General features: G+C 38.6%; 1 protein-coding gene across 2 annotated transcripts; it reads left to right on the forward strand.

Annotated features, from left to right (window-relative positions):
- Positions 1 to 18882: 18882 nt before the first annotated feature.
- CCDC126 (coiled-coil domain containing 126) lies at positions 18883 to 59574 on the forward strand. 2 transcript variants are annotated; one of them, XM_043589090.1, is made up of 4 exons: positions 18883 to 18996; positions 19428 to 19507; positions 35151 to 35539; positions 57790 to 59574. In XM_043589090.1, the coding sequence occupies exons 3-4, from the start codon at positions 35302 to 35304 to the stop codon at positions 57972 to 57974; spliced, it is 423 nt and encodes a 140-aa protein (XP_043445025.1). In that variant the 5' UTR covers positions 18883 to 18996; positions 19428 to 19507; positions 35151 to 35301; the 3' UTR covers positions 57975 to 59574. The 2 variants fall into 2 exon arrangements, with proteins under 2 accessions (XP_043445025.1, XP_043445026.1); XM_043589091.1 differs by lacking the exon at positions 19428 to 19507.
- The last annotated feature ends 12515 nt before the right edge of the window (positions 59575 to 72089 follow it).

The following is a 72089-nucleotide window of genomic DNA, read 5'->3' on the forward strand; positions in this document are numbered from 1 at the left end:
GTTCCATCCACATAGTTGCAGATGGCAAGATTTCATTCTTTTTGTTTGCCAAGTAATACTCCATTGTATATATATACCACATCTTCTTTATCCATTCATCCATCGATGGACATTTGGGCTCTTTCCATACTTTGGCTATTGTCAATAGTGTTGCTATAAACATTGGGGTGCATGTGGCCCTTCTAAATAGCATCCCTGTGTCCCTTGGATAAATACCTAGTAGTGCAGTTGTTGGGTTGTAGGGTAGTTCTATTTTTAGTTTTTTGAGGAACCTCCATACTGTTTTCCAGAGTGGCTGCACCAGCTTGCATTCCCACCAACAATGCAAAAGAGATCCTCTTTCTCCACATACTTGCCAACATCCGTTGTTGCCTGAGTTGTTAATGTTAGCCATTCTGACAGGTGTAGGGTGGCATGTCATTGTGGTTTTGATTTGTATTTCCCTGATGATGAGTGATATTGAGCATTTTTTCATGTGTCAGTTGGCCATCTGGATGTCTTCCTTGGAGAAGTGTCTATTCGTGTCTTTTGCCCACTTCTTCACTGGATTATTTGTTTTTTGGGTGTTGAGTTTGATAAGTTCTTTATAGATTTTGGATACTAACCCTTTATCTGATATGTCATTTGCAAATATATTCTCCCATTCTGTTGGTTGCCTTTTAGTTTTGCTGATTGTTTCCTTCGCTGTGCAGAAGCTTTTTATTTTGATGAGGTTCCAATAGTTCATTTTTGCTTTTGTTTCCCTTGCCTCCAGAGACGTGTTGAGTAAGAAGTTGTTGCGGCCAAGATCAAACAGGTTTTTGCCTGCTTTCTCTTCGAGGATTTTGATGGCTTCCTGTCTTACATTTAGGTCTTTCATCCAGTTTGAGTTTATTTTTGTGTATGGTGTAAGAAAGTGGTCCAGGTTCATTCTTCTGCGTGTCTCTGTCCAGTTTTCCCAGCACCACTTGCTGAAGAGACTGTCTTTATTCCATTGGAAATTCTTTCCTGGTTTGTCGAAGATTAGTTGGCCATACGTTTGTGGGTCCATTTCTGGGTTCTCTATTCTGTTCCATTGATCTGAGTGTTTGTTCTTGTGCCAGTACCATACTGTCTTGATGATTACAGCTTTGTAGTATAGCTTGCAGTCCAGGATTGTGATGCCTCCTGCTTGGGTTTTCTTTTTCACGATTGCTTTGGCTATTCAGGGTCTTTTCTGGTTCCATTATCTACCTCCTTTAATCTGAAATGGCCTGTTTTGTTTTTGGCCAATAGAATGTGGGAGTACTTAGGCTGGGTCTTAATAGGCCTTGCAGCCTCTGCTCTCACTTTCTTGTTTTCTTGACACTAGTGTTAAAGTAGTCTAGACCTGTTGGGGACAGGAGACCATTTGGAGAGACATGAAGCTGACAGGCAGGCCAACCACTAGACATGTGAGTGAGTCCGTCTTAGACAACCCAGCAACAGTCAAGTTGCTAGATGATGCATAGTGATTCCAACTAAGACCAGTAGAAGAGCCACACAACTGAGCTCAGCTCCAATTGTTGACCTTCAGAATTGATGGACCTTGGAAAAGAGAAGACACAATGTTGGCAGGGTGTGGGTTGGGGTAGGCCACAGGTAGAACAAAGAGTGATTATGTTTGTGAGTATAGTCCTAAAGGATAGGACTCAGGCAGAGAGGTGGATGGCATAGGAAGTTATGTTTTATGTTCTTGTTATTTTTAGAGCATTTAAAAAAATGTTTATTTATTTATTTTGAGAGGTGGGGGGAGGTGGGGAGGCAAAGAGAGAGGGAGAGAGGAGAATCCCAAGCAGGGTCTGCATGCTACTAGTGCAGAGCCTGACATAGGGCTCGATCCCACGATCTGTGATATCATGACCTGAGGTGAAATCAAGAGTTGGAGGTTTACTGACTGAGCCACCCAGGATCCATGTTGTTGTTATTTTTAAACATGTGGAAGAACTTTAAGCAGATTTCCCTTAGATAAATTTCCTTTGAAAAAATCTCTGCAGATCAGTTTGGCCTGGCAGTTCTGAAAATGCTTTCCTTTTAGAATTCACTATAGTAACAATTTTAACAGTTTTCTAAAAGTTTACAGCAACAAAGATGATTCATTGCAAACATCTGTCAAAGCTATTCCTTTTTGTCCTTTCACTTTATAAAACTAGAGTTTGAACTCCTGAACAAACTCCTGTCATCTTCTGAGTCCCTTAAAATTATATAAATTCTAATAATTTTATAAATTCACATGTTAACATCTATGAAATCAGGATATGTCTGCAATCACTATCAGCCAGGTGCAGTTACGACATAGATGTAATTGTCTGGTCAGAGGTAAATGTGGTCATAGCTGTTCAAATTGTCATCACTTCAACTGAGTTAAACACATTATTGGTACCACATATGTTGAATGTAGTTGATCTTCAGAATGACCTACAGAATGGATGCCAGTAGTTTGGTAGATAATCCCAGAGATCATTGAGAACACTTTTTTTTTTTAAGATTTTATTTTTTTCAAGTAATCCCCATAGCCAACATGGGGCTCAAACTCATGACCCCCAGATCAAGAGTCACATGCTCTGCTGACTGAGCTGGTCAGATGCCCCAGGGAGCACTCTTAAGCAATGCTGCGTCACTAACATCCCTGATGGCACGGAGGATGAGATTATGTAGAAAAAGTCTAAGTTATAGAAAGTATTGTATCCGAGTTTGATCATAAGTGATTTTCTTTCATTATAATTCATAAAATAATGATGTATTTTCATAACCAGTAGCATTAATTGATACTGATGAAATACAGTAGCTATTAACTTAGCTTATTATGTGTTAATGTTGGTGCTTGTTATGTTTTGGCCAGGCATAGTTGGAAGGGTTTTATGTGGATTATTTTAGTTTAATCTTCACCAGAACTCTACAAGGTAGGTATATTTATTATCCATGTTCTTACAAATGAGGAAATTGAGCCCAGAGAAACTAACATTCCTAGGGTTTTGTTCCTCATAAGGGATGGTGGCAAGATTGGGGCAGTGTAGTTCTAGAGCAAGGGTTTTAAGCACTACACTGAACTGTTTCCTATTAGCAGTAACACTTTTTGGCCCATGGCATATGCTATCTTATTTTGAAATTTCTTTTTTATGTGTTTTGTCTCCTCACCTAGACCATGTGGATCACTAAGCCTAGAAAAATAAATATTTTTATTGGTCTCACATTTGGGTCTTCAGCACCTTGGCATTGTGCCCACTTAATGCTTATTGAATGTCCTGGGATAGAACAGAATTTTACATTCTATGTCCAGACTTGGTTTTAGGGTATAGCCTTCCTCTGGGGGCTATGTCACAGCTGATTACATTGCAAGAAACAGAAACATATAATGGATTTTTTGCCTTTTTTGTAGGCCATTATCCAAGGCCTTACCTGCATGGTGAATCTCTTATTAGATGGCAACTTTTGGGGATACTGTGCTGTGCTCCCCTCCTTGGTTGCCCCAGAAGGGAGTTCCCTTCTCTTCTACTCTTTGTAGCTGGAACACTGGCAGGTGACCACCTTAGGACTGACCTTTCAGTCTCTTAAACCTGGAGCTTTAAGTCTGGAGCAAATGATGCCTAGGTGAAGAGACTGTTTTTGTTTAAAAAAAATTTTTTTTTTAATGTTTATTTATTTTTGACAGAGAGAGAGAGAGAGAGAGAGAGAGAGAGAGAGAGAGAGAGAGAGAGAGAGAGCATGAGCGGGGGAGGGGCAGAGAGAGATGGAGACACATAATCTGAAGCAGGCTCCAGGCTCTGAGCTGTCAGCACAGAGCCTGACGCGGGGCTCGAACTCACAGACCGCGAGATCATGACCTGAGCAGAAGTCAGATGCTCAACCGACTGAGCCACCCAGGTGCCTTGAGAGACTGTTAAGATTCACTAAATGTACCTGTGAAGCTAGCAATGTCACAGAGCAGTGGTGGAGGTGTTCTGACCAGGTCATCCTTGTTAAAAGACAGTCATTGGCCCCCTGGCCACTCCAGTGAAGCCTCAATTCTTATCTATCTTCTCACTTTTGTTTTATAGTGTTTTATTGACTCACTGAATCCCTGATATATTTCCTTTTTTTTCTTAAGATAATTAGAATCAGTTTCTGTTGCCTGTGATCAGGAAATCCTACTGATGCCTTTAATCAAGATGCCTTCAGACAAGGTACATTTGTTATAGGGATACAGAAGTGTCTTATGGAACTCATTTCATATAGACCTTCTCTGTATAAAATAGTTCCCATGCCCCTTGCCACTCTCCATCTTATCTTGATTTACTGTTCCTCAGTATTTATCATCCTCTGCTATAGCATCCATTTGTTTATTACCTTCACTGGACTGTCACTCCAGTAGAGCAGGGACTACTATTTTCCCAGAATCTGGTTTATTGCTGAATAAATACTTAAATAAATGAATCCAAAGGCTGAAACCAAATTTAAGTTCATAAGGGACTGGAACTGAAAACCATCAGGACTGGGGCAGGTCTCTCCCAAGGGTTAATCTTTAGGCCCATGTGTTTGTCTTTCTCTTCCCAATTACTTTTCTTGTTTTAGGTAAACCTATGCCCAACATGGGGCTTGAACTCAAGACCCCCAAATCAAGAGTTACGTCTGGCATGCTCTTCTGACTGAGCCAGCCAGATACCCCTCTTTCCATCTACTTTTTTGCTTTTCTCTACAGACTAATCTGAGGGGAGGGAGGAATAAAGAGAAACAAGATGCTTTAAACCAGAAGTTTCCAAATCTGGTGGCTCATGAGAATTTTTGCAGAATCATTTTATTTTTTATTTATTTATTTATTAAAAAAATTTTTTTAATGTTTATTTATTTTTGAGACAGAGAGAGACAGAGCATGAACAGGTGAGGGGCAGAGAGAGAGGGAGACACAGAATCTGAAATGGGCTCCAGGCTCTGAGCTGTCAGCACAGAGCCCGACGCGGGGCTCGAACTCACGGACCGTGAGATCATGACCTGAGTTGAAGTCAGACGCTTAACTGACTGAGCCACCCAGGCGCCCCTGCAGAATCATTTTAAAAACATTGATTCTTGGGCCTCACCCAAGACCCCCTGAATAAACATTTCCATGAATTGGGTTCTGGAAACTTGAATAATTTTAAAATCCATATTTAGTGAGTCAGGTAGTGAATTATAGTTTGGTTGAGAACCTTTGCCCTGAGCAAATCAATCTTTCCCCAAAATATTGTATAGGATTGACTTCTTTTTTTTTTAATGTTTATTTATTTATTTTGAGAGAGAGAGAGAGGGAGGGAGAAAGAGAGAGAGAGAAAGAGAGTGAGTGAGTCAGGGAGGGGCAGAGAGGGAGGAGAGAGAGAATCCCAAGCAGGCTATGCACTGTCAGCATGGAGCCTGATGCAGGGCTTGGCCTCAGGTATTGTGAGATCATGACCTGAGCCCAAATCAAGAGTTGATGCTTAACTGGTTAAGCCACCTAGGTGCCCCTAAGGTTGACTTCCTTGACAAATGTTTATTTGGAACACCTAATATAAGTGAGGCACTGGTGTAGATAATAGGAAATTGTAGGAAAGAAAACTAAAGTCCCCAACATTCTTATGGTTGCTCCCATACACAGGAAAAGGGAGGGAAATGCTTTTAGTTTTTCATCCCATTACACAGCTATTCAGAAAACAGACTGCTACTATTATTGAAAGAGTAGAGTCCTCGAGATGTCAGCAAGCATGTGCGTACTTGCACATGGTGGATATGTGAGCAGGAGAGGGGCAGAGAGAAAGGGAAAGAGAGAGAGAATCCCAAGCAGGCTCCACACTTTAAGCATAGAGCCCCACATGGGGCTTGATCTCATGAAACATGAGATCATGACCTGAGCTGAAATCAAGTCGGATGCTTAACTGACTGAGCTACCCAGGTGTTCCTCAAAAGATCTAATTTCTAATCTTGACTCTGCCACCAACAGTCTGTGTCTCCTCGGGCAAGTCATATTCCTACTCTGAGCCTTTGTTTCCTCAACAAAGAAACTGAGATAATATCTTCTTTGTGTACCTCTCAGAGTGTTATAAAAATTAGATGAGATAATGCAAAAATGCTTTGAAAATTCTACAAATGTTAGCTGCTATGTTTTACCCACACATGTTATTGCCTCTGTACTTGTATAGAACATTTTGGTTATGAGTTCCCAATAGTGTTGGTAACAGAAGAATAGGGATCCAAAGTTAACAATGTCCTTTCATGATTGAACTTTCTCATCCACCAGATGGTCTGAGTTAAGCACATTATAAACATTATATTATCTTGTATTTCTGTAATATCACTGGTATCATATCATTTGGTAATATCTATATTGCTTTTTAATTACTCTCCTTGTTGGGCTTGTTTCCCCAAACACCTTGTAAAATCATTAAGCATGGGCCTGTTTTGTGCTTGGCTTGTTCTCCAAGGCACTAGCCATAAAGCTGGGCAGTTGGTGCTCCATAAATACTTGTGTGTGGAGTGACTGAATTGACAGTTATTTGTATGATAACTGAGAGTATGTGCCCTGCTTGTTATCATCAGCCATAAGAGCAGGGAGGCAAGAAGTGAGGAGAGAGTGTCGTTAATGCCTGCTAGTTTTTCTCTTTATTCCCTCCCTCTCATTTTTTGGTGGAATCTGAGAGAGATGGCTGACAGAATGTGGGTGGGAATAGATGGATCCGACAGGGACTGAGTTTCAAGGTTGCATCTATCTGTTCTGCCAAAGGATTGATCTGAGTAGTGTGCAATGGGGAATGTATTGGAATGTGTGAATTTTATAGAACATGTTAAAATGGAATGTATGACAGACAAAGCTCTCGGGATTATACGAATTAAACACAATGAGGTTAGGTAATGCTTAGACCAAAATATTGATAAACTCTGCACTATGTAACATCTTTTCTGAAATTCACAGTGTCATACATCTTGATTGACTAGATCTTATAATCAACCTGACAAAAATAAGAGATACCTATATATTAAACATTTATTTTATTTTATTTTTAATTTTAAGTTTTAATTTTAATTCCAGTTAGTTAACATATAATATTTGTTTTAGGTGTATAATATAGTGATTCAACACCTTCACACAACACCCTGTGCTCATCATGACAAATGAACTCCTTAATCCCCATCACCTATTTCACCCATCACCCCTATAACTAACCTTTTTTAATGAATGGGTAAACTAAGACATAGCCAAGGAAAGTAGCTTAATCCTTGGGATTAATCAAACACAATTATTAAAAATTGAATCCTTTTTATCAAATTAGACTATTTGGAGGATGTAATTTCTTTTTTAAAAAATTATTTATTTATTTATCTTGAAAGGGAGAATTCCAAATGACCTGAGCCGAAAACAGGAGTCATATACTTACCCGACTGAACCACCTAGGAGTTCCTGGAGGATTTAACTTCTAAATCTAGTTCCTTGTGTGGAAAAAAAATGTATAGTAATGAGTTTTGAATGCTATAGAATTCATCATTTCATTTACTTTACAGTGGGTACTCATTCTGAATTTTAAAATAATGAGCAAAATGTAGGTAATTTTGTGGTTAGGTACATTAGCAGAAAAAGATAAATATTTGCACTTTCTCTTTGGTTAAAATCTAACCTACTGAGTGTGTGTGAGTATGACCTTGAGTCTGCTAGGAAATACAGTGGTCATTATGATCTTGATAATTTGGATGTTCATCTCTGCCTTTTTTTAAAATACGAAATTTATTGTCAAGGTGGTTTCCATACAACACCCAGTGCTCATCCCAACAGGTGTCCTCCTCAATGCCCATCACCCACTTTCCCCTCCCTTTCACCCCCCATCAACCCTCAGTTTATTCTCAGTTTTTAAGAGTCTCTTGTGGTTTGCCTTCTTCCCTCTCTGTGTCTTTTTTTTTCCCCCCTTCCCCTTCCCCATGGTTTTCTGTTAAGTTCCTCAGGATCCACATAAGAGTGAAAACACATGGTATCTCTCTTTCTCTGTATGACTTATTTTACTTAGCGTAACACTCTCCAGTTCCATCCATGTTGCTACAAGAGGCCATATTTCATTCTTTCTCATTGCCAAGTAGTATTCCATTGTATATTTAAACCACAACTTCTTTATCCATTCATCAGTTGATGGACATTTAGGCTCTTTCCATAATTTGGCTATTGTTGACAGTGCTGCTATAAACATTGGGGTACAAGTGCCCCTATGCATCAGCACTCCTGTATCCCTTGGGTAAATTCCTAGCAGTGCTATTGCTGGGTCATAGGGTAGATCTATTTTTAATTTTTTGAGGAACCTCACACTGTTTTCCAGAGTGGCTGCACCAGTTTGCATTCCCACCAACAGTGCAAGAGGGTTCCCGTTTCTCCACATCCTCTCCAGCATCTATAGTCTCCTGATTTGTTCATTTTAGCCACTCTGACTGGCGTGAGGTGATAATCTCATTGTGGTTTTGATTTGTATTTCCCTGATGAAGAGTAACATTGAGCATCTTTTCATGTGCCTGTTGGTCACCTGGACGTCTTCTTTAGAGAAGTGTCTATTCATGTCTTCTTCCCATTTCTTCACTGGATTATTTGTTTTTCGAGTGTGGAGTTTGGTGAGTTCTTTATATATTTTGGATACTAGCCCTTTGTCCGATATGTCATTTGCAAATATCTTTTCCCATTCCATCGCTTGCCTTTTAGTTTTGTTGATTGTTTCCTTGGCAGTGCAGAAGCTTTTTATCTTGATGAGGTCCCAATAGTTCATTTTTGCTTTTAATTCCCTTGCCTTTGGGGATGTGTCAAGTAAGAAATTGCTACAGCTGAGGTAAGAGAGGTTTTTTTCCTGCTTTCTCCTCTAGGGTTTTGATGGTTTCCTGTCTCACATTCAGGTCCTTTATCCATTTTGAGTTTATTTTTGTGAATGGTCTAAGAAAGTGGTCTAGTTTCATTCTTCTGCATGTTGCTGTCCAGTTCTCCCAGCACCATTTGTTAAAGAGACTGTCTTTTTTCCATTGGTTATTCTTTCCTGCTTTGTCAAAGATCAGTTGGCCATACTTTTGTGGGTCCAATTCTGGAGTCTCTATTCTATTCCATTAGTCTATGTGTCTGTTTTTGTGCCAATACCATGCCGTCTTGATGATTACAGCTTTGTAGTAGAGGCTAAAGTCTGGGATTGTGATGCCTCCCGCTTTGGTCTTCTTCAATATTACTTTGGCTGTTCAGGTCCTTTTGTGGTTCCATATGAATTTTAGGATTGCTTGTTCTAGCTTCGAGAATAATGCTGGTGCAATTTTGATTGGGATTGTATTGAATGTGTAGATTGCTTTGGGTAGTATTGACATTTTGACAATATTTATTCTTCCAATCCATGAGCATGGAGTATTTTTCCAATTCTTCGTGTCTTCTTCAATTTCCTTCATAAGCTTTCTATAGTTTTCAGCATACAGATCTTGTACATCTTTGGTTAGGTTTATTCCTAGGTATTTTATGCTTCTTGGTGCAATTGTGAATGGGATCAGTTTCTTTATTTGTCTTTCTGTTGCTTCATTATTAGTGTATAAGAATGCAACTGATTTCTGTACGTTAATTTTGTATCCTGCAACTTTGTTGAATTCATGTATCAGTTCTAGCAGACTTTTGGTGGAGTCTGTCGGGTTTTCCATGTATAGTATCATGTCATCTGCAAAAAGTGAGAGCTTGACTTCATCTTTGCCAATTTTGATGCCTTTGGTTTCCTTTTGTTGTCTGATTGCTGATGCTACCACTCCAACACTATGTTAAACAACAGCGGTGAGAGTGGACATCCCTGTCGTATTTCTGATCTCAGGGGGAAAGCTCTCAGTTTTTCCCCATTGAGGATGATATTAGATGTGGGCTTTTCATAAATGGCTTTTATGATGTTTACGTATGTTCCTTCTATCCCAACTTTCTTGAGGGTTTTTATTAAGAAAGGATGCTGAATTTTGTCAAATGCTTTTTCTGCATTGATTGGCAGGATCATATGGTTCTTATCTTTTCTTTTATTAATGTGATGTATCACATTGATTCATTTGCAAATATTGAACCAGCCCTGAAGCCCAGGAATGAATTCCACTTGATCACGGTGAGTAATTCCTTTCGTATGCTGTTGAATTCGATTTGCTAGTATCTTGTTGAGAATTTTTGCATCCATATTCATCAGGGATATTGGCCTGTAGTTTTCTTTTTTTTCTGGGTCTCTGTCTGGTTTGGGAATAAAAGTAATGCTGGCTTCATAGAATAAGTCTGGAAGTTTTTCTTCTCTTTCTATTTTTTGGAATAGCTTGAGAAGGATAGGTATTATCTTTGCTTTAAATGTCTGGTAGAATTCCCCCAGGGAAGCCATTTGGTCCTGGACTCTTATTTGTTGGGAGATTTTTGATAACTGATTCCATTTTTTTTGCTGGTTATGGGTCTATTCAAATTTTCTATTTCTTCCTGTTTGAGTTTTGGAAGTGGGTGGGTGCTTATGAATTGGTCCATTTCTTCCAGGTTGTCCAGCTTGTTGGCATATAATTTTTCATAGTATTCCCTGATAATTGCTTGTATTTCTGAGGGATTGGTTGTAATAATTCCATTTTCAGTCATGATTTTATCTATTCAGGTCCTCTCCCTTTTCTTTTTGAGAAGCCTGGCTAGAGATTTATCAATCTTGTTTATTTTTTCAAAAAACCAACTCTTGGTTTCATTGATCTGCTCTGTTCTCTGTTTTTTTTAGATTCTATATTGTTTATTTCTGCTCTGATATTCATTATTTCTCTTCTTCTGCTGGGTTTGGGGTGTCTTTACTGTTCTGCTTCTATTTCCTTTAGGTGTGCTGTTAGATTTTGTATTTGGGATTTTTCTTGTTTCTGGAGATAGGCCTGGATTGCAATGCATTTTCCTCTCAGGACTGCCTTTGCTGCATCCCAAAGCATTTGGATTGTTGTATTTTCATTTTCATTTGTTTCCATATATATTTTAATTTCTTCTCTAACTGCCTGGTTGACCCATTCATTCTTTAGTAGGGTGTTCTTTACATTGAGGTTTTCCAGACTTTTTCCTGTGGTTGATTTCAAGTTTCATAGCATTGTGGTCTGTGTGCATGGTGTGGTCTTAATTCTTTTATACTTATTGTTTGACCCAGTATGTGATCTATCTTGGAGAATGTTCCATGGGCACTGGAGAAGAAAGTATATTCTGCTGCTTTGGGATGCAGCATCTCTGACTTTTTTTGCAATTTATATCTGGGAGTTTAAATGAATAAGGTCTGTTTCCTGTAAAGTAGGCTACATTTCAATTGTGTGAGATATGATGAGTTCCTAGTATAAGGGGCATATGTATCTCAGCCCAAACTCTTGCTTACACTTTTTTTTTGTTAATTTTATTAAGTTTTAACTGCAGTATAGCTAACATAAAGTTTTATATTAATGTCAAGTGTACAGTATAGTGATTCAACAATTCTATACATTACTCAGTTCTCATCATGACAAGTGCACTCTTGGGGCACCTTGGTGGCCCGATCATTTGGGCATCTGATTTCGGCTTAGGTCATGATCTCACGGTTTGTGAGTTTGGGCCCGCGCAGGTCTCTGTGCTGACAGCTCGGAGCCTGCAGCCTGCAGGCATTTAATAAATAAAACAAAAACAAAACCAAAAACAAACAAACAAAAAAACAAGTGCACTCTTTAATCTCCATCACCTATTTCACCCATTCCCCTCCCCCCCACCTCCCTTCTGGTAACCATCAGTTTATTCTCTATAGTGAAGAGTCTGTTTCTTGGTTTGTCTCTCTCTCTCTCTTTTTCCTTTGTTGATTTGTTTTGTTTCTTAAATTCCACATATGAGTGAAAACATATGGTATTTGTCTTTCTCTGAGTGATTTATTTTGCTTAAGCGTTATACTCTCTAGCTCCATTCATGCTATTGCAAATGGCAAGATTTCATTCTTTTTTATGGTTGAATAATATTCCTCTCTCTGTGTGTGTGTGTGTGTGTGTGTGTGTGTGTGTGTGTGTATAACACATTTTCTTCATTCATCCATCAGTGAATGCTTAGGCTGCTTCCCTAATTTGGCTGTTGTAAATAATGTTGCAATAAACATAGGGGTGGGTGGGTGCATATATCCTTTCAAATTAGCGTTTCATTAAAAAAAACCCTCTTTAGTAAATACCTAGTAGTAGGATTACTAGATCATAGGATAGTTCTATTTTTAAGTTTTTGAGGAGACTCCATAATGTTTTCCACAGTGGCTGTACCCGTTTGCATTCCCACCAACTGTGCAGGAGTGTTCCTTTTTCTCCATGTCTTTGCCAACTCTTGTTGTTTCTTGTGTTTTTGATTTTAGCCATCTGACTGGTATAAAGTGATATCTCATTGTGGTTTTGATTTGCATTTCCCTGATGATAAGTGGTGTTGAGCATCTTTTCATGTGTCTGTTGGCCATCTTCTTATACTTTTGATTAGAAGCTTTTCCTGTGGTTGCCAGGCTTCTCTCACATCCTCAAACCCCAAAGAAGAAAGGCATTCCAGGGTGATCCCTCCCCTAGCATGTGAAGCTCCCTCCGATGAAAGAAACACTTTGATATACTATACTGGAAAATAGAACTGTCTATGAAGGGTCAGGCAAATCACAGAAACATCATGATGGAGGAAGAACAAAGATTCCATTAACTTGAATGTGCTCTTTAGTCCTTACCAACAACGGTTATGTCTTTCAGAGAGGCTCCCTTCATTTCTCATCTGTCTCTCCTTCCTCCTGTTCTCCCCTTTTCAAACTCTCAGGAAAGAGCCACATCTCCCTACAGGTTTAGTCCAGAGTTCTTTGTATGGCCTTGGCAAATCTGAGCAATACGTCAGGTCTGAGCTGTGTCCTGCTGTCTCATAAATAAGAGTAGAAAAAGGTCCTCCAATTCCAATTCTTTCTCCCAGTTCAGTTTCTCTTTTCTTGAGAGACAACATGATTAGCCCCTGGAAAGGCGATTTTTCTTATTAGCATAATATTCCTAGTCTTGTCTTTTAGGAATAGACTACCTTTTCACTCTTATATTGCTAACAAGGCACTTTCCTATCTGAGACTTCAACTCTGATTAAATTTATTTGAGAAGCTGATTACATTCTTTGGATTCTACTTCTTGCTTTGATAAGTGAATGTGAGGAGTTTGGCAATACATCTCATTCCATCTAAGAAAATTGTTTCTAAGTTGTAAGGTGCTAGAAAAGATAATGATCATTATTATAATCTCTCAAATCTTCCAAATTAATTTTCTCTTTGTCCACCAAGATGTGGGATAGAATAGAGGTGGTAAGAAATCTTGAAAACAGCATTGAATGAATCTTGGCCAAGGAAATCTCTGTCAAACAGCATTTATTAAATATAAATGATGTCCAGAGATTTTGCATATGAGGTCAGCAGGAGGATTCATTCATTCACCATATATTTACTGAGTGCCTTCTACCAGTGTCTGCTAACAGTGGATAATAATCTATCTGTTCTTATTTATTATTATCAATCTAATATAGGAGATTGATTTAACATACATAAATACTACATGACAAGATAGAGTCTCACAGACAAATTCATAACCATCTCTTCATCTTAGAACTTTTCAAAGTAAGTAAAATTTCCTTGGTTTGGCATTTGAGGCCCTCTAAGTTCTTGCTCTGTACTACCTTTTTTTTTTCTCTTCCCCATATATCTCCTTAGCAATATTGTCCAATAGAAGTATACTGCAAACCACAAATGCAATTTTATTTTATTTTTTAGAGAGAGAGAGAGAGAGAGGGCACAAGTGAGCGAGGGGCAGAGAGAGAGAGAGAGGGAGGAGAGAGAGAGAGAAAAGCAGGGCTCATCCGGGTATCATCGTGTTTTTACCTGAAGCAGCGTTCATGCTCACCCAAAACAGGGCTTGAGCTCACTGAAAGCGGGGCTCCTGCTCACTGAATGTGAGACTTCAACTCACCAAATGTGAGATCATGACCTTAGTCAAAGTCAGATGCTTAACGACTGAGCCACCCAGGCACCCTGTAGTCTTATTTGAAAAGTAAAATGTAGCGAGTGAATTAGTTTGAATAATATATTTTATTTAACTGAATATATCCAAAATATTATCATGCTAATATATAATCAGTATTTTATAACTATTAGAGATATTTTACATTCTTTTGTATTAAATCTTCAAAATTTGGTGTGTAGATTATACTTAACAGTTCATCTCAATTCAGACTAGCCACATGGCAAGTTCTAAAAAGCCACATATGTCTAGTGGCTACTGTATGGGACAGCTGAGGTAATCTCTACCTAGATTATCCCATGTTTTCTGCACATGATCTGTATTCTCTTTTCCTTTATGCCAGGCTACCATGCACACTTTTCCCATTTAGACAGCAGTGATACATAGAGAAAACTGTCCGTATAGCAGATATATTCCACTGTGGCTGCTCATATATTTATGTTCTCCTCCCTACCCCCTGCCACAAGGGACCATCTCATGATTTTACTGGTCTCAGTGTCTTCAATACTTCAACGTGATCACGATAACAATATTTCCAGAGGTCTTGCCATATGCCAAGCACTATGCAATCTGCTTTACACACATTAACCCATTTTCTCGTTTTAATCTCATAATGCCTCATGATGTACCCTTACTACTGCCATTTTGCAGATGGAGAAACTGAAACTTAGAGAAATTATGAAGCTTGCCTAGGGTCATTAGGCTGTAGGGCCTAGAATCGAAAGAATGTAATCTGACTCCAGATTTATGCTCTTTTATTTTTAAATAGGTAAATGTACCACATATGTGGAAAAATGCATAAATAATAAAAAGAAATATGTAGTCTAATTATCATAAAGCCCACAACAGTGTAACCACTATCTACATCAAGAAACAGAAGATTTGTAGAATTCGAGCCTATTGTTTCTTCCCAGTCTGAACTCTTCTCCATAAAGTTCCTTTTGTCTTAGAGACAGTCATTAACTTAACTATTTCCTTACTCTTCTCTACAGTTTTAACACCTAAGTATGCATTATTTATTCATATTTTTTAACTTTATAAAAATGGAGTGATACAGTATATATTCTTTTGTGAGTGGTTTCTTTTTAACATTATATATATATTTTTTTATAAATTTTTTTTTTCAACGTTTATTTATTTTTTGGGACAGAGAGAGACAGAGCATGAACGGGGGAGGGGCAGAGAGAGAGGGAGACACAGAATCGGAAACAGGCTCCAGGCTCTGAGCCATCAGCCCAGAGCCCGACGCGGGGCTCGAACTCACGACCGCGAGATCGTGACCTGGCTGAAGTCGGCCGCTTAACCGACTGCGCCACCCAGGCGCCCCAATTTTTTAAGATTCATATATATCATTGCATGTAGTTGGTTCATTTTTGTGTCATATTACATTCCATTATACAATGATACCACAATTTATCTATAATGTTACTGATAGAGGGCATTGGACTGTTTATCATTTTTAGCTACACTAATAGTACTGCTATTAACATTCTTTGGCATGCATCCTGGTGCCCATGAGAGTGCCTTTCTAAGAGTTTATACCTGGAAGTGACATGCTGGCTCATGTATGGGCCTGTGTTCAACTTTAGTAGATAAGGCCAAATGCTTTTTCCACACTGGTCTATTAATTTACTCTCCCTAGAGTGAAGTGAAAATTCCCATTCCTCCACTCCTAGTCAGCAGTTGTCATTTTCAGTCTTTTTTATTTTTTATTTTTTTTATTTTAGAGAGGTAGGGAGAGAGTGTGAGCGGGGGAGAGAGGCAAAGGGAGAGAGAGAGAGAGAGAGAGAGAGAGAGAGAGAGAGAGAGAATCTCAAGCAGCACCATGTTCAGTGTAGAGTCTGACTTGGGGCTTGATCCCATGACCCTCAGATCATGACTTGAACCAAAATCAAGAGTCAGATGCGCAACTGACTGAGCCACCCACCCATGTGTCCCTTCAGTCTTTTTCAATTTTAGCCATTCTTGTGGGTGGTGTAGTATTTTCTTACTGTGGTTTCAATTGCCCTGTTTTCATATGAAGTTGATATTTTTTCACGTTTACTGATTATTTGGATTTCTTAGTGATTTGCCTGTTCAAATCTTTTTTTTATGATTGTAGTTCTTTATATATTCCGGATATAGGACTTTTCTTGGTCATACGTGTTATAAATTTTTTTTTGGTTTTATTGAGATATAATTGACATTCATCTCTGTATAAGTTTAAGATGTACAGTAGAATGTTGTAAATCTCTTATTAGACTCTGAGGATTGCTTTTTAACTCTTTAATGATGTCATTTGATGAAACTGAGTCTTAAATATTAATGTAGTCAAAGTGATCAGGTTTTCTATTATAGTTAGTATTTTTTGATTAGTTTAAAATAGCTGTCTCCTATTTTTTAAAAATATTTTTTAATATTTATTTACTTTTGAGAGAGAGACGGAGCACGAGCAGGGGAGAGGCAGAGAGAGAGACACACACACAGAATCTGTAGCAGGTTCCAGGATCTGAGCTGTCAGCACAGAGCCTGAGGTGGGGCTTGAACTCCACACTTGATCTTAGCCAAAAGGCCGAGAACAATGTGGGGCTCGAACTCACTGTGAGATCATGACCTGAGCCGAAGTTGGATGCTTAACCAACTGAGCCACCCAGGCTCCCTCCCCCCCTTTTTTTTAAACTAAACTCTGCCCCATTGTGGGGCTTAACCTCACAACCCCAAGATCAAGAGTTGCATGCTCTACTGACTGGGCCAGCCAGGCACCCCAGGTGTGTCCCCTACTCTTGAGGTCATGGATATATGCTCCTATTTTATATTCTAAAAGCTTTGTTGTTTTGCCATTCAAATGTATGTCTATTACCCACCTGGAATTGATTTTTTTTTAATTGATTTTTTTCAACATATACTTTTTTTTTTTTAATTTTAGAGAGAGAGAGAAGAGAGCACAAGTGGGGGAGAAAGTCAGAGAGGGGGAGAGAGAGAGAGAGAGGGAGGGAGGAAGAATCCTAAGCTGGCTACATGCTCAGAGGGAAGCCTGATGCGGGGCTGGATCCCATGACCCTGGGATCATGACCTGAGCTGGAATCAAGAGTTGGACACTCAACCAACTGAGCCACCCAGGTGCCCGATTTTTTTGAGTTTATTTATTTTGAGAGAGAGAGAGAACACGCAAGCAGGGGAGGGGCAGAAAGAGAGAGAATCCTAAGCAGGCTCTGCACTGTCAGTGTGGAGCCCGATGTGGAGCTCAGACTCACAAATTGTGAGATCATGACTTGAGCTGAAACCAAGAGTCAGACCCTTAACTGACTGAGCCACCCAGGTGCCCCAACTGGAATTGATTTTTGTATGTGATGTGAAGGGTATCATTTCACTGTTTTTCTTCCAAATGGGGACCTATTTGTCCTAGCGCCAATTATTGAAACCATTTTTTAGGCATTGCTGTGCATCACCACCATGACAATATAAATTCCCACGTATGGGTGAGACTTTCCGGGCTCTTTATTCTGTTCCATTGGCGTATTTGTCTCTTCTTGATCCAATATCACACTGCCTTAATTACTATGGCTTTATAATAAAACTTGATATCTGATAATACAAGTCTTCCTCTTCTTCCTCTTTTACTTTCTTCTCTTCCTCATGAGTGCTTGCCTTTGATCTTTCATAAAATTTTTAATTGGCTAAAGTTTCATACACACACAAATACCTATTGGGAGTTGCATTGCATCCCTTGACATTTTTCAGCATTGCAATTTCTATGAACATATTATCTCTTGTTTAGGTCTTCTTCAATGTTATTTTATTATTATTTTTTAAGTAGACTCCATGCCCAATATGGGGCTGGAACTCACAAGGCTGAGCTCAAGAGTTGCATACTCTACCAACTGAGCTGAGTACCCCTTCTTCTATGTTTTTTTAAAAATGTTTTCTTCATATAGATCTTGCACTTCTTTGATTTATTCCTAGATGCTTGATATTTAATTTGAAACTATTACAAGTAGTATCTTTTTTTTTTTTTTTGAGAAAAAGAGAGAAAGAGTGAGTGAGTGGGAGGTGGGGGAGAGGGAAAGAGAGACTCTTAAGCAGGCTCCACGCCCAGCACGGAAGCTCTATGTGGGGCTGGAGCTCACCACCATAAGATCATAACCAGAGCCAAAATCAAGAGCCCCATGCTTAATCTACTGAGCCACCCAGGTGCTCTATTATAAGCAGTATCTTAAAAAAAAAAATTAATTCTCTTTTTCCTTGGACTATAGAAATATTGATTTTTTTAAAAATATTTTTAAATTAATCTGTTTAACTGTTTAACTCATTAATTGTAACAATTTATCTGTGGATTCTTTTGGATTTGCCACATACATAATAATTACATCATCTGTGAATAATAACAATTTGTTCCTTTTTATTTAATGGTTAGTCTTTTCGTTTTTCTTGCCTTACACCACTAAGGACATTCAGGGGCAAAAACAGGCATTCTTGTCTGCAGCACCCTTTTAATCACTAGTAAGCCCCTTTGCCTCCAGCTCACAGCCTTGGAATCATCAGTCTCCTGGGGAGGGTCGGGCGTTAAGACGCCCACACTCTCGTTTCATCTCCTGCAGTGAGTTAAGGCAGAGCGTCTGCCTCTCGTAAGCTCATCTTCCAATCCTGGAGAAGAAGCCGGCCGCTTCCTCTGGTTGCCGCGCAACGGCGTCGTCCTGCCCCAGGAGTAGGTGCACTTGGGCTACAAGCACGTGCCGCCTCTTCCGCGTTCCGGGACTACATCCCCCATAATACAGCGCGCCGCAATCGGCTGGTCTCCGAAGTGGGGGAAGGGCCAGGACGGGCCGGGAGGCGGAGCGGAAGCGGACTGCGAGGGACGAGAAGAGTAGAATCTCCACAAGCTGGGAACCACCTTGTCCCTGATTCTCAATCTCGGCCTTTCTCCATCCCGACCTCGAGGCTGCTTCGTGAGCACGGGACGCAGCTGACGCCTGCTAATCGACTTTCGCTGCGCCGCCCCGGCTCGGGAGCCTGTTGGCGGCCGGCGACACTGACAAGAAGCCCACTGGCAAGGTAATGGGGAAGGGGCGAGAGAGAAGGTGGGGGGGGTGTGTGGAGACGTCTCCGTTCGCCCGGCGCGCGCCTTTACGGTATTCCCCTCGGGCCCGGCGGCCGCTCCTCCTTCGCCTTGTCCCGTCCTTACCCCCCCCCCCCAGCCCCCCACCCCCCGCCCCACCCGGGCCGCTGCCCCAGGTGTCCGCAGAGACCAGGCTCGGGATCGGCCGGTAGTCCGCGGCTGTGGAGGCTCTTTGTCCCTGTCCCTCCGGGTCTGACAGCTGTGGCCCCCTCGGCCCCGGGCGCAGAACCGAGCGGGGCTCAGGCTGCTTGATCTGAGCGGGGCGGGCTCGGTCCCGTGGCCACTGGCGCGGGGGAGCGATGGACCTGGTGCAGGGATGGAGCGTCCGCGGGGCAGCCGCACTCACTTCTTTTTCTGCTTTTGACAGCTCAGCTGTGTTCTACTTTGAGGGAGAAAGTCAAATGCCCCTTTTTTACCCCCTCTTCAAACTCAGCAGCTGGGTGACTGGTAAGGATGAACTTAAACTGCCGTGTTGACTGTGACTTGGACTCGAAAGCGGTTCTAAGAGTGGCTCAGACAACCCGGATTTCCATCCTGATCGAGTCACTGCCTGGCTTTGTGACCTTGGTTAATTAAAGGTTTCTCGGCCGTCAAATGGAGATAACAAAACACACCTTTAAGTTGTTGGAATGAGAAAATAATAATGCTTACAACGCCATTAATTCATATGACGAAAAAGTCCTTTGAATGTGATACTTGCATTAGTTACACTGAAGTGGCCTCTGGATTTATGAGTTTTGTGCTTTTCTTTGTTTAATCATTTGCACCCTAGATTGTGTGTTCTTCACTTTATACTTTGTTCACCTTAAACCTAAGCAAGGTATTCTTTAAAATACGCTGGCTTCTTCATTGCCACTGTTTTAAGATGGCTGAGAATGTTCTTAGGAAATTGATGACTCTGCTTTTCTGTGGATCAGCTCTGGAGATACAAGGACTTATTCACCATCCCCTCCCCGCGCGCACCCCCCCCCCCCTCCCGCTGTGTCCTTTGGGAGACTCTTTAGAGGAGCTTAAGTGTTTGTTTCAGCAGGGTAAGCATCTAGGTGTTCTGCAGTCCTGACGTGAAGTCACCACCTTTACCCTACGTCAACTTTTTTCCACCTCTCTCTCTACACTTTCCCACTGGTTAGTAATTTTCCCCCTTAGGGAATTTTGTTTGCAAGTGGCAGTTTCCTTCGCAGAACATCTTGAATGAGTGCAGTAAAATTCATAAGGAGGGATTTGGAACGTTTCACATTAGTCCCTCTATAGGTTTGGTTCTTGCGCTGTTCTCTCCTGCTACTTACTGACATTGGCGATGAGTTTTTCTTTAAGGAACTGTTTATGGTCCTTAGTTGATTTTTTTTTTTTTTCATTGAAAATGTCTATTTTGGGGCATCTGGGTGGCACAGTGGGTTAAGAGGCCAACTCTGGATTTCAGCTCAGGTCATGATCCTGTAGTTTGTGAGTTCGAGTGCAGAGCCTGCGTGGGATTCTGTCTTTCCCTCTCGCTTTCTGCCCCTTCCCTGTTTGCTCACTCTGATTCAAAAAGAAATGAATGAACATTAAAAAAAAAAAGAAAATGTTCTGTACTAGTTTGGGTTCAAACACTTTTGTGTGATATGTGAAGTAATATGCCTCGAGGAATGCTGTTTTTGAATGTACAGGTATAGCCAGAGAAAAGCTAGTAGGGCCTGATAAATTTTCTGTGTCATGTCTTTAGCAACTGGTGCATTTTAAAAAATTCAAGAAGGAGAAATCTAATGAATGTATTTCATAAGGATAACAGAGAGCTAGAGAGTAAGTAAAGGGAAAACTTAAACTGTGGGACAGGACATATGTGTATACAGATTTCTGAGTCATTTAAAAATATGTGGCAAAAATACTCATTTTGAAAAAAAAAAGTGTTTATGTTGGTGTTAGTGTAGTTAGTTGGTGCAGTGTAGGACAGAGAGTAATGGACTAAGGAAATAGGAGACCTTATTTTTTGTCCTAGCTCTGGCACGATCTGTATAACCTTATATTCCTTTGTGTTCCTCGTTTTCCTCATGCCTAACATAGTGAATTGTTCTGATTCCAGACTTTAAATGAAAAAGATTTTTAGATGTTCTTTTTAGCATGGAACAAATTAGTATAAGCTCTTTTAGTCATATATTTGTGTCTTAGGGTCCACTCCCTGCCTTCCCCCTGCCTCCCCGCCCCAGCTTGAGGAATACACATGTAGGAACTAGAAAGCTGCCACAAATATGAATGAACTCTCTATTGACGAGTTCATTCTTTCATGAACTGCCCATGTGTTGTTTACACTTTTGACATGCTTAGTTCTCTTCCACTCTACTGTGTATCTTTTATTTTACTCATTGCCTGTTTACTTATTATGCCTATTTCTTTTTAACTCTAGTTTGTCAATTCTGATCCAACATCATTGTTTCTTTTTGTGAATTCTTTTCCTTTTTGCTTCTATTCCCAACATCCTTGTTTTCCTAGGGGTTCTTTTTCCCCCAAAGCCTCAAGCAAAGGTGCCCAGTGGTAGTCTAGTTAGCTGTGGAAGGGGATGTGGGCTCATGTGGCACAAAGCATGATTGGCTGAGGCTGTGGGCAGGTGACTGAAATATATGGCACTGCCTAATATATTTTAGATTAAACTTTTGCTGTGGCATAGTGATTGAGTAGTTTCCCTTTTGCCCTAACGTTTGCTCTTCTTAACCTTGAATTGCTTTACCCATTTTCTTTTATCTTTGTACTCTTCAGAGCTATTGTCTTCTCTCTTTAATCCCAAATATGCCATCTAAAAACAATCTGATATCTTGAGATATGTTTCTATATCTCACCTGGAATTTTAGTGTAGCTTCTCTCAAGGCAGTCCACATTTTATTTTATTTTATTTTATTATTTTTAAAAATACTTTATTTTTTTAAACTAATCTCTACACCCAATGTGGGGCTCAAACTCAAGATCCCAAGATCAAAAGTTGCATGCTCCTCTGAGCCAGCCAGGTGCCCCAAGGCAGTTCTCATTTTAAATTTTAGACCTAGTTAGTAGTGGATGGCTGTGTCCTACGTTAATGTTTTTCCCTAGATATTAGCCTCTGGCAATATTATGTAGAAAAAATATTTTAAGAATGGGCCTTTCCCCCTAAAGTTATATTCTGAGGTCAAGTCTATGAGGACTTATTTCTGAGGTTTTTTTTGGAGGGAATTGTCTGAACCTCTGAGTTCTGGTAAACACACCATGTCTTTTTGTAAAGAATATGTGCTTCTCTAACTGTAAATTCCTTAGGAGACTAATAGGCACTGATTCTTGTGGCACCGTTGCAGGATTTTTTACCTAAATACCTGGGGTTCATTGTCTCACCACCTTGAAGAAAGAAGAGGTGGACACAAAATGAGCAGCGGGCAAAAGTTTATTAGAGTATAAAATTAGAAAGTAAGAGTAGTAGGAAAGCTCTCTTACAGAGAGGGGGCATTTGAAATGAATGCCCACTGACAATAGGCAAGGGTCCTTGTTTTATAAGGTTCTGGTCGCCGCCCCCCCACCCTCTTCCCCCTTGATCCTCTCAAGCTCTACCCTTATTGGCTGAACAATTCTAGGTGCTGGGTTGTCCATTCCTGATTGCCTTGTTTCCATTGTATGAGGGGTGGTCTGTGGCCAAATCTTTCCTTGTGGGTCGTAGGTTTTATGGTCTTTTGTCAAATTCTTGAGGGAAACCTGAGGGGGAGTAGGTGGTGTCTGTTACATTCTTAAGAGAGATGTTAAGCGGGTTGGGGGGGGGGTGGCTTGCTCTGGTCAGACACTCCCAGCATTGTTCCAAAATATGTGTTTTTCCCCACCCAGGGACTTCAGGTCCTATTTTTTCTCTCTCTGCCTATTTTATCCTCTCTTTTCCTCTCATAGCACCTTTAGCTGAGTGAGAGCTTCTCTGCTTGCTGGTTGCTACTATTGCTGTTGATGGTTACTTGAGCTCTAGTCATAAAGAGTGCAAAAAGCAAGAGCACTGAGTAAATGCAAAAACCGTATTTGAAGGGCAGATTTTTTTTAGGTAGGATTACCATCCATTAATGGTTTTTAATGTTGCTATTGCAGTGTTTATATAAGAAATAGAAGCAAGTATTTAAGACAGGTAGTGTGAAATAAAAGTGTTTTGAAAATTTTTGACTGCAACCCATAGCAAGAGATCTTTTTTATGTCAAGACTCCATAAATAAACTGTGTGTGTGTGTGCATGCATGTGTCTGTGTATGAAAAAAAATAGGTATATAACTGAAAGAAAACTGATGTAAAACAAAAATCTGCAGTGGATACAGTCTACTTTGATGGCTTCTATTTTATCTTTTTTTTTTTTTGAAGCGCCATTTGCAAACTGTTGAGTTTTGTTCCTTGCTTTTGAAAAACACGGGGGTCCTGGGTTGAGAGTTTGTCTAATTTCCCCCCATTTGTTTGCCATTGGGTAATCATCAGTCCTCTTTATGCTTCACTTTCCTTTTCCTTAAAATGAGAGTGTTATAGTTTCAATACTCATTGATCCTCTGTCTTTACCATAGTAATAATTTGGACTAATATATTTGTCTTTAGGTCCCTGGCTAGGGATAAACCACTAAAAAATTGCTTAAATATCTACTTGTTTGCATGTTTGTTATTTGGTAAATGAAATAATAGAACTTTGAACAGATCTTTGGAGACTTACGGATTTCCAAATCTCCAAAGATCTTGTACATTGGAGTAGAGACATTAAGGCCTGTAATAAATGTGAAAACTAAGAAAAAAAGTTTCCCTATGTTTTTCTTTTTCTACCTTTATGCCCTTTAACAAGGAATATTTTAGAGTTTGAAAATTTGTATTTAAAATGCTTAATAACAATTGTAACTTAATACACTGGTAGATTGCTACCTAGACTGTATTCCGTACCCCATCTTACCACATTGCCCCCTTCATATATTAGAAAATGCCAATGGGGATATATTTTTTTGTGCAAAGATCGCCATATCAGATTATTACTATTACTGTATATTACCAAACAGTGGAACTGCCATTCTTATAAGAAAGGAGAACACTGAACTTTCTTTGCTTGTGGGTTTCCTTCTGTTCACTTTGGACGATTTCTCCAAACCAAACCATTCCATGCTGGGGACTAGGATCCCTCCCATTCTCATTTGTTTGTACTGAGGAGGCTAAGATTAAGGAATTTACTGCCTGCTCCCAAGATTCTGGTCAGGAAAGAATTCTAAAGGTTTTCGTTGGAAGGAAATTGGAACCAGACTCTACTTCCTCTTCTTTCTCAGATGAGATCTCCTTAATGGGGCTTTCTTGACCTGATACTTCACATAGACTCCTCATATATCCTCACATCACCCTGTTTATTTTCTCCATAGCAGTTTGTGACAAGCTGAATTCAACTTGTTTCTGTGTTTGTTTATTGTCTCACTCCAACTAAAACATAATCTCCAGAAGAAAAAGAATCCCGTCTTGTTTCACCTTTCTCATCTCTAGCTTCTGGCACATAGTAGGTACTTTAGTAAACATGAATAAATAAGTGAGCAAATGAATGAATAAACCAAGCAAGTTCTTTCATGCTTTATTTTATTAAAAAAATTTTTTTTAATGTTTATTTATTTTTGAAGGAGAGACAGAGTGTGAGCGGGGAAGGGGCAGAGAGAGAGAGGGAGACACAGAATCCTAAGCAGACTCTAGGCTCTGAGATGTCAGTGCAGAGCCCAGCCCGACAGGGGCTCAAATTCACCAGCTGAACCATGAGATCATGACCTGAGCCGAAGTCAGATGCCTAGCTGATGAGCTACCCAGGTACCCCAGTTCTTTCATGCTTTAAATGAAACTTCATATAGCAAAAGTTGTGTTTGAGCCTACACCTTTATGCAGCCTTCCTCTCCCCCAAATTCTTTTTTCTGGAAAAATGTTTTTTCCTATCAGTGCTTGGCTCGTCATTGTGAAGGTGTCTCCATCCAGAAGACCTTATATTTATCTGTGCTTTACTTCATATATTTTTCCATTGTTGTTTGCTTATGTAAAAAAACCTAAGCTTTAAGACTTCTTAAATCCTTTTTTTTTTTTTAATGTTTATGTATTCATTTTGAGAGAGAGCACACATGGCATTAGTTGGGGGAGGGACAGAGACGAAAGAGACTAACTGTTGCGGGGCTCCATCTCACAAACCATGAGATCATGACCTGAGCCAGAATCAAGAGTCAGAGGTTTAACCAACTGAGCCACCCAGGTGCCCCTCCTAAATTCGTCTTGTAGCAACTTTGTAATACTTTGAGTTATGGGAATGAGGTGTATTTGAAGCTTTAATGTGCCTACTTGATAATTTAATGAGTAGTTATTTCAGATTTAAGTAAAATTTCAGAATTTTAGGATCATTGCCCTAAATGCCATGAGAACAGAGAACAGGCTTTCACTTAATGTTACAATTCATTCAGTATTTACAAACCTAGCCTTCCTAGTGGAGGTAAAGAAAGTAGTGTGGTATAGAGAAAACCTAAATAGTAAGTCAGGACCTGTGTTATAGACCAATACAGTTTCTGCCACTAATTGTCTCATTTTAGGTAAGATACTTCACATCCCTAGGTTTTATTTCATGTGAAATATCAGGGGATTAGGTTAGATTTCTTCTCAAGTCCTTCCAGTGCCCAAATGGATAATTGAAGATACTTCAATTTTATCTCAAAACTTCCATCTTTTCTGCCCCTTTGCCCACCAAAAACACTGCAGGGAGGTCACATTGCTGCTTGGGAGAAGGTGGGGTTGGGCTCAGGGATGGGCTTAAAGTAAATTATAGAGTAGTTCTACTGATTGTTCCTTGGGCTCTGGGAGTTGTGGCAGCAGTGGAGGACCTGTTACTCTTGTCCTTAGGAACCTGGGATTGATGGGACAAGGCTCATGACTGGATGAGAAGATGTGATGTGTAAAATCAGCTGATATAAAGTAATATGCTGTGAGAGTTAGAAGAAGATCAGCTTAGGGCCACCTGGGTTGCTCAGTTAAGTGACTGACTTTTGATCTCAGTTCAGGTCTTAGGGTTCTGAGTTCAAGCCTTGCGTTGGGCTCCACACTGGCTGTGGAGCCTACTTAAAAAAAGAAAAAAGATCAGCATGGACTACAATAAGGTGATGAGGATTTGAAATCCTTCTGGCTTTAGCATTTAAACAGATACTCTAGTCTCATTTTAGGCTATTTAGAAGATGAACTCTTGCCACCAACAGTATGCCATTATGCCATCTTTTAGGACTGGATGGTTCTTCAGGGACTGGTATCAATGAAGTATTTCATGTTGTCCGCAAATTCTGAGTAGAAACTTGTTCAAGCCTGCAGCCTCTCTGATAGCTGCTAACTTACTCAATGAGAGGATATAAGGAAGCATGTTTCATAAATAAAAATACATATAAATGTAAGGTATTATTATTATTGTATGAGACGGTGAGAATAGTGGCTTGATTGGGGGAAATATTTTTTTGACTAATGGGAAATAAATTTGCCTTTGGGGACTGGATTATGGAGGGCCATGAGAGCTAATCAGAGGAGTTTTATTTGGGTTTAGTAAAACATCTCCTGTATTAACTCACATTCCTCAGATTATCAAGAATTAGTGGCATTGCTGCAGTAGTGCCTGACTCTAATAAATGTTAGTGTATATTGAGTAGTATGGGGTGCCATTTATCTTTATTAATATTAGGTAATTACTGTTGTCCCCATTACATAAATGAGGACATCAGGGTCTAGGGAGATAAAATAACTTGCTCAAGGTTTTAAAGATAGAATATGTAGTTTCATATGGCGTACCTTGAGGCTGGAGGTGGGGCAGGAGTGGGAGTGTTACTTTTTGAAGAGGCGACATTTGAGCTAAATACTGAAAGATGAAAAGGAACAAGCTGGCTGGGAGAGCATTCCAAGCAGGTGAAGAGTAGTTGTATATAGACCCTGAGGTTAGAAAGAATTTGGTTAGTCTTGCCTAGTGTGACTGTAGCACAGTGGGCAAAGTGGAAGTGGTGTGCGATTAGTACACAAGAGATAAGGGCAGGAGTCAGATTTTGCAGGGCCTTGTGGCCTGATGTAAAGAGTTTTAATTTTATTCTAAGTGCAATGGGAAATTGTTGAAGGGGTTTTAAACGGGAGTGATGTGATACGATTTTGTGTGTGTGTGCGTGTGTGTGTGGTAAAAAATATGTAATATGAAACGTACCGTTTTTAGGTGTACAGTTCGGGGGCATCGAATGCATTCACAGTGTTGTGCAACCATCACCATTATACATCTCCAGAACTTTTTCATCATCCCAAAGTAAAACTCTATACCTTAAACTTTATTTATTTAAAAAAGATTTTTTTAATGTTTATTTATTATTGAAAGACCAAGAAACAGAGCACGAGCATGGGAGGGGCAGAGAGAGGGAGAGACACAGAATCCGAAGCAGGCTCCAGGCTCTGAACTGACAGCACAGAGCCCGATGTGGGGCTCGAACTCACAAACCGCAAGATCATGATCCCAGCTGAAGTCTGACGCTAACCGACTGAACCACCCAGGCTCCCCTATACCTTAAACTTTAAACCATAACTCTCCATTCTCCTATCCACCCTCCTCCTTTCCCTCAGCCTCTGTTAACTACCATTCTACTTTCTGTTTCTATGTATCTAACTGTTCTAAGTACCTATCATAAGTGAAATCATGCAATATTTGTCCTTTTGTGTGTGGTTTATTAACTTATTTTTTAATTTTTATTATTATTGTTTTTTTAAAGTAGGCTCCATGCCCAATGCAGGGCTTGAACTCATGACCAAGAGTCGTATGCTCCACCCACTGAGCCAGCCAGGTGCCCCTTCCTATGATGTCTTGAAGGTTCATCCATGTTGAAGCTTGTATCAGAATTTTATTCCCATTTAAATCTGAGTACTATTCCATTGTATGTATATACCACATTTTGTTTATTTGTTCATTTGTTGAATACTTGCGTTATTTCCACCTTTTGGCTATTGTTGAATAATGCTACAGTGAACATAGGTGCACTGGTATCTATGAGTCCCTGCTTTCAAATCTTTTGTGATTATCCCCAGAAGTGGTATTGCTGGCTTATATGGTAATTTTGTGTTTAATTTTTTTGAGGAACTGACACACTGTTTCCCACAGTGGCTGCACCATTTTTCATGCCCACTAGCAGTGCACAAGGGTTCCAATTTCTCCACAGCTACTAACGTTTGTGTGTGTGTGTGTGTGTGTGTGTGTGTGTGTGTGTGTGTTTTAGTAATTGTTATAGGGAAAGAAAACTCTTTTTACCCTACCTTCTTAGGTTCAGTATCCAGGGCTCTGCAAATTAAACTGACAAAAGACAGATTAACAGGAAGAAAAGGTTTATTTCATATGCAAATGAGAGCATCACAGAAATGAAATGAAAACTCTAAAGAAGCGGTTAGGCCTGAGAGAGCTTATGTATCATTTAGCCAAAGAACCATAAATTGTGGAGATCTGACAAGACAAAGGAAAAGGAGTTTTAGCTTCTAGAAGTAGTAAATTGTGAGAAGGTAAATAAATGTATGGGGGAAACTAACTGAAGACAAGGGTTGTTTAAGATGTGTTTGTACAGATTCATCTCAGCCTCAACTCCCTGTCTCCCTTGGTAAGAATGTTCTCACATTTCTGGTGGGAAATCCATGTCTTGCTTTTAGGAAGAAAGGGGGAGTGAAGGGCATGGAACCCTTCCTGCATCTGCTGTTTCTTAGTCATCTTCACTTCAAAATAATCCTTAAACCAATGTGGCATATTTTGGGGTGGTATACTCTGATGCCTTTCATATAATCTTAATAATGGGTATGAAGTGGTATCTGATTGTGGTTTTAATTTGCATTTCCTTAGTGATTAGAGATTTGGGCATCTTTCCATGTGCTTATTGTTCATTTGCATATCTCCTTTGAGAACCATTCGAATTGTGACTATTCAAGTCATGACTTGTTTTTAAAAGAACATTTTGGCTGCTCTGAGGACAGTGGCCTGAAGTGGGGTTGGAGAGGAATCTGGGAACCCACTTGAGAAAGAGCTGCAGGAATCTAGTTGGAGAGGTGATATCTGGACCACACTCTGCTCCCTCTTCATATACAGTGCTCTACAGATATTTCATTTTAAATATGTCTCCTCTCCTTCATTCTTCTGCTTTTGGGCCTTTTGTAATTTCTGCAGTGGGGCAAGAACTTTCCCCTGGGAATACTAAAAATATTGAGTCTGTCTTAGGTCAAAATAATGATGAAGGTGATTTTTTTTTTCCTTTAAAAACTATTTGGGCCAAATATGACATTTGACTTTTTAGTCATTGGTAGACAGTTAATATGGTGGCCTAGAATTTGGGATTCGAAGTTTTTAGAGTATATACTATTTTGGTGGAGAAAGGACTCTAATAAATACTGTGCTAGATGGTAGCCATAGGTTCTTAGTGACAATGTAGGCCTTTTAGGTCTAGTAATTATCTCCATCGTGACTTAGGTGGCCTTCCAGGAGCTCGATCCTTATGTGAAACCTAGAGAAACATAGGGGATGTTCAGAATGCAAGTTCCTTAGTCACTTGCAGCTTTGAACATTGCCCAGACAGGAGATCTTAAACCCTTCCCTTTTTTTCCTTTTTCTTTCCTGAAGATTGAGTCTAAGAATAATTTCTCTTTAGAACTACTAAAGTAAATTACCTTTAGTTGCGAAACAACTAAAGTCTTCTTGTCTGTTTTTTTCTTTCTATATGGCATCACAAAAAATATCTTTCAGGGAACAGAGCAGTATATTCCTGTTGATCATAGGGACTAAAGTGGTACTGATAGAAGTTATTTTCTCTTCAGTCCACCTCTGCCTCGCCTAGTAAATATAGGACTTAGCTTGCTCTGGCAGGAGTGACTTGGGTTACAACAAAGATACCTGTTTTTTCTCCCCCTTACCCCTTCCTCTTTTTTTTTTTTAATTTTTTTTTAACGTTTATTTATTTTTGAGACAGAGAGAGACAGAGCATGAACGGGGGAGGGGCAGAGAGAGAGGGAGACACAGAATCTGAAACAGGCTCCAGGTTCTGAGCTGTCAGCACAGAGCCCGACGCGGGGCTCGAACTCACGGACCGCGAGATCATGACCTGAGCCGAAGTCGGCCGCTTAACCGACTGAGCCACCCAGGCGCCCCTCCCCTTCCTCTTTAGGATCATTATAGGTAGGTCCAAGTAAGCAGCCTCTCTTACACCTGATGAACTGACTTGTAACATTGAATTTAGTGGTCCTACAATGAGTGGTCCTAGAGCTACAATGAGTGTAGCTCTCATTGCTGCTTCATGAAGAAACTTGAGATTTGGAGAGTGGTTCCCAGACTTTGATGCACATTGGAATAATTTAGGACTCTTTAAAAAAACAAAAATGGATGTGTGGTTCCCACTTCCTAGACATTCTAATTTAATTGGTATGGGGTGTGACCTGGCATGGGGATATTTTTAAAACCCCTCAGGTGCTTTTAATGTATAGCATACTGAGGAGAGACCAAAGGCATAATTGTATCCTTTTGGGAATCTTAGTCACCTCTGCTGGGCTTGCTTGGAATTACTTATGGAAATGAACCCTTAGAATAGCTTTCAGGCCTTCTTGGCTAGTTTCAGAGAATCCTCTTGTGCTTTTGAACTACTCAGCCATTTGTCAGTTTGTCAGGTATAAGCTGGCTTCCAGCCATCTTTTTTACTTGGAGAAGGCTCCAGGGTGTCTTTTTTCCCTAGTAGCTCCCACACTCCTTGGTGTCCTTCTTTAGTTCCCTAGTGTTGAGTGGGATTAACAGTTCCTAACTTCTCACCTCTTTGCGGTTCTCAAAAACAAACCCTTTTTATGTTAAATGTTTAACTTCTTATCAAGATAGAGAAATGTGTAACAGGGGCGCTTCAGTGGCCGAGTCAGTTATGCATGTTATGCATCTGACTTTGGCTCAGGTCATGATCTCACGGTTCTTGGGTTTGAGCCCCATATCGGGCTCTGTGCTGACAGTGCAGAGCCTGCTAGGGATTCTCTCTCTCCCTCTCCCTCTGCCTCTCCTTCACTCTCATTCTCTCAAATAAATAAATAAACTTAAAGAAAGAAAAACACGTAACAAACACAAGCAAGTTATAAAGCATATGAAGAATTTAGTATAGTAGTCCCTATAAAGCTTCTTGACTTCCCTCTGAGATGGTGTGCTTTAATTTTGTTGAGGGCAGTAATGAGCCAGACACCTTCTAAGGAGAGTCAAGGCTATGAAGACCTTCTTAGTAGGCTTCTCTGAATTTAATAGTCAGATGGTATACAGTTAATATGGAGGAATAAGGGGCTCTTTATTTGTCTTTGGGCCTGCCACACTGAGAAACACTAGGTTTAGACTAGGTTTTCTTTTTCTTTGGGATTTATTACTTTGGGGGCATATTCTCCTTAGCTAATGTTCCGTCTTGTCCACCATCAGTGTGTTTTCTCTCTGTGTCTGGTATTGGTACTGCCACTCATCCTTTAGTCAAAGTTCGTGGTGGTGTGCAGCTTTCATTGTTCAGCTTGTACCTAATCGGAAGGACTTTATCTCTTAGAGATTAGACTCCCTGTGTTTGACTTTCAACCCCTCCTTCCTCTGCCAATCTCCTGTTCTCTGCCTAATGTTTTTACAGTCCTGTGATTTGTCATTTTACTGGAGTTCGTAAAACTTAGGAGTTCTAATAGGGCTGAGTTTAAGGACCTCTTTTAAAGGAAAGAACATGGGGCGCCTGGGTGGCGCAGTCGGTTGAGCGTCCGACTTCAGCCAGGTCACGATCTCACGGTCCGTGAGTTCGAGCCCCGCGTCGGGCTCTGGGTTGATGGCTCGGAGCCTGGAGCCTGTTTCCGATTCTGTGTCTCCCTCTCTCTCTGCCCCTCCCCCGTTCATGCTCTGTCTCTCTCTGTCCCAAAAATAAATAAACGTTGAAAAAAAAATAAAAAAAAAAAATAAAGGAAAGGACAGACCCTGAATGGAGGTATACATTCTGAACTTGGAGTTCTTGCCAAAGTTCAGGCAAGGTGAGTTGCCTGTGTAAAAATCTTAGTCAGGTTAACCACCTCTCTAAGCTTTAATGTGATCATCTTTAATGGGAGAATAACAACTTTCTTTTGAGGTTATTGCAGATAATGAAATAGCCCTTGTGAAGTATTTACTTTATAAGAACTCAGTAGTTGTTCATGGCTGCAGTTTCTGCTGTTACTATTTTATTGCCATTCCTGCAAAAGAGGGGCAGAGGTTCAGAGCCTGAGCTTTGAATCTTATCTCTACCATCTTATCTCTATCCAGTTGTATGACCTTGGACAAATTATTTAACTTCTCTTTGCCTCAGTTTTTTTCACCTGCTAAGTGAAAACATTCTTCGTGTAGGAGTTGTGAAAATTTAGTTAAAGCAGAATCTGGTAAAAAGTGATTGTAGCAAGGCTGTTGCTGTTATTTAACTGAAGTACCCTCTTTGCCTCTGGATTTGGGTATCTTCCGTTTTGGCCTTAGACCTGAAACTTTCTAGGTTGTCATTTTAACCTTCATTTGCCAAAATACCTAGGAGTCTGTGCTCTTAATTCTCCAGTGATGTCACTTTTCTGATTTTGTTACCATGCCATCTTTAGAACCCTATTGTGACTGCTTCAGAAGGACCTGCTTGGTCCTCTGCTGGTGGTAGGTCAGATAACGTGGCACACAGATCAGACTTAAAAAGACATCCGAACCAGTGAAGAAAAATCTCTAAGGAATAATATATTTAATAGACGTGTGAAGAATATTCTTTTAAAATTTTGCTGGGGAATCCAGAACTTGCACTTTCTAATCTCAAGTGTAAAATTTCTGTAGAAAAAACATAGGGTTACGTTTACTTGACTTTGCTAAGCAATGTTTAGTAATCCAGTATTGTTATTAATAGTGATGTTTCAGTAAGATCTGAAGAGATTTATTTATTCTTTGTATGATAACTAAAGAAATAGGCAGAAATAGAAGAAAATTTGAAAAGGAGTCAATTTCTAATTTTTAATGCGGTTTTTACTTTCTTATAGTAATTAGTATGCCCAGTGAGTGGTGTAGTGATGCTTGTAGTGAGGTTTGGCAGGATGCACACATTTCAACAAGAGTAGATGGGTGTTCTGCAAACTTTGGAGGCCCAGAATTTATTAGACGTATATCAGGGATTGGGTGGCAGGGTAGGAGGAAGAAACAGTGGAAGTTTTCTGAACTGGACAGGTTGATTGCCAGGGTAGAAGACCCCTCTTTACACATATCTGAACACACTCACATCTAGAGACAGAGTTTTGTATTTGGATTTTTTACATAAGATTAAAAGATATTCTTTATTTTTATTATTTAAAAAAAGTTTTGAAAGCACCTGTGTTGGAAAGCAAGATTTTAGGGCAGAGCCATAGTGCCTAAGATGTGTGTTGGCTCAGTAAATATCTGTCAAAAGTAATTAAATGCTCTGCAGAGTTTACCTTTACTGAATTCTAGTCTTACCCTCAAACTAGATTTTATTAGTTCACCTATGTGAGTAGACCCTATTTAAGTGGATTAAAGTACGTATGTTTTATTTGCCCATACTGCTGAAAGTTAAAAAAGTTCTTAAGGATTATTTTCATTAAGCTGTGACTCCAGATGTATTCCTATGTAAAGAATTTTATTCCATTAGCTATAATTGAAGAGTTTTCTTTGCTGGACACTTTGGTGATTCATACACATTATTACTCTCCAGGTCTTTCTACATTCCATGATTGTCAACTTTTTTTTTTTTTTTTAATTGAAGTACAAGGGCACTTGGGTGGCTCAGTCCTTTAAGTGTCCAACTCTTGATTTGGGGTCAGGGCACGTTCTCCTAGTTTGTGAGTTTGAGCCCCACGTAGAGCTCCACGCTAATGGTGTGGAGTCTGCTTGGGATTTTCTCTCTTGAAAAAAAAAAAAATTGAAGTATATATAACCTTTCAATTTTTCTTTAAATTATAAAAGTATATTCCTGCAGCATTTAAAATTTAAAATTGCAGATTTGGAAACATAGGTAAATTTTCGAACCTGTTTTAGCACTTGTCATTATGCCTGGCATTAATTTAGAAGTAGAAACTTAGAAATGGTAACTTATTTTTCATCTTAGGTTGGATGCTCAGGATGATCTCCTTGCCGTTAGTAATATTTTCTAGTGACATTTCCAAATATTGTCATATTCTTGTGGGTTTCACCTTTCCTCATTTTCTTTTTCTTTTTTTTAATTCTTTTTTTTTTTTTAAACATCTATTCATCTTTGAGAGACAGAGAGAGACAGAGCATGAGTGGGGAAGGGGCAGAGAAAGTGGGACACAGAATCCGAAGCAGGCTCCAGGCTCTTAGCTGTTAGCACAGAGCCTGATGTGGGGCTGGAACTCACAAACTGCGAGATTATGACCTGAGCTGAAGTCAGACACTCAACCCACTGAGCCACCCAGGCGCCCCTTGCCTTTCCACATTTTCTAACTTTCACTTTGGTATCTGCCTTTTTTTTTTTTTTTTTTTTTTTAAGGAAGAGGAGGAGGAGGAGGAATAGCTTTTATACAGTTGGGTAATCTATATTTGAATAGGCTACTGTAAATCTTATTATATGTCCATAGTTTTAGTTACAAATGACAAGTCATTCAGAGAATTTTGTGACCATGGTGACATTTCAGTTAATGGACATTTATTTCTATTTTTGAAGAGCAATGTAAATGAAACTGATAAAAGCCTTGAAAGCTTGCATAATGGTGGAGAAAGTTGTCAGAGAAATGATGTAGTTTCAAATCACGATGATTTATAGAATCTCCCTTTTTTTTTTAAGGGAGTATTTTCTTTTTCCTTTCTTAATGTTTATTTTTGAGAGAGAGGGAGTGAGAGAGCATGCGTACAAGTTGGGGGAGGGGCAGAGAGAGAGAGGGAGACACAGAATCTGAAGCAGGCTGTCTGAGCTGTCAGCCTGATGCAGGGCTCCAACCCACAAACTGGGAGATCATGATCTGAGCTGAAGTTGGACACTTAAACCGACTGAGCTACCTAGGCGCCCCTTTTAGAATCTCTTAAATCTATCATCGTCTATTCTGTTGCTGGTATAGGTTAAGACTAATCAACTTTTCTCTTTTCAATTTTACAGAGTTAATTGAGAGTTGGAGGCAACCTTGCTGAAGATGAAGAATACACAGTATTAGAGGAGGAGATTTTTTTTTTTCTTTCAAAAGTCTTGATTGTTTGGTGGCTTACATCCAGTTACCACTCTTCATTTGAGTCTGTTTTCTTCATCAGAAATGATTTTTACAATTTCAAGAAAAACTATGTCCCAGAAATTGAGTTTACTGTTGCTTGTATTCGGACTCATTTGGGGATTGATGTTACTGCACTATACTTTTCAACAACCAAGACATCAAAGCAGTGTCAAGTTACGTGAACAAATACTAGATTTAAGCAAAAGATATGTTAAAGCTCTAGCAGAGGAAAATAAGAACGCAGTGGATGTTGAGAATGGCGCTTCTATGGCAGGATATGGTAAGATAACCATGGACTATTCCTCGTTTTCTCCTCTTCAACTTGTTCCCATTTAAAGATAGTTATGGAAGGAAATCTAACTCATCACTTCATGCATAGGTCTTTACAGAGTAAATTTTTCTTGACTTTTTACTATGAAAAATTTCAGATATACTGACAAATAGAAACTATGATAAATACTATATATCTGTTGCCTAGATTTAACAATTATTAACATTTTACCAATTTGTTTTGTCTAATTTTTGAAGACCAGTTAAATTATAGAAATTGTGACATTTCACTGCTAGATATTTCCATATGTATCTCTAAAAAAATCTTGTACATAATTGTAATACTATTATAACACTTAGTTCATATTTACATTTTCTTGATTGTGCCAGTATAGACCGTCAATTGTATAACATCTATTAACTCCTAAGAAGCAGCATTTGCCCGTATCTTCAATATGGTTTATTGCCATTCACCTGTTCACATCCTGGTTTCCTGCTGTGGTGTGTTTTTTTTTGTTTTGTTTTGTTTTGTTTTGTTTTTTTCCTGCTGTGTTTTAAGTTTTGTATGCCTGTTGTAGTCTCACTTGCCTTTAAGACTTAAGAGAGAGAGAAGAGATAGAACACTTTGTATATGAGTGTGTGGGCATTTTCTCTATTTCAGTGGGGTTTTTTTTAGTTATACATGTATGTATTTAAAGAATCAAAATGTGTTATGAGTCTGGTAATAAAAAAGGGCAGTTTTTCCCACCCCAACAGTACTCAAACTTCCCATTCCTTACAGCCAGCCATCTTAAATTATTTTTTCTGATTTATTTGGTGATTACCTCCATGCCTCTAAATAACATGCTCTATTAGCTGCTTCTTGACTTTTCAATTATAGAAATTATCTGTTAACTTCCCACTGTGCAGGGTGAGGGTTCAGCTTTCTTTTTCAACCCAAATTGCATCCCACCCACCCCAGGCTGTTTTCACACGCACGTGTTCTTATAGTCCTGCCATTTTCCTATCATAATTTTGGTTAGAACAATATTCAATGTTTGCATTATTATGACTGTGTTAGTGGTATTCATTACTGAACCATGTAGTACATTATTACTTTTCCTTTCACATATAACTGTATTTCCCCCTTCTAGAATTAATTAGTAAGTACTGATTTTTGTTTCTTTGCCTAGTTTTCTACCCTAACTCTCCCACAGTTGTTAAGTCTCCCCCCAGTATATTCAGACACATAAGGTATTTTATCACATTATTTATCTTGAAGAAATCTTTCCTAGAGCCTTCTGATCTCTGGTTTGGACTATTTCTTCTCTAGGCTTGTGGTGGTAAATTATTCTAGGATCTTCCTACATAATTATCCCTTTACCTTTCTCTTGTGTTGGATCTCCTGTTGCCTAGAGTCCCGTGGCTTCCTCTTTATTGTTTCTCCCTCATTTTAGGGGAACTGATTCTTGTAGTTTCCTCAGAAAGATACTAGGAAGGTCAAAGTTTTGATTCCTTGCATATCTGAAAAGGTCTTTTTATCCCCCTACTCTCATGTTTAATTGAAAATTTGACTAAGTATAGAGTCCTAGTTTGGAAATAGTTTTCTGTTGGATTTTGAAGTCTTCCCCCCACTGCCCCCTTAGCTTCCAGTGTTCTTTTTGAGAATTTAATGCTATTCTGATTCTTTATCCTTTAAAATTAAAAAAAAATTTTTTAAATTTATTTTATTTTTAATATTTATTTTTGAGACAGAGAGAGATATGAAAGAGTGTGAGAGAGGAGGGACAGAGAGAGAGGGAGACACAGAATCCAAAGCAGGCTCCAGGCTCTGAGCTGACAGCAGAGAGCCCAACTTGGGGCTCAAACCCACAAACCGTGAGATCATGACCTGAGCTAAAGTCTGATGCTTAACCACTGAGCCACCCAGGTGCCCCTCTGATTTTTTTACCTTTTAAAATTTATTTATTTTTAGAGAGGGAGAGTGCACATGAGCAGGGGAGGGACAGAAACAGGGAGAGAGAGAATACCAAGCAGTCCCCACATTGCCAGTGTGGAGCCCGACATGAGACATGATCTCATGAACGGTGAGGTCATGACCTGAGCTGAAACCAAGAGTCAGACACTTAACCGACTGAGCCACCCAGGTGCCCCTGATTCTTCACCCTTTATATGTGACTTGTTTTTGGAAGTTTGTGAGATCTTTATCACAGTCCCATAATGCTGTTCTGAGATTTTTCAGAATGACGTCCCTAGGTCTGGATTTCTTTCACATATGTGCTGGACTTGATTTATTTCCCCCCCAAATTTCATGTTTATTTTTTACTAGTACCTATATCTAAGAGATGGAACATTTGTGACTCAGGATAATGATCATGCTCTGTTTGTCACTACACATCATCTACAACATCTCAAGAGGTCTCCACCAAGTTAGCCACTTCCAATAAGGATATACTGTCCAAGGTATGAAAGTCCTAAAACCAAAATACATGGTTCTAAAATTTTTTTTTTAATTTTTTAATTTTTGAGAGAGAGAGAGAGACAGCCAGAGCATGAGTGGCGGGTGGGGTGCAGAGAGAGAGGGAGACATAGAATTCAAAACAGGCTCCACGCTCTTACCTGTGAGCACAGAGCCCAGTGCAGGGCTTGAACTCACGAACCGTGAGATCATGACCTGAGCTGAAGTTGGACACTCAACCACCTAGGTGACCCCACAAATACATTTGTTCTTAAAGTAATCATAATTGTACCTAAGCAATATAGTCAAAATGTTTTCAGACTTTTCAACTGCTATAACTCTAATACCTACCGTACCATTTTTTCCTTTTTCTACCAAATGATATATTGCTTCTTTATGCAGATACCCTGCAAGTTCCTTCACAAATATAAATTTCATAAATGTCAGAATTAAAAATAAAAATTACAGAAAGTCTTTCATTTATTTTTACCCTTGGCCTAATTTCCTTTATTATTTTTTTTAATTAATTTTTTTTTTTTTTGAGACAGAGACAGAGCATGAGCAGGGGAGGGGCAGAGAGAGGGAGACACAGAATCTGAAGCAGGCTCCAGGCTCTGAGCTGTCAGCACAGAGCCCAACGTGGGGCTCGAACACATGGAGTGTGAGATCATTACCTGAGCTGAAGTTGGACGCTCAACTGACTGAGCCACCCAGGCGCCCCGGCCTAATTTCTTTTAAATGTGGATTCATTTCTTTACCCAACGGAGGTTACCTTAATGCCACATAGATATCACCCATTATAGTTTACATATCCATTCATTTACTGTGTTGATTCAAGTTACCACTGATGCCGTCAGAGTACAAGGTTTATTTTACATTTTATCATTGCTACAAAAAAAGTTTAAAACCATTTCAAACACTTCATTAAAAATGGTATTATTGAAATAATATTGGGAGCAAATAGAAAATTTCTGTATATTTATTTTGAAAAGAATAGACTTTTTTGTAACTGCTAAAAATGGTCACTTATTTAACTTCTCTGTAGATATAGCAAAGAATAATCAATCAAGTATAAAACTAAGACTTTATATCTCAGATTACTTCAACATGCTAATTTGAATAAAGTGAACATTCTTTCAAAAGAACATACTGCCTTCACATGGATAAACTTCTGTTAGTGTATTAGGCTTTTGTTTTTCTCTACTTGCAGAAGAGTAACTACGTTTTGAGAAAAACATTTACTAGAGATCAGAATTTAACTTTCTTTAAAGTTTGGTTTTCTAAGATGTATCTATGTTAAATATATACCTTAAGTAAACCCTGCTACTTAAGAAGGATGTATTTTGTTTACAACCATCAAGTAATGATTTTAAGATGGAACTAAATCTAGTGAAACTTAAATTCTAAAGTGCTTTAATCAAAAGCTTGATATATATCTATTTATGAATCACAACTCTTGCAGTTGTTTCAAATAATTCTTTAAAGTAACTGGCTCCTTCTGCAATAATCTGCTTATTTCCATGACGTGCTTGTTTTATCCCAAACTGGAACTCATCAGTTTGTGTAACAATACTTAATGTGTCATCTTTTTAAATTTCAATTTGGTAAATTAGTGTCTAATTTTCGTAGAACTGTATCCAACCTAGCTTCTAGATCACACAAAAGATTCTGAAATTTGGGATCAAAATTCTCCATTCCTGATCCTTTAACAACATTGGTGCAAATACTGGCCTTGCTGCTTGCTTGGTAAAGGGAATTTATAGGTGATTCTAACAGATAAAACAAGAATGTTGTTTTGTAAATTCTGACTGGTAATTATTTTAGGTTGCAGCTTGAAAACAACCAGCATTTTATCTTTTGTGTCAGCAAACTCAGTTGTGTTGGAAAAGGACATTAGATGTTGGATTGCGGCACCCTAAGAACGTTTGGTTCCTGTCATCCAAAAAATTGTTGATTTCAGGACAGCTGTACATGAGTGACTGGTCCCAGGGTTCTAACACTGAAGTAATTCTGGGTAGTAGTGAAGATAAAAATCTTCAGAACATCCTCATTTCTGCCTGCCATGATTTTGGAGACAGGGAAAAGGAAGCTTCAGTGGGCACTTTAAATCCTGAAACTTACATCCTTCAGTTTAGGGATATTTTTCCCAAATTATTTATTTGATTTCATCCTCCCCATTGTTTTCATTCTTCCTGAAATTCTGTTGTTCAGCATTTGGGCCCTATGAACTGGTTCTCAAATTTTCCTTTATTTACTGGCCTACTTTCCATCTCTTTGTCTTTTTGTTTTATTTTTTAAGATATTTACTCATGTTTATTTTCAACTCTTTATGGACTTTTTTATTTTCTTTCATATTTTTAATTTCTTAAAAAAATTTTTTTTAAAAATATTTATTTAGAGAGAGAGAGAGTGTGAGCTGGGGTGGGGCAGAAAAAGGGAGAGGACTGAATCCCAAGCAAGCTCCATGCCATCATCAAAGAGTCTGACGTGGGGGTCGAACTCATGAACTGTGAGATCATGACCTAAGCTGAAACCAAGAGTGGGACGCTTAACCAACTGAGCTACCCAGGCGCCCCATCATATTTTTAATTTCTAAGAGCTCTTTTTTTATTTCTCTAATGTTGTCAATGATACATTTTCTGAAATATTTTTACGTTTCATCCAAACATGTCTGGTGATCCTTAGCCTATGAAGGCTTTTTAATATTTATTCATTCATTCATTTATTTTAAAGATTTTGTGCTTTTTAAGTAATCTCTATACTTAATGCGGGACTTGAACTCACAACTCTGAGATCCAGTTACATGCTCTACCAACTGAGCCAATCAGTGCCCCTGAGGCTTTTTTAAAGAATGAGACACTTAAAGTTTGATGGGAAGTGTTGAGTTGTTGGTTGGTATTCACTATAGCATGATCTGGCTGGGACATTTCCTTGGGAGTATCCTTAATATTTGTAATGACTTCTGATACGAACTACCTGGAATTAAGCCAAATTTCACAGGTTAAGGGCATATCCTCCAAAATACTGCCTTCACTTCAGATATTAGCCACAAGTTTGGGTGTCCCAGGCCACACTCATTTTTGACCAGTTCTACTACCCCCTCAGGTTTGGTAATTCACTAGATTGGCCCAGGGAACTCCCTGAAAGGACTGTACTTACAGTTTTATTATAGCAAAAAGAAACTCAGAACCAGCAAAAGGGATACACACATAGGGCAAGTCTGAGAGGGTTCCAGAGGCGAAGTTTCTGTTGTCTTCTTCCCATGGAATCAGGCCGCATTACTCTCTTGGCACATTCGTGTATGATCATATTAAGAGTATTGTTACCTAGGGAAATTCACCTGAACTTTGTGTCCAGGATTTTTATTGGGATTTTATTGTGCAAACACGATTGATTGGATTTAGCCAGATGGTTGAATTCACTTTCCAGCCCCTCTCACTCATCTGACATTACTGAAAAGCCACGACTCTCTAATTACCTAGTTTGGTCTTTCTGGCATGCCCAGTCCCCATCCTGAGTCATGTCATTAGCACAAACTATCTAGGGGCCCAGTCTGAGTCACTTTGTTAATATAAACTATCAGTGGGGTCCCAGGGGCCCATCATGAATAACAAAGACAGTCTTATCGCTCAGGAAATTCCAAACATTTAGAGGCTACCTCCCAGGAACTAGGGACAAAGTCTGGCCAAACTCTATTGCACATTATCACTGTCTGTTTCTTTGCAGTATCCCAAATATGGGTGTATTTAGGTCTTTCTTCTTGAGCTGATCAGATTCCCTAGAGAAGGACTTCCAATCTTGCTGGAGAGTATAGGCCTTCAACTGTTCTGGGATCCGAATGAGAGGAAGAGGCTGGGGGAGGACAGGTAGTCTCAGCACTCACTGTGTAAATTTTCATTTACTCCCCCAGTTTTCACTGTGGCACTCAGGCCCTTAGCTGTTTCACTGGCTTCAGAAAATGAACCTCAGCTTTTCTGCAGGGAGTGAGGGGCTATTACCCAGTTGGGGAGTGTTCTAGATAATTTAGGAATCAAATGTCTCCATAGATAAATTTTCACCCAATTCTTCTGTTTTAGTCCCTTTTTTAACCCCTATTTTCACTGGTACCCACTATAACAACAGTTCCTGGGCATTTTAAGGGTGGAGTTCCGTGGAGAACATTGAATTTTTTTTTAGTTTTTCTTCTAAGATCAAATTTTTCAGAGCTTCTAAGTCAGTTAACACTCGTCCCTTTGCTTTCTAGCTTCTGGTTGTGTTGCTATGGTCTCTTCTGTTATCCTTGGCCTTGTGGATTTATGCTTAAAGAAGGAAAGAAAGAAAAAGAGAGCAAAAAGCACCGTTACTGTTTTGGTGGAGTGTCCATGTAGCCGGGACCCATGGGTGCAAGAGCACCTGGTTCCAGGGGTCCCCAACAGACCAAGTTTGGCTCCCCGCTAACAGAATCCAAAGGCAGAGAAAAGGGTGGTGGTGAGACAAGAAAGGAATTTGTTTTAGTGAGGCCAACACCGAGAAGCCAGTGGACTAGTGTCCCAAATGTCTCCGTAGTGCTGAAAATGCCTCATGTTTTTATAAGGAAAATGTGGGACAGGGGTTGGTGGGTAGTACAGTTGGGCAGTAAAGGTCTACTTGATCAGTGTCTTGGGTCAGTCACACAGAATCTTGCTGGCTCAGGGCAGTCCTTATACTTGAGGGGATAGTTTTGGTTCCCATCACAGGGTGCTTTTCCCACAACATTGTTAGCCTGAGTTAAGAGAAGCTGGAAATAAGAACTTAATCAATTAGCAAGTCCAGACTGAGGTCAAAATGGAGGTGGTTGAAGTCCTCTTTCATCCAAAGTCAGCAGAGGTTAATTGCCTTTTTTCAGTTTACCTTCTTTATCTGGAAATGCCCTAGGCACTTTCTATTTTTATAGAAACACCTTTATGATGGTTCTTATGAGTTGATGAAGGTTAGCCTGCATTTGCTCTTGAGGATCAAATTTAGATGACTTAGAGATGAAGGAGCTGGTATATACTGAGATGGAGGTTCTTGTGGCAGATAGAGATGCAGAAATTACATTGTTTTGCATTCCGCTTAGTCCAAGGACACTGATAGAAAGTAAATCTTTTAATAAGAAGAAAAATACTTGAAAATAAAGTTTTTGTACTTGAGCAAAATAACTGATCTCTCCCTCTCTCTCTCTCTCTCTCTCTCTATATATATATAAATATATAGATTTCTCTCTATATAAATTATTTTTGAGAGAGAGTAAGAGCACATGTGAGCCTGAGCTGTGAAGAGGCAGAGAGGGGTGGGGAGAGAGAATCCTAAGCAGGCTCTGCACTGCCAGTATGGAGCCCAACACGGGGCTCGAACCCATTAACCATGAGATTGTGGCCTGAGCCAAAATTAAGAGTTGGATGCCTGGGGCGCCTGGCTGGCTCAGTCGGTTGAGCATTCAACTTCGGCTCAGTTCATGGTCTCTTGCTTCATTAGTTTGAACCCCACATCCAGCTCACTGCTGTCAGCTCAGAGCCCACTTCAGGTCCTCTGTACCCCTTCTCTCTGCTCCTCCCCTGCATTCTCTCTCTCTCTCTCTTTCTCAAAAATAAATAAATATTAAAAAAATTTGGATGCCCCACCAACTGAGCCACCCAGGTGCCCCTAACTGTGATATTTTAAAAGGTAGCAGCCAACTGTGCTATGCTACCCAGCTGTGTGTAATGACTCGAGTTTTCAAAAAATATTTTTTTCATTTTATTTATTTTTTTTCCATTTTATTATTTTTTTTTTTTAGAGAGAAAAAGTGAGCACATGCTGGGGAGAGGGGGAGAGAGAGAGAGAGAGAGAGAAAGAGAGAGAGAGAGAGAAAGGGAGAGAGAATCTTAAATAGGCTGTATGCTCAGCACAGAACTAAACACAGGGCTCAATCCCATGGGATCATGACCTGAGCAGAAATCAAGAGTTGGACACTGAACTGACTGAGCCACTCACGTGCCCCATGACTCAGTTTTAAAAGCAACGTTCAGACCTAGCTACACATGATATTTGATAAACTTTTAAAATTTAATGTATGGTAGAAATACTTATGTCAATGAATATATACCTATGTCATTAATGGCCATGTGATATTTAACCAATCCCTGATATATTTTTTTACTTATTTCTGATTCTAAATATATGTTTATTATAAACATTCAAATAGTGCAGAAATATACAAGATAGATAAGTTAAAAGGGCAGAAAGAATGTCATTTAATTTGTTCTGTATTGGGGTAAGTGTACTTTTCTTTAAAGGGCTAAATAGTAAATATTTTCAGAGCATGGCTATGTTCTGGTGAAACTATTTACCAAGACAGGCAGCCAACCAGCTGTAGTTTGCTTACACATGATCTAGCACATTATTTTATTTTGAGCAAAAATGGGATTGTACTGTGGATACTGGTTTGCAGCTTACCTGTTTTCACTTAATTACTGTGGATATCTTTCCATATTATTACATATAGGTCTGTCTCATCCTTTACAATGACTTAATATTGTTTGATTTTATAAATATTCCTTAACCTGCCCGCCCTCACTCCTTGCCCACTTATTCTGTAATGATGGATAATTTGTTGCTAACCTATTTTGTGTTTGATTCAATGCTACAATGTATGTGTGTTTGTATGTGTATGACATATATGTGTGAGTATAAATGTGTATTTCATGTTTGTGTAAATGTTTCTGAAGAATAGATTCCTTACATGTGGAATTTTTTGGTCAAGGATATGCAAGTTAAATTTAATAGACATTTGTCAGATTGTCCTTCAGAATGGCTCTACCGGTATACATTCCTACTGCGACCTTCACAGCAGTGTGAAAGTGCCAGTTTCTCCACCATTCTATTTAATTTTATATGATCTCTAGTTGTTTGCTTTTGCATTTCTTTGTTTACAGTAGAGGTTAAAGGATTGTTGGCTATTTGTAATTCTTGTATGTGTGAGTGAGTCATTTATATCCTTTGCCAGTTTTTCTGCTGGGAAATTTCTTAAGTGACTGATTCTTTGTAAAGGCATTAATGCCGTTATTATGTGTTGCAAATGTTTTTCTTCTGGTTTTTCAGTTGCCTAATAACTTGGTATTATTGTTTAAAAAATTTGGGTAGCAGAATGTGTGTGTCATTTTTTATTAAACAATTTTTTTTTTAAATTTTAAAGAGATACAGTGAACAGGGGAGAGGGGCAGAGGGAGAGAGAGAGAGAGAGAGAGAGAGAATCTTAAGGAGGCTCCATGTTCAGCACAGAGGATGCTGGGCTCAGTCCCACAATCCTGGGATCATGACCTGAGGTGAAAACAAGAGTCAGATTCTCAACTGACTGCGCCACCCAGGCGTCCTGTGTCTATCATTTTTTATGGTTTAGGTTTATGCTTAAAATATTTGCCCCAAAGCTTACACTCTAATATACTATGGTGGGTTTTGTTTTTGTTTTTACATTTACGTCTATAATATAGTTGAGATTTCTGGTGTAAGCAGTAAGAGATGCAGATTCTTTTTTCCACATTAGGTAGCCAGTTATTCCAGATTTATTATTTGAATTCCATCTTTTGCTCCACTCATTTGACATGGCAGTAATGTATAAATATTTATTTAAGTTACAATAAAATCAGAATTTTACAAGTTCTGGAGAACTTGAACATTTAACCATCTATAGAAACCATTTAGCTTCTCACTGCTATACAAAAAAGCTAGAAGGCTTTTTATTTATTTATTGTGTAGTCTCCCCTTGAACTGTTTAACCTGTTTTTCCCAGTTGGGAAAATAAGCATAAGCTTTTTTTTAATCTCAGTCACCAATGAATTGTTACTATCACAAAGGTCATAGGCAGATCAGTTCACCTTTATAGGTCATTGTCTGTAAATTTTGGACAGTAATTTGTGCTTTCCCTGTAAAAAACCATTTCCCCTGCTCTAGATTTTTTTCTCAATATTCTTAGTCTTCTCTGATATAATTTTTTTTCTTCCCATGTAACATGTTTTGGATTCTGAGGTTTGCCTAGAACAGTGAATTGGGGATACTTGGTCTGAGTTTCCCAGTGACTGTTCATAGAACACTTTGTACTTGAGGCATTGTTTTGTTTCCTAAACTGTTTCTGAATCTATAGCAATACTATTGTTTTATCACTACAGACTTTTCCTTCCAAAGATGAACCCTGCTTTCTTTTAAGAGTTTTGGTTTTACTGTCTACTAATGTGGTTGAACACTTTTTAAAAAAAATTTTTTTTTTTCAACGTTTATTTATTTTTGGGACAGAGAGAGACAGAGCATGAACGGGGGAGGGGCAGAGAGAGAGGGAGACACAGAATCGGAAACAGGCTCCAGGCTCTGAGCCATCAGCCCAGAGCCCGACGCGGGGCTTGAACTCACAGACCGCGAGATTGTGACCTGGCTGAAGTCGGACGCTTAACCGACTGCGCCACCCAGGCGCCCTGGTTGAACACTTTTAAAAACTAGATTTCAAAAATATTTTGGAAGAACTGGAGAACAATTTAATGTTGATATTTAAATGCTCTTCTGCAGGGGTGCCTGGGTGACCCAGTTGGTTGAGCATCTGACTCTTTTTTTTGGCTGGGTAGTGGTCCCAGGGTCAAGGGATCAAGTCCTGTGTTGGGCTCTACACTAAGTGCGGAGGCTGCTTGGGATTTTCTCTCTCTCTCTCTCTCTCTCTCTCTCTCTCTCTCTCTCTTTCTCTCTTTCTCTCTCCCCCTCTCCCCTGCATGCTCTCTCTCTCTCTATTTCTCTCTCTCTCAAATAAATAAATAATAGATACTTTTCTGAAAATAAGTTAACAAATAGTCGTTTTTCCATATAAGTCTATAAAAAATAACCTTTAGAAACACAAGTTAAAATTTCTTAACTATTTAAAAAATTTTTTTAATGTTTATTTTTGAGAGAGAAAGAGAGATAGAGTATGAGCAGGGGAGGGACAGAGAGAGAGAGGGAGACACAGACTCCAAAGCAGGCTCCAGGCTCCAAGCTTGTCAGCACAGAGCCTGACACGGGGCTCAAACTCATGAACTGTGAGATCATGACTGGAGCCGAAGTTGGACACTTCACCGACTGAGCCACCCAGGCGCTCCTAAAATTTCTTAACTTTAATCAGTTTTTCAAATATGTAAATTATCATGTAAGTAATGAATGAAAACAGTGCTATAATAAGCTGCTAGAGAATATCTTTTATAGTTGAAGAAAAACAATTTAAATAAAATTCCCTAAACTGGGGAATTTGGGAAGGTGGAGATCCCTCCTTTTCCTGTTCCTATGCTATCCATCTTTCCCTATTCCCATTTAAGTACAACTGAAAGTCCTGGACATTTTATATAAAACAAACATAAGAATCTGAAAGAGAAAAATACTGGCTAGGGACCTCAGGACACAGTGGCATGATCCCTGTTTTGTTTTGTTGTGTTCAACCTTATATATTCCAGACTTGGAGCTGAAGAAGTCAGTAATCTCCCCAACAGACACCTGCTCTTGTAGCCAAGAAAGGGGCAGTCTGGCAAGACGGAAAACTTTTGGACAATAACTATTCTCCTTCAGCCAAAGATCACATAAAAATATTGTGGCTGCACCACCACCTGCATGATCAAAGGCCAAACGGGGAGCCTACACTTCACCCTTGTGAGACTGTAATAAGGTATCCAATACCTCCCTCCCCCATGGTACCTGTGGAGACTACATGGGGAGCCAGGACTTCCATACCTCATTACATGCAGTAATGAGGTGCCCATCCCCTTCCCTCTGAGGTGTTGTCAGAGGAGTCTTAGTGAACAGTCAGGACTTTCACTATTGCCCAGGGGTAAGGAGGCCATCCCCACCACATTATCAATGCAGAGTACATGGGGACCTGGAACTTTTCCACCTCCATTCAGCAGTGATGGGGAGCTTACCACCCTCAGGTGACAGTGGAGGCTAAATGGGGAACCTAGACTTCTTCCACCTGGCAATAGTAAGGGGTACCCCTCTGTCCTGCCACAGTGGCATCGGAGAAAGTCATCTAAAACTATCTATATATACATATATATAGATATATGTGTGTGTGTATGTATGTATGTATACATACATATACATATATTTTTTAAGTTTATTTATTTATTTTGAGAGAGAGCAAGCATGGAAGGGGCAGAGAGGGAGAGAGAGAATCCCATGCAGGCTCCCCACTGCCAGCGCAGGGCCTGATGTGGAGCTTGAACTCACAAACTGAGATCATGACCTGAGCTGCAACCAAGAGTCACATGCCCAACTGACTAAGCCATTCAGGTGACCCTAAAATAGGAGGTTTAAATAAGATCCAAGATCTCATAAACTAATATGTAAGTGTCTAGGTTTCAAATATAAATCACTTCTCATACCAAGAATTGGGAATATCTGACTGAATGAAAAAAGACAACCAATGATAGATATCAGAATTATCTGAAAAAGATTTTAAAGCAGTTATTATTAAAAGTGCTTTGATGAGGAATTTACACAAAGCAAGTGAAAAAATAGCCTCAACAAAGAAATAGAAAGTCTCAGCACATAAATAGAACATATAAAGAATAACCAAATGGAAATTTTTGAACTGAAAAGTACAGTAATTGAAATAAAAAGCTCAGCAGATTGACTTAACAGAATGAAGATGAAAGAATCAGTGAACTGGAATATAGAACAATATAATTACACAATCTGAACAAGAGAAAAAAATAGACTGGGAGAAAAAAAAAACCCAGAGATTTAGAAACCTGTGAGACTATAACAAAAGATGTAACATTTGTGTCATTGGAGTTTTGGAAGGAGAGGAGAATGAGGGCAGAGCTGGAAAAGTACTAAAAAAAAAAAAATAAATAATGGCTGCAAACTTCCTAAATTTGACAAGACATTGACCTCAGATTCAAGAAGCTTAAGGGGACCTATTTGGCTCAGTCAATTAAGCCTGTGACTTTGACTCAGGTCATGATCCTAGGTTGTGATCATGGGTTCAGGCCCCATGTCACTCTTTCTGCTGTCAGCACAGAGCCTGTTTTGGATCCTCTCTCTCTCTCTCTCTCTCTCTCTCTCTCTGTCCCTCCCCTGCTTGCTCTCTCTCTCTCTCAAAAATAGATAAATATTAAAAAAAGTAAACTTATTTAAAAAAAAAGCTGAGTGAACCCCAAGCAGGCTAAGCCCCCTAAAATCCATGTCAAGATAAATCATAATTAAACTTCTGAAACTTAAAGAGCAACTGGAAAAAAAAAATCTTAAATGCAACTGGGGAGAAAAATGACATCTTATGGTGGAAAAATAATTCAAATAACAGTGTATCAAATCTTAAATGCACCTGGAGAAAAAAATGACATCTTACTTATAGTGGAAAAACAACTCCAATAACAGTGCATTTCTCATCAGAAACCACTGAGGCCTGAAGGAAGTGATAAAATATGTTTTCAGGTGCCAAAAAGAAAGAACTATCAATACAGAATTCTTTATCCAGTGAAAATATCCTTCAGGAATGAAAGGGGAAGTCAAAGACCTTCTCAGATGAAGGAAAAGAATAGCAGACCTAATCTAAGAGATGGCTGAAGGAAGTGTAAATAAAAACATGGTAAAAGGAGGGACCTTGGTACTATCAGGAAGGAGGGAAGACAGAATATAGTAAATAAAAATAAGGATAATTCAGTAGGTTTCCTTTTCTGGAGTTTTCTAAACTATGATGGTTGAAGCAAAAATTATAGTGCTGAGGTGATTTTAAATGTGTGTAGAGGAAATATTTAAGACAATATAAATGGAAGTAGGATAAAAGGATGGTGTATTAGGGTTTTCCAGAGAAATAGAACAGAGAGATTGATGGACTTTAAGAAATTGGTTTATACAATTGTGAGGACTGGAAAGTCAAAATCTTCAGGGGAGGCTGGCAGGCTGGAAATTCTGGCAAGAGTTAACATGATAGTTCTGAGTCCAAAGGCAGTCAGTCTGGAGGCAGAGTTCCTTCCTTTTCCTGGAACCTCAGTCTTTTTTCTTAAGGTCTTCAGCTGATTGAGGTCCACTTACATTATATTGAGTAATCTGCTTTACTGAAAGGCTACTGTTTAAATGCTAATCACATCTAAAAACTACCTTCAAAACCACATCCAGAATGGTGTATTTGTTTGTCTAGGCACTATAGCCTAGCCAAGTTGGCACATATAATGAACCATCATAGATGGTAAAGAGAGGTAAAGCTTATGTATTTCATTCAGATTGGTAAAATGGTAAGTTATATACATGATATAGTATCTAGAGTAGCCACTAAAACTGTACAAAAAGATACATTCAGATGAACCAAAAAAAGAATTCTAAAAAATATTCCAAATAACCTATAAGAGAGCAGGAAAAATTAAACAGGGAAGTGAAAAACAGAACAAACAAAACAAAGAATTAAATGGCAGACTTAAGTACTAATATATAACAATTACATTAAATATAAATCTGTTTTAAATATACCAGTTAAAAGAGATTGACAGACTGCATTAGGAAACATGACCCAAATATGTGCTCCCTGCAAGAAACTTATTTCAAATTTAATAATATCAACTGCCTAAAAGTAAAAGGATAGAAAAAGATTTGTCATGCAAACATTAAGGAAAGCAGGAGTGGCTCCATTAATATCAGATAAAGTAGAATTCAGAGCAAAGAAAACTAGCAAAGTCAGAGAAGGACATTATGTAATCATAGAAGGGTCAAACCACTCAGAAGAAAAAACAATCCTAAATTTGTATGTACAAAGTGGTGGAATTAAAAGGAGAAATAGGTAAATCCACAATTATAATTGAGACCTGAAACATCCCCCTCTCAGGAACTGATAGAACCATTTAGAAAATCTGCAAAGATACAGAAGATCATTAGAACACAATCTAACCAATAGGATCTTATTTACATATATAGAAATTCTATCAACAACAGCAGAATATACATGTTTTTTCAGTCCATGGAATAGTTACCAAAATAGATCATATCCAAGGCTGTAAAACAAACCTCAATCCATATTAAAGAATTAAAATCATACAGAGTGTGTTCTCTAACCACAATGAACTCAAACTAGAAATCAGTAACAAAATCTCCAAGTAACTGGAAACTAAACACACTTGTAAATAATCTATGGATCAAAGAGGAATTCTGAAGGGAAATTTAAAAAATAGTTTGAACTAAATGAAAATGAAAGTACAATATAAAAATCATGGGGACACTATACCTATTAGGGAAGTTTAATTTATAGTTTAAGAACTCCCCAAAAAGAAATCTCCAGGCCCTGATGATTTCACTGGAGAATTCTATCAGAAGTTTAAATAGGAATATGAATTCCACACAGTCTTCCAGAAAATAGGTGAGAACATTTCTCAGGTTCATTTTGTGAAAATAGCATTAGCTTAATACCAAAATCAGACAAAGGTTATATAAGAAATAAAAACTATGGACCAATATCTCTCATAAATATAGATATGAAAATCCTTGACTAGACACACCTAGTTATCAGATTTGAGGCAGCTCATAATAAAAACAGTAAAACCTATTGAGATGTAAATAAGAGATAAACCAAGACAGACCTAAGTATGGGGTTCACAAAGGCATGTATACTTGCTGTTTGTGCTGGTCCTGTTCCTGGTGTCCTTCACTTACCTTTCTCTCTCCTGTTTTGTATCTCAAAGGAGGGTGATTTGAGTAGGTAGTGTTTTCCAAGTTCCCAGATCAGCTAGCTTCTGCCTGGGTTGAGTCAGTGGGGGGCGTTGGCAGGAGTTTGGAAAGTAAGACAAGGGAAAGGCTAGGGTACTTTTCTTCCTCCCTGTCTGCCGGAGGTGGTGTCTTCTTTTTGTAGCACCAGCTTCTCCCAGACTTCCTGCCTTGGCTTTGTTTTCCACTGGTGGTTTTCCTTGGACTTGGGCTCTGGTTACATCACTACTTTCTTTCTCCCTCTGTTCCTTGGTATGAGAGTGGCTTTCTGCTATGTCTCACTGTCCCTGATTATGTTTAGTATAGTTAAAATCTGTTTATATCCAATATCCAATATCTTTAGTATATTTAGTAGCATTATATCCTCCGTTTGGTTTTTGTGTACAGTGAAATAATTGGGCTAGGTACTATTTTGATAGTATCTATGTCTTTATGTGCCTTTGTTACAGCTCATTTTTTTCTTTCTTTCCTTCCCCCCGTCCCCCATAAACTATTTGATATTTTCTTCCAGAATAGGGAAGCTTAAAGCAGAAATAGAACAACCTTAAAAGGCGCTTTTCCTAAATCTGATCCTTCATGTCAATCTCAACAATACCACCTACCAAACACATGAATCGGACATTCAGCAAATGTTTATTTCAAACATTTGTTCATTGTCTACTGTGTGATAAAATGTCAAAATGGTGAGCTGAGGGTAAAAGATTGGATATGATATGGTTGCTTTCAAGTTGCTTTTACGGTTTCTGAACAGGGCTCATAGTTACGGAAAGAGTTCTTATTACCAGCACCTTTAGTTAATAGGGTTTATGGAGTACTGTGAACTCCCATATAATATAAATTTCTTTAAATATGCAATCCCTTGAGATGTAAACATAAAATTATATTGTGAATTTAGAGAAAGGGAGTTTTGGTATATTCGAAAGAATCCCAAGTTCAGGAAACATTAATTTTATTCTTCTTTGTCAACTAACTAATTTTATATCATGGAGCAAAGTAGTTAAAAATCTGAGTTTTTTTTTTTTTTTAAACAGGTTTGTTTTTGTTTTAATGTTTATTTTTGAGAGAGAGAATGTGAGCGGGGAGGGGCAGACAGAGGGAGACATGGAATCTGAAGCAGGCCCTAGGCTCTGAGCTGTTATCACAGAACCCAACGTGGGGCTCAAACCCACAAACTGTGAGATCATGACCTGAGCCGAAGTTGGATGCTTAATGGACTGAGCCACCCAGGTGCCCCCCAAATCTGAGTTTTTTGTATTTTTTTTTAAAGTTTATTTTGAGGTGGGGGCAGGGAGAGAGAGAGAGAGGGAACGAGTGAGCATGAGCAGGAGAGAGGCAGAGAGAGAGAGGGAGAAAGAATCCCAAGCAGGTCCTGAGAGCTGTCAGCGCAGAGTCCAGCACAGGTGGGGCTCTCTCTGTCATACTGTGAGATCATGACCTGAGCCGAAACCAAGAGCCGGACACTTTACTAAGCCACCCAGGCGCCCCATGTGATGTTTTATTAAAACACTTGATTTTAGAATATTTGAGAGGATACATTTAACAGCTTAGGACATTGTTAAAATAAAATTATCATATAGTTGTTTCTCATTAGTTCCGCCTTTTCCTTTAATTGCTATGTAACTTAATTCTAATCAATAATTAGGCTTACCTTTATAATTCATGTCACACCTCAGCTTGGTGTCAAACATCCTAGGGCTTTAGCTTCTTTTTTTTTTTTTAACGTTTATTTATTTTTGAGACAGAGAGAGACAGAGCATGAACGGGGGAGGGGCAGAGAGAGAGGGAGACACAGAATCGGAAGCAGGCTCCAGGCTCTGAGCCATCAGCCCAGAGCCCGACGCGGGGCTTGAACTCATGGACCGCGAGATCGTGACCTGAGCTGAAGTCGGATGCTTAACCGACTGAGCCACCCAGGTGCCCCAGCTTTAGCTTCATTTTACGTTAACATGCTGGTAGACCCTTTCACCCCCTACCTCCACCCCGTTCTATTCTTTCTAGACCTCTCTGGCCTATGTTGCTACCTCTTCAAATACTGTACTGGAGATAACCTCCAGAGAAAAACCCTTTAGTCTTGTTGCTGAAGGATTTTTTAAAAAAATTATTTAATTCTGTCCTATTTACCAATACTATTATAACTCTTGATTGGAAGATCTTAATAAAGAAAGGTCTCCTCTCTGCAGTCTTTTATTTTGAAAAATTTGAGTCTATCGAAAATTAGGGAAAATTGTATAATAAACATCCTATATCTTTTGTCTATACTCACCATTTTCTAAAAACTTTTCTGCATTTGTTTTTATCTTTCCTTCTGTATACAAATGTATTTGTCTTTTGGGGCACCATTTGAAAGTTTTATGTATCATGACATTTCATCCCTAAATACTTGTCACAGGATTTTTTTTTTACACTTTTTTTCTTGTACATTTCTGCCGTACTAGAATATGTAAGTTCTCATGATGAACGATGCCAGGAGATATACTTTTTGTAGAGTCTCATTCTTCCAAATAAAGTTTTCCCCTAACTTTATATTACATTGATTTTTTTTGTTTTGTTTTGTTTTGTTTTGTTTTTTTTTAATTTTTTTTTTCAACGTTTATTTATTTTTTTTGGGACAGAGAGAGACAGAGCATGAACGGGGGAGGGGCAGAGAGAGAGGGAGACACAGAATCGGAAACAGGCTCCAGGCTCTGAGCCATCAGCCCAGAGCCCGACGCGGGGCTCGAACTCACGGACCGCGAGATCGTGACCTGGCTGAAGTCGGACGCTTAACCGACTGCGCCACCCAGGCGCCCCTTGTTTTGTTTTTTTAATAGCATTTTCTAATCACCTTCTGCTACCACCCACAACCACTATTCTCACTACTCCATTATGATTTTTTTCATTTTTTTCACTTTTAAACATTATGGTAAAGTGTATATAGCATAAAACTTGCCGTTTTAATAATTTTAAAGTATACTGTTCAGCGGCATTAATGCATAGTGTCGTACAACCATCACTATTAACTTTCTAAAACTTGCATCACTCTAAGCAAGAAACTGTAACCATTAAGCAAGAGCTTGCTGTTTCCCCATTTCACTGGCCCTTGGTAGTCTCTAATCTACTTTCTGTCTTTATGATTTTGTCTATTCTAGGTAGTTCACGTTAGTGGATCCATACAATATTTGTCCCTTTCTTTGTCTGGCTTATTTCACTTTGCATAGTGTCTTTAAATTCATCCATGTTTTAGCATGTATCAGAACATCATCCTTTATGGCTAAATAATATTCCATTGCATGTATATACCACATTTTGTCAATCTCTTCATCTATTGATGGACACTTGGATTGTTTCCACCTTTTGGCTGTTGTGAATATTGGTGTACAAGTAGCTCTGAGTCTCTTTTCAATTTGGGGGGTATATACATACCTAGGAGTGGAATTCCTGGGTCATGTGGTAATTTTATATTTAGCTTTTTGAGGAATTGCCAAACTACTTTCTATAGTGGCTGACCATTTTATATTTCTATCAGCAGTGTATGAGGATTCCAGTTTCTCCATATGCTCACCCATGCTTATTTTATTTCTTTAAAAAAATGTTTTTTATTGAATTATTATTAACATACAGTGTTATGTTAGTTTCAGGTGTACAATATAATTGTTTTGTTTCTTAAATTGCACATATGAGTGAAGTCATACAGTATTTGTCTTTTTCTGTCTGACTTATTTCAATTAGCATTATATGCTCTGGCTTCATCCATGTCATTGCAGATGGCAATATTTCATTCTTTTTTGTGGCCGAGTAATTTTCCCTTATGTATTTATGTACCTCTTCTTCTTCATCCATTCATCTATCACTGGACATTTGAGTTGCTTTCATGTCTTGGCTGTTGTAAATAATGCTTCAGTAAACATAGATGGGCATATATCTTTTCAAATCAGTGTTTTTTGTTTTCTTTGGGTAAATACCCAGTAATAGAATTACTGGATTATATGGTAATTCTATTTTTAATGTTTTGAGGAACCTCCATACTGTTTTCCACAGTGACTGTGCCAATTTGCATTCCCACCAACAGTATACGAGGGTTCCTTTTTTCCCACATCCTTGCCAACACTTGTCATTTCTTATTTTGATTTTAGTTATTCTGACAGGTGTAAGGTGATATCTCATAGTTTTGATTTGGATTTCCCTGATGATGAGTGATGTTGAGCATCTTTTCACATATCTGTTGGCCATCTGTTATGTCTTCTTTGGAAAAATGTCTACAAAGGTCCTCTGCCCATTTTTAGTTGTATTATTTGTTTTTTTGGTGTTGAGTTGTGTAAGTTCTTTATGTATTTTGTATATTCACCCCTTATCAGTTATATCATTTGCAGATCACTTCTCCCATCCAGTAGGTTGCCTTTTTGTTTTGTTGGTTGATTCCCTCACTGTGCAAGAGCTTTTTATCTTGATACAGTCCCCAAATACTTGCTTTTGTTTCCCTTGCCAGAGAAGACATATCTAGAAAACTGTTTCTTTAAAAAAATTTTTTTTTAACATTTTGTTTTTTGAGAGACAGAGACAGAGTGCGAGCAGGGTAGAGGCAGAGAGAGAGGGAGACACAGAATCCAAAGCAGGCTCCAGGCTCTGAGCTGTCAGCAGCCCGATGCGGGGCTCAAGCCCACGGATGTGAGATTATGACTTCAGCCAAAGTTGGACGCTCAACCGAATGAGCCCGCCAGGCACTCGTAGAAAACTGTTTCTATAGCCAATGTCAAAGAAATTACTTCTTATGTTTTCTTGTAGGAATTTTATGATTTTAGGTCTCACATTTAGGTCTTTAATCCATGTTGAATTTATTTTTGTGTCTGATCTAAGAAAGTGGTCCAGTTTCATTCTTTTGCTTGAAGCTGTCCGGTTTTCCCAGCACCATTTGTTGAAGAAACTTTTTTCCTATTATGTATTGTTGCCTCCTTTGTCATGGATTAATTGACCATATAAGCACAGGTTTATTTCTGGAGTGTCTATTCTGTTCCACTGAGCCATATGTTTATTTTTGTGCCAGTATCATATTGTTTTTCCCTTTCTTTGATTATAGCCATCCTGAAGTGATATCTCATTGTGATGTTGGGTATCTTTTCTTGTGTTTATTATCCATTTGCATATCTTATTTGGGGAAATGTCTATTCAAGTCCTTTGCTCATTTAAAAAATTGGGTTGTTATCCTTTTGTTGTTTAAGGGCTCTTTATATGTTTTTGAAATTAAGCCCTTGTCGGATACATGACTTGCAAATATTGTCTTCCATTCTGCCTGTTATTTTCACTTTCTGGATAATAGTCTTTGATACCCAAAAGTTTTAAATTTTGATGGAGTCCAGTGTATCTTTTTTATTTTGCTTTTGCTTTTTCTGATCTCTTAGTGACAGAACCATCAGCAAATTTATCAATTGTGGTTAGATGATTGTTTCCCTGGTCACATATTAGGGCTTGAGTTGCTTTTTAGTTTGAAATCAGCAAAAAATAACAATATTAGTTGCCACTTACTGAGTACCTCATATGTACAGGCGCCTTTGGGAAACTTGAAAAACTAATTCTAAGGAAAAGTCCTAATTTCGTTCTTTCTAGGTAGATTCTATTGAAACCCCTTAGTCTCCCAAAGACATATAAACTTCCCTGTCATTCTGGAAGAAATTTAACTTGGAACTATTGTTATTATCTCTACTGCACTAATCAGTTTCCTGGCATCTGCCCTGGTCCTAGGCTCCCCCACTCATACACACATTTCAGTCTCTGGAGAATCCAGGTTTCGTGTTTCTACATTTCATTGAACTTCTTACTTACTTACCTAGTTTGTTTTACCTGACCTGCCTAGTCCACAGTCATCTTTACAAACTGCTTACAAAGGGAATACAGTTTTGAACCAGACTTCAAATGTGTTTTATTGCACTAGAAGGTGAGAGTTGCCCTCACATTTATAACTCTGAAATTCCTTTAGGAAGGTCTGTATATGGTGCTATTGATTTACACAATTAGGTTTTTCCTATTTGTGGTATGAGAGCTTTCTCTCTAGTATATTTTCTCTCTGATGACTCAGTAATGTTTCATTATCCCCCCTCTCAAACTAGGAAAATACAAATATTAAGTGTTCTATCAATGTTTAATACAGTTTATTCTGATTTTTTCCCCTGTAGCGGATCTAAAGAGAACAATTGCTGTCCTCTTAGATGACATTTTACAACGCTTGGTAAAGCTGGAGAACAAAGTGGACTATATTGTTGTGAACGGCTCGGCAACCAACACTACCAATGGCACAAGTGGAAACCTGGTGCCGGTAACCACAAATAAAAGGATCAATGCATCGGGCAGCATTAGATAGCAGTTGAAGATCACCTTGTGCTGCTACATCCACCGTGGATCATATCCTATGGCAGAAAGCTTTTAAGTTGCTGGCTAGGATAGAATAATACTGTACAATAAAAGCCCTGCGCATTTCTGAGGAATATGCTGGATTCACAGAGCTCTAATTCTGTATATAAATTTTAAAAGTTATTAGTTTGCTTTCAGGCAAGTCTCTTCAATGCTGTACTACTATATCCTTAAAGGGAATTTGGTAACATGGTTGATGTAGTAAGCAGGTAGGTGATCTTTGTATAAATCTTTTGTGTTTGGGATGGAGGTGAAACAAAAACACTGAAAGACATGGGTTCATTTCTATAAAATATTTATTTAAATATGTAACATGTTTTTTAGAGAATATTGTTATTGAATCATTTTGTCATTTGTTCTCAATAGGTTTAACTGTTAGACTAATACTATTAGAAAATGTGCTTACTTCCAGTACTATATTTTGTTACTCAGATTATGAGCAGAGAAAGGAAGTATAATGTTGAAAATAATGTTTTGAAATCATGACCCAAAGAATGTCTTCATTTGCACTAGCCTTCAGAATAACTGGAGGTTAATTATTGTATATTTTGAAAAATTACATTTGTAAGGTTATAATCTTGAGATGGTTAGTAGCCACTGTCCATAACCTATTCTAAACATTGAGAAAAATAATGTAAAAATAGGAATCTCTAATCTCATAAATAACATTTTCTTATATATACCTTGAAGAATAAAAGATATTTTTATGATGAGATTAAAATTAAGTAAAGTATTAATTCATGATTTTTCACACACATGAATATTAATTTAAAAGTTTAACCTTTTGAGTGTCTGTGCTATTGAAAGCACATTATTTCCGTATTTGGGTAAGTTTTGCTTTTGTTATGTTGGCAGTGGAAGGGGAGACTGAGATATTTGTGAGACTGGGATGCTTAAGGTCTTTAGCCAGGTGTGTGTACTAAAGGTATTTTGTGCTGCATTAAATTGCTTGGAAAATGTTAACATTATGTAAGAGTATCTGGCTTCATGAAATTGTGGATTTGTGTAAAAGATATATTAGGTATTCATTTTATATAATGACCACTTAAAAACAAGAGCATTTAATTTAAGCTATGAAGATTGACTCTCTTTTCAGGAAAACAGCTATTGTATATAGCACAAGAGATCCTAATCTTGGATAATTCTAGTATAGAGCAACGTACAACTTTATTTAAATTTCCCTTGTAGCAAATTTAATTGCCATATGGTGCCCTGTATTTCATAGTATTTATTCTCTATAATAACTGCTTAAGTGCAGCTAGCTTTTAGATTTAGGCTATATTGAATTTAGTTTTGGATATTGTATTGTTTATTATTATAATATGTTACCACACATAGTAGCAATAATTATAATGCTTTATTAAAATATGTATGAGAAAATATTGTTTCATGAAAGGTAGCTTTCTAAACTCTTTTCCCTATACTCTATGTGAAGAAATTAATTACATACCATTGCCAGTTGAAGTTTGGAATAATTGTTCAGTCTTATTAGATGTAGACATTTTTGTTTTTGTTTTCAGGGATGAAATAAAATATATTATTTGTACTTACAAGGTGTGATAAGTTTTTTTCTTTTTTTTTTTTTTTTTTTTTTTAATTTTTTTTTTTTTCAACATTTATTTATTTTTGGGACAGAGAGAGACAGAGCATGAACGGGGGAGGAGCAGAGAGAGAGGGAGACACAGAATGGGAAACAGGCTCCAGGCTCTGAGCCATCAGCTCAGAGCCCGACGCGGGGCTCGAACTCACGGACCGCGAGATCGTGACCTGGTTGAAGTCGGACGCTTAACCGACTGCGCCACCCAGGCGCCCCATAAGTTTTTTTCTTTAATGGTGGTTGTGCATTTAAAAAGTGGTAAGTGATTGAAAGGAATCTTACATAACTGGGGGTTTTGTTTTATCAAAAGAAAACAGTGGAAAATTGCTTTGTTCATGGTAGGAGAGTTTGAGTTCAGGATTTGATGGGAGTAAGTCTGAGGATTATGATCAGAGGTGGTTCCTAGGTTTGTACCCTCAAGTTGAAGTTTACTATTGAGTTTTTAAAGGTCATACTGTAGTATTTATATCTTCAATTAATCTTAATTAATCAGGACGTTAACACAAAGGGTGTCACGAAACATACTTAAACTTTCATATTTATTTCAGAGTAATTTTGGGTTATTTCAGAATATCTTTAAGCAGTATACTGGCAAAAAAGTAATTTAAACATTATTTTACATAGTTGATGATAACTTGGGTCTCATTTGTCTTCAAGAAATACTTAGGACCTTGACTGTGGAGTTAGGTAGACTATAGAGGCTCAGGTCTGCCTTTTTAGTGACACCATGTTCTTTATTTTAAATGTATAGAATCTGCCTCATCTTATTTAATTCTGTCTCAGAAGACTAAAGTGTTAACAGCGTACATAAGAACCTCTGACTTGTACATTTGGTTTAATTGCAAACACTGTTCTGTTTTCAACCACTTTCTGCTGAATAGCTATCGATGTAATTAAATTGTTATCCTTTTTTTTTTTAAGAGAAATGTTTACCTGAAAAGAGGACATGTTATAATGAAAGAGACAATGAATGAATGCATGAATGAATGAATGAGTTAATTGAAACTAATTTTTAAATAATTGAAAGCCCAGAATGATTCTTAAGTTTTGGTTGGGGGCATGGTAGAGTCATCTTTTTTTTTTTTTTTTTTTTTTTTTTTTTTAATTTTTTTCAACGTTTATTTATTTTTGGGACAGAGAGAGACAGAGCATGAACGGGGGAGGGGCAGAGAGAGAGGGAGACACAGAGTCGGAAACAGGCTCCAGGCTCTGAGCCATCAGCCCAGAGCCCGACGCGGGGCTCGAACTCACAGACCGCGAGATCGTGACCTGGCTGAAGTCGGACGCTTAACCGACTGCGCCACCCAGGCGCCCCAGTAGAGTCATCTTTTGAGAGAGCTCAAGAGCTAGAGAGGAGAGAAAGAAAATATGAAAATAAGAATAAATATAGAAAAACAAAATGGGAGGACAAATCTGAAATTTTTCTACCTACAGACAACTGCTATTGACATTTTAGCATATAAATGTGAATCTGATCTCCCCTGCCCACACTCTGTATTGTTTCTACTTAAAATAAAATACAGTGTTCTCGCTGTGGCCTCACAAGCCCTAATTTGTTCCTATCTGCCTCCTCACTTCATCTTTAACTACCCTTTTCCTTCTTAATTCCTCTTCAACCATACTGACTTTCTCTTCCTGGGACTTTCTCTTCCATGCTTTTGCCCCAGCGACTTCAATGTGATATTCCTCTATTCCCAGATATCTTCATGCTCCCCCTCCCTCCCCTCCCATCTTCCCTTCCCCTTCCACAATATTCTCAGGTGTTGGCTCAAATGTGTCTCTGACCACCTACCTAATTAACATGCCTCTGGCACTCTTTTTTCCCTTTTTACTTTTTGTCATAATTGTGATATACCTAACATTAAATTGTATATTAATGTATTGTGTTTTTTTTCTGTTGCTTCTTAGAATCTAGGCTCTGTGAAGGCAAGGACTTCATTCTGTTCACTGATATAATCTGGGCACATGCGACTGTGTCTGACACATAATAGGTGCCTGATAAATATTTGTTAAAACTAGTTACTAAGCCATTCTATGCCTTTTGCTTTGTGTATCGATACCTTTATTTATATTTTTAAAGATTATACCATACATTGTATTCTTTTTGTATAATGTATGAACTTCTTTCCAAGTCATTAAGTATATAACTTTCATGGCTATTCTACTTTGTGGCTATATCACCATTGATACATCTTTCAGTCAATTATTAGACATTTTGTTTGCATATAAAAGATTTAGACGTAGGTATGGGACAAGTTTAAAGCTTGTCCTCTTTGCATTACTCCATGCTGTCATTATTTTGGGTGGTATGGGTAACCCAGTAAAGTGTGATTAGCAATTTGGGGGAGACAAAGTGGTGAAATATCTCCATTTGCATAGAATTACAATGACAAAAGTCTGAAATGGGTGACCATCCTCAGACCTTGTTTTATGTGATAAACAAGAGGGTACAAGCATTTTGCAGGGTAGGAGAAAGACTGGGAATAAAATGTAGAATGGCTAATCCATTAATTGAGTTATAGAGCGGGTTAGTGGTCAGAGTTGTGGCTAATCAGATCAAGTCTGTCATTTTGCACCTTTTGGCTTAAAATGGATCAATAATATTAGTCTGTGTTTAAGTAAGGAAGTTAGGCTCTAAAGATTTTTTTTAGTATGTATGTATGTATGTATGTATGTATGTATGTATGTATGTAATTTATTGTCAAATTGGTTTCCATACAACACCCAGTGCTCATCTCAACAGGTGCCCTCCTCAATGCCCATCACCCACTTTCCCCCTCCAATTTTTTTTTGATGTCTTTTTAGATTTCACCAATGTCAGTATTTTTCAAACATATTTCCAGAATGAATTTAGGACCTCCTTTGAATCCTTAGGTCAAGGATAACTTTCACATTGCTTCTAATTGTTGATTAGCAGCATCATTTATTTGAATAAATCATTTTTCATTTAACTTTCTCAGGTGATTAATTCATCCACCCACCCACCCTTTCTTTAATGTTTACCAATTTTTCACTCAAAGAAACAAACTGGTTTGGAGGAGTCTTTTTAGGTGAGAGGGTGTCATGGTAGATATGGTATCAAGGCCCAAGGGAACAAAACATTTTGAGCCGCTGGTGTTTGGGAATTTCCGCATAGCATTAGGTTATCTTCAGTTTTGAGATAAATATGGGTTTTTTTATTTGCTTATTTGTTTCTCGTTTTCATGAGTTTGAAAAGGAGAGAAAAAATTCCCTTTTATTCTTTTTCTTTGAGCCTGAATTGGGAGTTTCATTTCAAAAGCCTCCAGTGGATGATTGAAGCAGGAAGACACAAAAAAAGGACCTCTGCTAGGTAAGGGCCACTGGCCTGCCTCCTGGCAGAATCTCTACACATCCTATATTAAAACTATTCAAAACTGGAATGTGCTTCAGGGGGAAAGATTTAGAGCAGGAAGGATTTGGAGAATTTGTTTTTAATCATGCCTCTCATTCAGTGGGATCTCTGTGGTAATAACAGTTATTGAGCATCTACAAAGGGCTGTGCCCTGTGCTGTGCTCTTCATGTACAGTATCTTGTTTAATCTCCAAAACAACTTTATGAGGTTCTATTACCCCCATTTTCTAAATAAGGGACTCTGGTGCAGAAAAACTGGATGGGGGAGCTCTGGTCACAGGTCTTACAGACCATACAGTAGAGACTCAAACCCAGAAAGGTCTGTCTCCAGAGTTTGTACTCTTAGCACCATGTCTTACCATCTATTCTACTAATCTTGGCTTAAGTATAGTCCGTGTTGCTCCTAGGACATAGGAATTTCTCTCCTTTGATCCAAAAGAAAGATCTGCTTCTCTTTTCACTCCTTACTCTGCTCTTAAAGGCCTGGGTCAGCAGCAAGCACGGAGTCTGCAGGGCATCACACAATATGCATTTGGTGCCCAGGCATTGATGGTAGCCCACCACCCAGGATCCTGAGCCCAGGATGGCCAGGGTATGGGGATCATAGGAAATAAACCCATTCCTGCAGAATTGGTTGGGAGCACCAAGCTATTGTATTTGGGAGTTTAAAAATGAGCCTGCTATTGTACTGTCTCTTACATCCAATCTTAGAATGAAGGGAAGGGAGGGGTTGGCTTTGTGCAGATTTCTTCCAGGGTGAACAGTATCTTCTCAGTCTGCCCTCAGGGCCATTTTTAAATTTTATTTTAATTTTTTAAATTATGAAATGTATTGTCAAATTGGTTTCCATACAACACCCAGTGCTCATCCTAACAGGTGTCAGGGCCATTTTTTGTACTCACCGTGGGATTCGGGGCACTATCAATTCACCTACAGCCGTTCTCTGTCACTGTAAAATCTAGTACTAACATTTTATTTGCAATGTTTAGGTTAGGGATTTTTCTGGGGCCAAAGTATTTCTTATAATTTTCCACTTCCTAGAGGCTAGACAGAGTGGGATTCAACACCACTCTGTTGGTCTATTTTTCTCCTTTTAATCTCTCTAGGTTTCTCAGATGAACCATTTGATGACTTTTAAAGGAGACTGAAATTGTCTCATAATGACTTGATTTAAGAGTTTCACATAGTATCTCTTGAGTTTTCTGAAATACTAACAGAGCCTTGGGGTGCCTGGGTGACTCAGTAAAGCATTGGACTTTGGCTTAGGTCATGATCTCATGGTTCCTGAGCACGAGCCCTGCATTGGGTAAGTTCGAGCCCTGCTTGGGATGAGCACCACTTCTTTCTCTCCCTCTGTCTCTCCCTCTCTGCTCTTTGTTCACTTGTGTCCTCTGTCTTTAAAAAAAAAAAGTATGTATGTATATGTATATGTATATACACATATATACACACATATACATGTGTATATATATGTATATATGTATATATATTCAGAGGCTTAAAAACTTCCAGCCATTTCTCTTGGGGTGCCTGCGTGGCTCAGTCAGTTAAGCCTCCCACTCTTAATTTTGCCTCAGGTCATAATCTCATGGTTCGTGAGTTTGAGTCCTGTCCTGTGTGGGGTTCTGCACTGACAGCATGGAGCCTTCTTGGGACTCTCTCTCTGCCCCTTCCCTGCATCCATGCTCTCTTTCTCTCTCTCTGTCTCTCTCAAAATAAATAAATAAACATTTAAAAAAAACAAAAACCTAGTCATTTCTCCAAAGCTTGCCCACTGCACATGGTCCACACACTGGTCATGAGACTGGAATTGACATCTCTATAGAGAAGTGAGGTAAAAAGTGACATGGAAATCCTTATTTTAAGCATTGTCAATTATTACTTGCCCCATATAATAAAAGGGCAGCTCTTTGGTCTTCCCCCCTGAACTTGATGTATTTAAAAATGTAAAGAATGTAAAGATTGCTTATTGCAAACTCTAAAAGTGTCTTTTAGCTGCAAATACCCTTCTCCTTTTAGCTTCCTGGCAAAGACACACTTGTAGGAGGAAGGCAGGCAGAAGCTGGGGTGGGGGGTGGTTTTGATATATTAATGTAGTTTGTTCTCTTTTTCTCCTCAGATAGTCTGCTGTCATTTTCTGCCTTGGAAAATAACTAAGTGGCACTTGGAATTAAACTCTCCCGGGGAATGTGGTATGACTATTGAGAATTTTAAGTTAAAATCACTTTCTATCTCTCTGCATGGCTCAATTCTTCCTTTTATCTTCTTCCCTCTCATGTATTGTTGGGTTTTAATATAGTACCAAATAACCATGGTCAACAGCAGAAGAGAGGTAACTCTTTTTCTGATTAGAACAAGTGGCTTTTCTGACACAGAGCCTCATCTCAGGGGCTGAGAGACTGACCACACAAGTGGCTGCTCTGCCCTGTGTTTCTCGAATGATAAAGTTTTCCTGAGGCTAAAAAGGAAGCCAAGGCCACAACTCTAAAAGGAGGAAATTTTTCTTATTGTTGATTAGGGCTCAGTTAGCTTTACCAGGAAAATGATGACCTCGGGTCCTTCTTTTACCCTCAGGAAGATTTAAGCTGTATCTTCCATACGTTTCTTTTTCAGGGAGTCTACACTTTACATATACTGGCTTCAGAGTAGGAAGAATTGGTTTCTTCACAACTCAGGCCAGATGGAAAGTATTTTCCTTTGCTCCTGCAAAACCAAAATAACTAGTATTTCTTGCTTGTGAATTTGGGCTTGCAAGTAAGGCGTGAGTGCTGGCCACATGGAAACAGTGTTCCAACTCTAGTCACAGCTGGAGCCCTTTGGCCATCTGAGAATGTTCTGTTGGAATTCCAAACAGATGAAGCCAAGCCCAGAACTGGTCACAACTAGGAAACAATCCGATTATTGTTTCCTGTTTGTCAGGTTTTGCCTGCCCTGTTTTACATCATATAGTTCAGATTTGCTCTTTTCCATTTCCTTGCCTGGAATGCCTGCTCCTTTTCTGGTATGCTTTCTAGTTTTACATACTTAGGACTCCCAAGTTTCTGATTCCCAACCTTAAAGGACTGATCCCTTTTCTCTGGAATCTCCTATCACTTGTGGTCTCTGTTTCATGCATTCTGTCATTCCTTCACGCTCTTGCCTCTGTCTGGAATGCTCTTCTCTCAGCACTTTGCATGAGTGGCTTCTTCTCATTCTTCAGGTCTCTGCTGAAGCACCACTTCTACAGCAGCCTTCCCTCGCTACCTGTTCCAAAGCCAGAGGCTTTTCTGGTATGTTCAGAGACGGTCAGGTCCCCGGTGCCTGCAGAAGTGGCTGCTCTGCCCTCTTTCTAGAATGATCAAGTTTTCTTCTTCATGAGTTTGAAAAGGAGGAAAACCTCCCCATTTACTCTTTTCTTCAAATCTGAACTCGGAGAGTCAGTCCAAAAGTATTGAGTGCACAATATCTGGCACAGAGTAGATGCTGAATATATGGTGATAGGTGGATATAACTTAAGAAGGACGTTATCAAACCTTTTATCCTAGTTCGTTCGTTCTTTCTTTCTTTCTTTCTTTCTTTCTTTCTTTCTTTCTTTCTTTCTTTTTTCTTTCTTTTTAATTTGAGAGAGAGAGTACATGAGAGCAGGGGAGAGAGGCAGAGGGGGAGAGAGAGAGGGAGAGAGAGAGAGAGAGAGAGAGAGAGAGAGAGAGAGAGAGAGAATATCCCAAGCAGGCTCCACAGGGAGACTGATATGAGGCTCGATCCCATGACCTGAGCCAAAAGTGAGTGGGACACTTCACTTAACCGACTGAGTCACCCAGGTGCCTCGCTTGTTATTTCTATGTGTGTGTGTGTGTGTGTGTGTGTGTGTGTGTGTGTGTGTGTATAAAGTCATTATGTGCTGTTTGTGTTTGTTTGTTTTGTTTTGCTTTGTTTTTAAGTAGACTTCATGCCCAGCACAGAGCCCAGTGCAAGGCTTGAACTCAACCCTGAGATCAAGACCTGAGCTGGGATCAAAAGTTGGACCCTTAACTGACCAAGCCACCCAGGTGCCCCTTATTATGCATTCTAATATAGAAAATAAATATTATTTTGAAGTTGATTGTTTTAAAATACTTTAGATTTTTTAAATTGAAGTTGAGAAAATTTGACTCTTAACTTCCATGTTTTATTAATATGACTTTTGGAAATATGTAATTTCTGACTCAGTGCCTCTATCTCCAAAACACTGATGATGCTATCCTGTGTGACCCTGTGGGGTTTGGTACAATAGATGGAGTGTGTCTAAGGTCCTGTGAGGTCTTAAAAAGAAAATATAAAAAAGAATAATCAGATTGTTTATCTCAAGTTCCTAGGAGGAGGCCTTGTACAAAGTAGGTGTTCGATATTTATTTGTTAATGTAATGTAACATGAGAAACGGAGACTGTGGGTTAGCGCACACAAAGCAATAGAAAGATATTTGATATTCCTACAGTTCTTAGACTGTTTCACAGTGCAGTCTATACCCAGGACTTCTTGTCTGAAAAACCTTAGGGACTAGGTAGTGCAATATTTCAAATGACAGGTTGTGATCCATCAGGAAGATATGAAATCAATTTAGTGGTTTGTGACCAGCATTTTGAAGTAATGGAATAAAATTGAAATATCCGATTCCATCATCAGTAATAAGGGTAAGTGTTCCCTGAAACTTTTGATTCGGATCTATGTGAGTGTGTGTTTTCTGAGTCAAGATGTAAAATGTTTGTTAGGTAAGTTGAGGTTTAAAAAATGTTTTAAAGCCTCCAATATAGTATGATTATACAGATTATAATTTAAATGGTGCTGTTCTCATTTTGCTTGATTTAAGAAGAAAAATAATTGGAACAGATGTCTTGTTTGCCGTTACCTACAAGGAGAAAAAATTGTATACTGGAAAAGATATATAGGACTTCCCCCCCCTTTTTTTTCCAGTTTAGGGCGATAATTAGAAGAAACTAAAATATAAAATATAACTGCTTTACTAATAAATTCAAGTCATGTTCTGGGAGATCCTTGGTCAAATTTCTCTTTATAGAGTTACTATGAAACTAATGATTTTCTCATTTTTTATAGAAAACAAATGGCACTATCAAATTATGACTATCAACTAATATTTCTAAGTGACACTAAGAACTGTGCACATCCTATCCTGAAGACTGATTTTTTTTTTAATGTTTTATTTTATTTTTGAGAGAGAGAGAGAGTGTGTGAGCAGGGGAGGGGCAGAGAGAAAGAGGGAGACACAGAACCTGACGCAGGCTCCAGGATCTGAGCTGTGAGCACAGAGCCTGACGTGAACCCATGAACCATGAAATCATGATCTGAGCCAAAGTCGGACATTTAACTACCCGAGCCACCCAGGTGCCCCTCCTGAAGACTATACATTGCTTGAAAGGAATGAAAATTTATAATGTTTTTCAATTTCTTGTGACAAGTCCCTTTATTTCTTCAAATTATGCGTACTTGCTACTTAATATATCTGCTTGGAGAAAACTTCCTCACTGAACCTGTTTCAAACAAGGCAACAGAGTTTTAAATTTGTCTTTAACATTTTATTATGAACATTTCAAACCTGCAGCAAGGTTGAAATAATATGTCTAGCGTCTAGATTCTACCATCTTTTATTGTACTTCATCACATCTATGAATCCATTTTATTTGTTGATGCTTTTTGAAGCAAATTACAGTTATCAGCACACTTCCCCTGAAGAACCTTAGCATGCATGTCACTAACTAGCGTTCAACATTTAAAGGTTTTTTTTGTTGAATGTGAAATTTATATATAATAAAATGCACACATTTTAAGTGTAGGCTAGCTAAGTTTTGACAAATACATTAACCTGCTACCCAGACTCCTCTTATATGGAGCATTATTGTCACACCAAACTTCTCTCATACCATCTTCTAATCACATCTTACCCCAACCCTCATCTCAATTTTTTCCACCATAGATTAATGTCACCTATTTGAGAATGTCATATAAATGGAATCATACACTATGTTCTTTTGTATTTGGCTGTTTCCGCTCATCATAATGTTTTTGATTTTCATTTATATTGTTGCACGCATCAATAATTTGTTTAGTGTTGAGTAGTAGGAGTTCATCATATGAATGTAGCCCAGTTTGTATATTCTTTTTCCTGTTGATGCATACCTGAACTGTTTTTAGGTTTTGGCTGTTAAACATAAAGCTGTTATAGGGGCACCTGGGGGGCTCAGTCGGTTAAGCGACACTCTTGATCTCGGCTCAGGTCATAATTTCACGGTTTGTGAGTTCAAGCCCTGCGTTGGGCTCTGCGCTGGCAGTGAGTGTGAAGCTACTTGGGATTTTCTGTCCCTCTGTCTGCCCTTACCCCACTTGAGCATCTCTCTCTTTCTCTCAGAAAAAATAAATAAACTGTAAAAAATTTTAAAATATATAGCTGCTATAATTATAGAAGTGTTTTTGTGAACATAAATTTTCATTTCTTTTGGAGAAATAAGTGAAATTACTGGTCATATGCTAAGTATATTAAGAAATACACCCCCCCCCCCCTTTTTTTTTTCCTGAAGTGGTTGTGCCGTTTCACATTCTTACTGGTGATAGAGTTTTGACTGGATGTCTCCACATTCCCTCATGCTCAGGATAGGTAATTGGTAATAAAAGGTCATAATACCTCATTCCTTTGAATCTTTCACCCCATCATGCTTATAGAACTTAACTGTAGATTGTGAACAAACTTGTGAAATCATGTGAGTGGGAGTCCTGAACTGCTCGTGTGTATACTGGGAAAAAAATTTATTCCATCAGCAGATGGATGAAAAAAACATTGTCTTTAAGACAGAGAATAGAGGGAGTAATAGGAAACCCTTGACCGATCTCTGTCTTTTGATGTCCCAAAACTTGTTTCATTGCTACTTCTAAAGGAAGTAAAGCCTAGCCCAGAGGAGAGAGTCATTTCTTGGCACTATCCTAAACCAAGCTGTTAACTGGTTCCCTGGAAATAATTGTGTATTTTTTTTTGCTTGTATTATAGATTTATTATACAACCCTCAGGCACCTGGTTAGAACTGGTTTTTAATTTCTATTTCATATTTCTGTCAGTTTGTATGGGTTTCTTTATTCAATTTTTTTCTAAAAGTAGTTTATTTATTTATTTTGAGAGAAAGGGAGGGAGGGAGAGAGAGAGAGAGAGAGAGAGAGAGAGAGAGAGAGAGAGAATCCCAAGCAGGCTTTGCACTGTCAGTTTGGAGCCAGATGTGGGGCTTGAACCCATGAACCATGAGATTATGACCTGAACTGAAACCAAGAGTTGGATGCTTAACTGACTGAGCCATCCAGATGCCCCTCTTTATTCCATTAATGTGGTGAATTGCATTGGCTCATTTTCAAATATGAAAGCAATCTTGCTTTCAAGGTTATAACATATTCTTTTTTATGTGTTATTAGATTCAATTTGCTACTGTTTTGTATTAGGGATGTTTAAAACAATAGATTTATGAGATTTATGAGCAAAATTGGTCTGTAATTTTCTTTCCTTATAAACCCTTCTTTAGTTTTGGTATTGAGTTTATTCTGGTGTCATGAAATAAATTGAGAAATATTCTCTAAAAGACTGTGTGTAAGACTGATGTTATTTCTTTGTTAATTTAGAAGAAGTTGCTAGTGAAGGATGTGGCCTTGAGATTTCTTCTGGGGAGTGTCTTTAAAAATTTTTTTTTTTAACATTTTATTTATTTTTGAGACAGGGAGAGACAGAGCATGAACAGGGGAGGGTCAGAGAGAGGGAGACACAGAATCTGAAACAGGCTCCAGGCTCTGAGCTGTCAGCACAGAGCCCAATGCAGGGCTCGAACTCACGGACTGCGAGATCATGACCTGAGCCGAAGTCAGCTGTTCAACCGACTGAGCCACCCAGGCGCTCCTGGGGAGTGTCTTTAAATATGGGCTCATTTTCTTTGATAGGTATACGGCTATTTAGATTTTTTTTAATTTAATTTTTTTTTTGAAGATTTTATTTGTAAGTAACCTCTGCACCCAACTAGGGGCTCTACCAAATGAGCCAGCCAGGTACCCTTATTTAGATTTTATTTTTGTATTAGTTTTAGTAAGTTGGTCTTTCCCTAAATTTTTTTTGTTCATTTAAATTTTCAGGTTTATTGGTATAAAGTTGTTAATAACAGTATTTTTTAATATCTACAGTATGTTCTGTAATGATGTTGCTTTTTATTTTTTATTTGTTTTTGCTTTGCTCTTGGTTATTTCTTAGTTAAAAGGTAGGGTTCTATATACATTGTCTGCGACATGATTTTTGCATTTTATAATATATTCTGGAGATGATTTCATAGCAGTTATTCAAGAGATTTCCCTCGTTTATTTATTTATTTATTTATTTATTTATTTATTTATTTATTTATTTATTTTTACTGCTACGTAGGACTTCATTATATGGCTGTTCATGCAACTAGCTCCCTATTAATGGATGTTTGGTTTGTTTCCAGTCTTTTTGCTGGAACAAATAGTGCTGAAGGGAATAACTTTCTACATATGTGCTTAATTTTTTTGTTTGTTGGTAATGATCTCATGTACATGTGTAATCTAAAAAGCAAAACAAACAAAGGAAAAATAAAATAAAACCAAGCTCATAAATATAGAGAACAGACTGGTGGTTGCCACAGGCAGGTTTTAGGGATGGGCAAATGAATAAAGGGAATCAAAAGGTACAAACTTCCAGTTATAAGGGGCACCTGGGTGGCTCAGTTGGTTAAGCATCCAATATTCTTGATATGGGCTCAGGTTGTGATCTCTCCATCCCGAGATTCAGCTCCCCACTGAGCATGGAGCCTTCTTGAAATTCTCCCTCTCTCTCTGCCCCTCCAATCCCCCTCAAAATAAATAAATAAACTTAAAAAAATATTTAAGAAAACCAAACTTCCAGCTATAAGTCATGAGAATGTAATTTGCAGCATGGCGACTACAGTTAGTAATACTATATTGCATATATGAAAGTTGCTAAAAGAGTAAATCATAAAAGTTCACATCACACAAAAAAATTCTGTAACTATGTATGGTGATGGATATTACTAGACTTATTGTGGTGATCATTTCACAATATATA

The sequence above is a fragment of the Prionailurus bengalensis genome, chromosome A2, assembly GCF_016509475.1.
Source record: "Prionailurus bengalensis isolate Pbe53 chromosome A2, Fcat_Pben_1.1_paternal_pri, whole genome shotgun sequence".
Lineage (NCBI taxonomy): Eukaryota > Metazoa > Chordata > Mammalia > Carnivora > Felidae > Prionailurus > Prionailurus bengalensis.

Excerpts from the sequence above, each read along its gene's own strand:
- CCDC126 (XM_043589090.1), top strand. The coding sequence starts at position 35,302 with ATGATTTTTACAATTTCAAGAAAAACTATGTCCCAGAAATTGAGTTTA. Across the intron at positions 35,540-57,789 it reads CGCTTCTATGGCAGGATATG|CGGATCTAAAGAGAACAATT; the intron begins GTAAGATAACCA and ends TTTCCCCTGTAG.